The sequence below is a fragment of the Colias croceus genome, chromosome 1 (assembly GCF_905220415.1).
Source record: "Colias croceus chromosome 1, ilColCroc2.1".
Taxonomy (NCBI): Eukaryota; Metazoa; Arthropoda; class Insecta; order Lepidoptera; family Pieridae; genus Colias; species Colias croceus.
The window spans coordinates 767,644-839,732 of NC_059537.1; the positions used below are offsets into that span (position 1 = coordinate 767,644).

The 72,089-nt window shown below is 32.4% G+C and overlaps 5 protein-coding genes across 6 annotated transcripts in view; 4 read left to right on the forward strand and 1 right to left on the reverse strand.

Moving 5' to 3' along the window:
* Nucleotides 1-5,742: 5,742 nt before the first annotated feature.
* Nucleotides 5,743-20,772, forward strand: LOC123692690. Of its 2 annotated transcripts, XM_045637489.1 has the most exons (3): nucleotides 8,748-8,964; nucleotides 9,111-9,308; nucleotides 18,644-20,772. In XM_045637489.1, exons 1-3 carry the CDS (start codon nucleotides 8,888-8,890, stop codon nucleotides 20,703-20,705), a joined length of 2,337 nt encoding a protein of 778 aa, XP_045493445.1. In that variant the 5' UTR covers nucleotides 8,748-8,887; the 3' UTR covers nucleotides 20,706-20,772. The 2 variants fall into 2 exon arrangements, with proteins under 2 accessions (XP_045493517.1, XP_045493445.1); XM_045637561.1 differs by lacking the exons at nucleotides 8,748-8,964; nucleotides 9,111-9,308 and adding an exon at nucleotides 5,743-5,895.
* Nucleotides 20,773-33,220: 12,448 nt separating this feature from the next.
* LOC123692834 lies at nucleotides 33,221-34,881 on the forward strand. The gene is made up of 2 exons (XM_045637665.1): nucleotides 33,221-33,464; nucleotides 33,999-34,881. Exons 1-2 carry the CDS (start codon nucleotides 33,350-33,352, stop codon nucleotides 34,220-34,222), a joined length of 339 nt encoding a protein of 112 aa, XP_045493621.1. The 5' UTR covers nucleotides 33,221-33,349; the 3' UTR covers nucleotides 34,223-34,881.
* A 9,701-nt stretch (nucleotides 34,882-44,582) lies between these two features.
* Nucleotides 44,583-51,395, forward strand: LOC123697399. Its single transcript, XM_045643902.1, has 3 exons — nucleotides 44,583-44,900; nucleotides 49,051-49,196; nucleotides 51,139-51,395. Exons 2-3 carry the CDS (start codon nucleotides 49,076-49,078, stop codon nucleotides 51,393-51,395), a joined length of 378 nt encoding a protein of 125 aa, XP_045499858.1. The 5' UTR covers nucleotides 44,583-44,900; nucleotides 49,051-49,075.
* Nucleotides 51,396-56,084: 4,689 nt separating this feature from the next.
* On the forward strand, nucleotides 56,085-62,275 carry LOC123697406. The gene is made up of 2 exons (XM_045643916.1): nucleotides 56,085-56,196; nucleotides 61,878-62,275. The coding sequence occupies exons 1-2, from the start codon at nucleotides 56,085-56,087 to the stop codon at nucleotides 62,273-62,275; spliced, it is 510 nt and encodes a 169-aa protein (XP_045499872.1).
* Nucleotides 62,276-71,443: 9,168 nt separating this feature from the next.
* Nucleotides 71,444-72,089, reverse strand: part of LOC123694922 (alpha-crystallin A chain-like) — an 891-nt gene continuing 245 nt past the window's right edge. The window contains exon 1 of the mRNA XM_045640556.1: nucleotides 71,444-72,089. This exon is cut by the window's right edge and continues 245 nt beyond it. Within this exon, the coding sequence (XP_045496512.1) occupies nucleotides 71,541-72,089 (549 nt within the window). The 3' untranslated portion in view covers nucleotides 71,444-71,540.

The following is a 72,089-nucleotide window of genomic DNA, read 5'->3' on the forward strand; positions in this document are numbered from 1 at the left end:
AAACAATAAAATTAACCTAAATAAAAAAATCTATTGCCGCATACAGCGGCGTGTTCGGTGTAACTGAACCAAGTTTCACATTGACAACAGAGCACAACGCGTGATGATGCCGACAGGCCGACAATTCCATTGAATGCTAATTAGCCGACAGTTGCATATCAGTGTCGGCCAATTATTGGTAAGTAATCGAGTAGGCCGAATTAATAACCGACATCACATGAAATATGACTGTGTCGCTCAATATAGGTACAGCTGTTGAGGTTCCACCATTACACTAACTGCTAATGATGATTTCACTAGGTAGTCTATGTTAATCCATACTCCATAGGTACTTAATATTATAAATGCGAAAGTAACTGTCTAGACTACTGAACCAATTTTCATGAAATTTGGTATGGAAATATTTTGATAGCCGAGAAAGGACATAGGCTACTTTTTATCCCGGAAAAATGACGCAATCCCGGAAATCCCACGGGAACGGGAATTATGCGGTTTTTCTTTGACTGCGCGGGCGAAGCCGCGGGCGGAAACCTAGTATAACGTGAACCTGATAATTATTATATTATGATTCTCTCCATAATACACGCGGGGTACCACCAGAAGGAAGATACCCGGTCCTTTGGAAGGCTTACGTGGGGACCCAGGTCCAACACGCAGAGACCCTTTAGAGAATTTAATGTGTTGTGGGACACCTATTATGATTATTATCACAGAATTATTATTATATTATGTAATAACAATTATGCATAAACCGTGGGCCTACTTACACTGGTTCTTGTGATCACCCTACATTGCCCTGTTCAAGTAAATACTCATGCAGTTTTGCACCTGAGTGTTATAAGGTCCATATTTCAACGCCTCTTCAGAAGCAGCTGTTATGAGCTATGCCCATTGGGAACGTTTTGTTGGCATAGATCTATGAAGTTTTAGAGTCGACTGTAAATTTTATTATGCACAATCGTCATGTAAATTTATTTTATGTGTTGTTTTCAGATTTATTAATTCAAGCGAATTGTTGCATCAACAACCAAACTTATGAGAGCCTACGGATGCACACGAAACAATCCACTCATGCGATGAAAATCTATACATATAGATACTAATAAATCTGTAGAAGGGTCAATTCTGTACATTGAAAATATTGAAAAAAATAAATAGCAGGGGGTGTTACTGGATCGATACCATGCCCAAATATGTGATTAGAAAAATTTTTGTCTGTCTGTCTGTCTGTCTGTCTGTATGTTCAGGCATCACGTGAAAACTAACGGTTCGATTTCGATGAAACTTGGTATAATTATTCCTTATTATCCTGGGCATAAAATAAGATACTTTTTATCCCGGAAAAATACGTAGAAAACAAATAAATCTTAATTTTTCCGCGCGGACGGAGTCGCGGGCGGAAGCTAGTCAACAATATTAGGAATGGATTTGCATACATAATTACATAAGTAAGTACATACTCCTTTATTTTATTCAATTAGATACACTATATTTTCCTCGCGACTTCGTCTGCGTAGAACTAGTACATCCCCATACAAACTTCTATTTGTACCTACTAGGTATGTACTTTCCTGGGACTCGAATTATTTCGATTTTTTTGTGCAAAACGTAACTACATACAAACAGTTTTTAGGGTTCCGTAGCCAAAATGGCAAAAACGGAACCCTTATAGTTTCGTCATGTCCGTCTGTCCGTCTGTCCGTCTGTCCGTCTGTCACAGCCGATTTACTCGGAAACTATAAGTACTACAGTGATGAAATTTGATGGGAATATGTGTTGTATGAACCGCTACAAAAATATGACACTAAATAGTAAAAAAAAGAATTGGGGGTGGGGCCCCCCATACATGTAACTGAGGGATGAAATTTTTTTTTTCGATGTACATACCCGTGTGGGGTATCAATGGAAAGGTCTTTTAAAATGATATAAAGTTTTCTAAAAAACATTTTTCTTAAAGTGAACGGTTTTTGAGATATCAGCTCTCAAAGTCGTAAAAAGTATGTCCCCCCCCCTCTATTTTTATAACTACGGGGTATAAAATTCTAAAAAAAATAGAGGTGATGCATGCTAATTAACTCTTTCAACGATTTTTGGTTTGATCAAAGTATCTCTTATAGTTTTTGAGATAGGTTGATTTAACTGTAATTTTGTTCCTTTTTATTACACGCTTTATATTAGCTTCACCTGTATGTTTGTAACCGACTTCTTTGGGCGCGATTTTGACCCACTTTAAACGGCCAGATTTCGTTCAAACTTTGTAGATTTATTGAGGACCGATGACAATACACTAATTTGATAAAATTTTCTATTTTTTAGTTCGGTTTTCTATAAAAAGCGTGTTTTTTAGTTTTTTAAACTATTATTATTTCGTAAAAATTATGAAACCGGTGGTATGGCCATACTTCAATGGGCATAATTTGCTTGTTTAAATTGCAAAAAAACACTTTCCTATTTTGATAGAAACTTTCAGGAGATTCGTAGAATCTAGATATACTTAGACTTAGATAACAGTAGTAAGTAGCTAGTTATATTATGTAAGTAGGTACATATTATAAGAAAATGATTGTAGAAATATTTATGCTAAACGTAGTTATTATAGTGTATTTTATTATTAGTATGTGATTTATCCTGTGAATTTGTTGTTGAGATCATTGAGTCACTAGGTATGTAGTACGTAGTACATAATAGTAACTCAATGGTTGAGAATTGAGATAGAGACAATGATGAGAGTGTTTATTAGCAATTTACCTACTTTGCTTATATAGTTACTTAATTGGATATTGCATTCAGTTGAATTTCCTTTTTTAAGCATCACAGAGGAAAAAAAGACGTGTGGCACTCGGGGACTGCCGCGGTAAAGCTATTGCATAGCATGCCTTCAAGCCACACCTCCGAGCCTGTCGGAGTGGGGAGCGTGAGGTTTTTTCGTTACGGAATTTCTCAATTCGGTCCCCGCGCTCAAGGCCCGCGATAGAAGCTATGCAATAGCTTATAAAGACGTGTGGCACTCGGGGACTGCCGCGGTAAAGCTATTGCATGCTATGCCTTCAAGCCACACCTCCGTGTCCGTCGGAGTGGGGAGCGTGAGGTTTTTTCGTTACGGAATTTCTGGATTCGGTCCCCGCGCTCAAGGCCCGCGAGAGAAGCAATGCAATAGTGTATGAGAATCTTATATGCTAATACTTATTAACAATGTTATAATGGATGAACTTACTGGTTAAACGTACCCAAAACATTATTATATATTTTGATTCAAGATACTTTTGTTTCACTTTGGGTGGTGATAACCTGTTTGAAGACATTTCGGCGCAGCTGTGTTCATTTTAATTATTAGGTATACGGTTAACGAAATTTCGCATTAGATTAGATAATTGAATCGCAGGTTGCGATATCACTCGAATAATCCATACTTCCATACTAATATTATAAATGTGAAAGTAACTCTGTCTGTCTGTTACTTAATCACGCCTAAATTACTGAACCAATTTTCATGAAATTTGGTATGGAGATATTTTGATACCCGAGAAAGGGCATAGCCCATAGGCTACCTTTTATTGCGAAATATGTACCACGGGCGAAGCCGGGGGGACCACTAGTAATTAATAAAGACGTCTGCTCTCTGCTGTACGCTAGGATTTCTAAACTTAACGTGCTAATAGTGTGTTTACACTTTTTGTATTTTTGCGCCTGGCGAAAAATTTTTGCATTGTTAACTTTATGACCTAACTACAAAATATTATGTCGAAAAGAAATTTTTTGCAGCAGATGGTTTTATAGGTTTATATTAATTTATAAACAAAATGTACTCATAAACCTGATCGACGAGATCTTTATCGAAAGAGGATTGAACTTTAGGCTTAGGATAAAACAAGATCTCTATTTGCATACTTATAAAAAAAAGTATTTATTTAAATTTTGAACATTAATTTTCAGGTAATCCTGAAAAATTTTAGACAATGAACATTGTCGGTTGTAAAATTAGAAGCCCGTCTTCGGACTCTTCGGTAATGCAAACAGGATGGTTGCCGCTTGAAGCTCGCGCGAAATGGCTAACAATTCTCTAGCAGCGGATCTCAGACAGCGCTCGTTATATCCGGTATTATGAACTCCTTCTGAAATTGAAAAACATTATTTTTACTATTTAACTCCCATAAAATTATTTTACTTAAGAATCTAGATAAGGTTATGCCGTGGTTATGCTTTTGTGAATTTATTGTTTTAAAATTTTATGAGCCAAAAGATTTTATAGCAGCATATCATTAATTATTATTTTTTAGTCCATTAATTAAGAATTTAGATTAATTTAACTACAATATAAAACAATATCTTTATTTAACTACAATATAAAACAATATAATCTTTGGGGACAATCTTGTGATGTGCGGAAGGTATTTGTCTCACAAAAAAAATGTATCAGAGCTCTGTGCGGTTTGAACCAAAGAGACAGTAAATTGTAGACCTCTGTTTAGTAAATTACAGATCCTTACTTTAACTTGCATGTACATAAGAGAAGTATGTTTATTTGTAAAATATCACCCGGAATACTTTAAGAAGAAAGGATAAGTAAATTCGCATATGTTGACAAGATACCAAAACAAATTACATTTCCCAACGTGTAGAATCAACAAAGCTAAAAACAGTGGAATATTTATGGCAATTAAAATATATAATAAAATACCGGACAATTTTAAGGAACTACCAGTAAATCTTTTCAAAAATAAACTGACGAACTGGTCAATGGTAAAACAATTTTATGACATTGAAGAATTTATGACTTTGAAGTAGTGTAAACTGAATTGTGTGTGATAAGACGTGAAGTGTGTAGTGATATATCGTGTAAATCGTAGTGCGTTCGCGTAATTGTGAAAATTGAATTGTGTGTACATTTAAATAATTAGACTAATTAACTTTGTTTTTTAATATTTGCACACCCAATCAATGGGTAGAATGTATTAGCCACATAACATTGTAATTAAAACATCTAGAATCTGTAACTACATTCTTGCAAATAAATATAATTTGAATTTGAATTTGAATTTGAATTTGAATAGCGAGATAAGTATATTTTTTACTAGATTTCCGCCCGCGACTTCGCCCGCGGTTGCAAAGGAAAACCCGCATAGTTCCCGTTCCCGTGGGATTTCCGGGATAAAACTATCCTATGTGTTAATCCAAGTTACCCTATATTGTGCTAAATTTCATTGTAATCGTTTCAGTAGTTTTTACGTGAAAGATTAACAAACATCCATAAATCCATACAAACTTTCGCCTTTATAATATAATATATTAGACTAGATTTCCGCCCGCGGCTTCGCCCGCGTTTGCAAAGGAAAACCCGCATAGTTCCCGTTCCCGTGGGATTTCCAGGATAAAAACTATCCTATGTGTTAAAATCCAAGTTACCCTCTATATGTGTGCTAAATTTCATTGTAATCGGTTCAGTAGTTTTTACGTGAAAGAGTAACAAACATCCATACATCCATACAAACTTTCGCCTTTTTATTATATAGATATATATATTATATTAATAACATTCAATTTTTCCATCTACTTCTGCAATACAATTTTTAAATAGCAACTATCATTCAGTATAAACAGCAAAAGTGCAAAATACTATCTAAGTACATAATATTTACTGAGTCGTTACGATAATTACAATAATGGCGGCGCGTCACCATTCTATTTATAAATCCGGCCGGTACCGGTTTACGGTCAATATCGGTGCGGTAAGCGATACGGAGTCTTCGGTTTTTCGCGCTAGGTTCATTTTCCAATGCCGATCGCGGTACGAAGGGGACGGGTAGCGGTGTTTCACCGAGAAGGGAGTCTCGAAGTAGTCGGTATTGAAGCGTTACGTAATAACCACGCTTTATCTATCGTCATTTTGTTTAATATGTAAGTATGAGTGTTGTTTTTCTATTTTTGTATTCATTATTAATCTGTTGTGTGTTTATTGTTCGTGTGTTGCGGATTATAAGCGTTTATACATATTTATGTACCTATTACCTATGTTGTGATTGCCTCTAGACTCTGACAAGTTCATTGCCGCCATTGCCATTTGCCGCACGGTTTTCATATTACTTATCGGGCGTTATCGGTAGATATGGAATGGATTTATACAAAATATATTCTTTTAAGTGTCTTAATTATATTTCAGTTACCTACTTAGTTATTATTATTTAATATTTTTGAATAATATACTTATAGGTATACGTAGTTACCTACTTTTTGCAATTATTAGACACTGTAAGGTACTATTTAACTAATTTAACATAAACAAACAAAATTTGGTACATATAATGAGGACACCAAGATAATTTGAATTTTAATTATTGTCCAAAAATCAAAATTTTTAAGACTGACTCATAGATATATACCTACAAAACCTAACCCACTTCCAGATGACCTAGAAAGTTCAAATTTTGTAATCAACTAGGTAATAGTGTGTGTACAAAGGAAAATATCAGAAAATACTAAATTTATCTGTATTTCATTTTTTTTCAATGACATTAATTTTGTATGTATGGAAAAATCGAAAAGTTTATAAAAACGGAAAATATTATCACAGTATTACAATATTATATATTATATTCACGATAATAATGTTAAAATATCAAAACTAATCAGTGGCCGAAAAAAATTTTGAAATCCATCAATAAATGACTGAGATATAGATTATTGAAGTTTACATATTTTAGCACGAAACATCTGTGGATTTGATGCGCCTCTGACATCACACTCACTCGCGCTAGTATCGCTAGGGCGGATTACTTCGATTGCATGATTTCTTTATTCAAAACTATTATTAAACGTAAAATAAAAGAAAATTGTAATAAAAATATTGCTCATACAGTTAAAAATAATATATAATTTTACATATTCACACTTATATTTTATTCTGTATTTATGAGTGTTTAGTTTAGTTTTAATTTCAGTTTAATGGAAGAAGGCTTCGTCGAAGGTCCAAATGATTCAATTTGCGTAATATTAATATTAATATAAGTGAAACATCTTTAGGCGCGTTTAGAGTAAAATTTCAAGGTCGCATCATGGCAATACCATCACGTCATCGAGTAAGGCGACGATTCTTCTACGACGATCTTTGCATCTTGGTAATAGTGTGTACAAATTCACGCTGGATGTTTAGAAAATCATGTAATTTTTTAAACAGAAAACGAGTTTAAAAAATTGCAGATAATGACAGGGCAATGTGCGCTGACATTCATAACATACAAGAAAATATAGAAAATAATACTAAACAAACCATACAGAGAAACCGAAAAACAAAAATCGTAAATCTTTGCAGAATAATTTTCTGTACAAAAAGTAATGATATCACACCAAAAACATAAATGTAAAAATTTGAGCCGAGTTCAATCGTTGACTTAATTTGCCAAAAAAAGAAATGAGATCTAAAAGTGTGCCAAGTTCTATGGACAGTCCAGAAATTTATTTACAAAGAAGTATTAAGTTCTTAGGTGAACTGAAAACTCAATTGTTTTATTTTCCCTTTGAGAACAATAGTTCAGGATACATCGCCCATTTTTGCAAGTGACTACTATCAAGCTGATTTTCCGTTTGTAGCTTTATTTTGATGAGACACCGAATAATTTCGTGTACAAAACTCTCGATTGTGGTAGCTAACAGAGATAACAAGGATAAAATTTTTTGATTTGATGGTTCTCAAATATTTATTACGCAATTTGTAGGACAATATGTCTGTTGAATTATATAAACATTAACTAAGTGAAAACAAAAAAATCAGCTTGTTAGTAATCATTTATGATGACCTCGTTATCGATACACTTTGGAAAGGGGGACTCTTTGAACCAACCATAGATTTTGTAGGACAAATATTTTTTCGAATAATTTAGGTAATTATCTTGATTGAACAAAAAAAAAATCAGTTAGTAATAAATATTTGAGAACCATCAAATCAAAAATTTTTATCCTTGTTATCTCTGTTAGCTACCAGTCTACTACAATCGAGACTTTCGTACACGAAATTATTCGGTGTCTCATCAAAATAAAGCTACAAACGGAAAATTAGCTTGGTAGTAGTCACTTGCAAAAATGGGCGATGTATCCTGAACTACAACGTTTATTCCAAAACATGACTTTATAATTTGAATAATATAGTTATTTTCACAAAGGAAACAACTAATGACCTATTGAACCCCATAATTTGATGTGGCTAGTTTTACATACTGTTTTTAAAATATATTTTGTGAGGTTCTAAAAACTAGCCAAGTCAAATTATTAGATTTATGATCGAGATTTTTAAGACTTATCTCCGCCGTACGAACTATTGATATTCACTTAATCAGCATGTTTTTCTGAACACAAAAAGTGCGGCAGTCACTTCCTAGGGGTATGGAGGGGGTAGCTATGACGTAGCAAAGATGGCCGACAGGGCATTCTATTATATGTATGATACCTAGTATGGCGGAGGTAAGTCCCACGAAAATCGTTCTTTGAAGCCTTTTTTACAAATGGGTCTCACACCATTTCAGTTCGGCAGACTTCGGCACGGTGTTTGGGTGCGTGCGACTAGACGTATGCGTGTAGACCTGTGGTGTAGACTGTACGAAGCTCGCACGGATCGAGACGAGCTGTTCCGAAATTGGACGAATACGTAAACAGCTGTTTGTGAGAAAGTAATAGTGTATAGACGTATATAATATATGATCCATGTACAACAGTGAATAGTACTCGTAAAACTTGAGTATAAAGTGTATTAAATATGAATAAACAAAGTGAATTTATTAATGAAAAAAGTGATGAAAAAATAGTGAAAGAAAATGAGTGAGTACTCTATATACATTATACATACTTTGGCACTCGTGAGTTTTCTACCCACACATGTACATAAGTGCTGAGTGTCAAAATGGCTAATAAAAAGAACCTTAAGAAGAAATGTTCGCAACTGAAGTTCAAGAAACTAAAATTGATGAACCTATCTGGGTAAGTTTCACATGCCAATTCTGATTTTCAACTGATAAGTGAAATCTATTCTTTTATAGTTATACTGTCTATTAATATTTTGAAACTGCAATTTCAATTATTTTTATTAGTGCTTAAAGTTATAATTGTGTATATTTTTACATTAGAACTCGAGACATACCTAACTTCCCTGAGTATGAATTTGTGGAGCCACCGGTAGAGCAGCCTGCTAGCCAGACGGAGGTCACAGCCGAGGTGCAAGACCCAGTGGAACATGAAACAGTTCAAGACGTTGCTGATCAGTCGGAAGACATTACTAAACCAGTAGAAGATGTTGCTGATCAGTCGGAAGACATTAATATGGAGTAAGATTATATAATGTGATTTATTTATTAGATGATGAGACATTAATGGGAAAACATTTCCTCACACTAGGAATTTTTGCAAGCAAGCAATTGCAGAAATATTTATGTCACTTGTGTACTTAGAATAGTCACACTTCTTTTCTTTCTCTCACTTCGTTTCTTTATAAAAAATAGCTACTATATTGTATATATGTATACTATAAACTCTTATTACAATCATGGCAGTTCACTCTATTCCAAATCTTTCTAGTAGCTACTATGAGAATCCAGAAATTTATATAAACCTATATAATATTATAGAGATGATTGTTTCCAGAAGAAACCAAATTTTACCAAAACCGAATTATAGGTACTGAAACCGATTTATTTTTCTACAACCAAGATTAAAAGATTTAGTGCCAAGTTCAAACATAAAAAAGACGTGTGGCACTCGGGGACTGCCGCGGTAAAGCTATTGCATAGAATGCCTTCAAGCCACACCTCCGAGCCCGTTGGAGTGGGGAGCGTGAGGTTTTTTTGTTACGGAATTTCTCGATTCGGTCCCCGCGTTCAAGGCCCGCGATAGAAGCTATGCAATAGCTTAAAAATAACGATCACGGTTTCTACGTACCTATGTGATACATATTTTTCAGATAAGTGGAGGTACGGTTTTCTTAAAAATTTAGTAAGAATGTACACAGCTGCACCGTTTTTAACCGACGTCATAAAAAAGGAAAAGGTACCAATTCGGCCGGTATATTTTTTTTATGTATGTACACCGATTACTCCGAGGTTTCTGAACCGATTTACGTGATTCTTTTTTTGTTCGATGCGAGATGATGTCGAATTGGCCAGTAGTTTTTATTTTATGAGCATTTTTGTATGTATTTGTAAATGTTGCAAGTATCTTTGATTCACTACCCGGTAACCGATTGAGCTGAAATTTTGTATACGTATATAAATTAGATAGCGAAGAAAAATTATCATGACATAGAGCTGATTTGATGATGGAATTGGAAGGTGGCCATAGGAACTCAGTAATATCGAGTTTATCGAGTTTGGGCTCGTTTGATTCGTGTTAAAAACACACTAAAAAGTATTAAATAAATATAACTGCACATATTATTTAGATGTGCTATTTATTAATAGGTTTGAAGTCGGTGCCAAACACTAAGCACTTAGTATTAAGGTGAAATGAGACCCAAAACAGACGTTTTGAGCTCACGAAGAATTAATTTTTTTCTTCAAAAACTACCAATTTGATTTTTTTTATTTATGGATTTATTTAATTGAAGAGTTTGTCTAGTGACGTGCGGGAACCGAAACACGATTGAAAAAATTTGCCTCGATAGAAAAACGTTGTGAAGTTTCCTAAAAATTAAACGGTCAATCAATTTCATTTGGACAATGGTAAAGTAATATCAATGAAACTTTATCCACATCCATTTCCATTCAATTCTTGAGAGACGTGCGGGATTAGATTTTACATTTAATACATCAGTAATTAAAAAAAAATATATTTATAAATTTATATTTATATAAGTTTGCTGTGTATGACGCCGACAATCGAGTTTATTACGGGCTAGGATAATAAAGCGACAAAGGAACGTACACAGCTGCGCAATTTTTTCTAGTTTTGTGATGAAAGTATCTTTATAATAATCGTGGTATTATAATTGGTTTATCAATGAATTTTTCTATAAATCTTTTTTTGTTATACAGAATTTTCGTTTCATTCATTCTCTCCTATTATAACTTATTGTGGTTGTTTCAGCAGCACAATGTACAAGGACAGCTCAAAATGACGAGCAAGAAACATATTTATTTTCGGAACAAGGTGAAGAAGAAAAAATGAAAGTCGTATCAAGAAGATAAACATTGGAACAATAAAATAGTACCAAAACCAGCATTCGAAAATATCTGTTATGTTATGTTATATTATATATCAAATGTCAAAATTCTATCTTATTATCTATACTAATATTATAAATCTAAAGAGTTTGTTTGTTTGTTTGAACGCGCTAATCTCGGGAACTACTGGTCCGATTTGAAAAATTCTTTCGGTGTTAGATAGCCCATTTATCGAGGAAGGCTATAGGCTATATATCATCACGCTAAGACCAACAGGAACGGAGCAATGCGGGTGAAACCGCGGGGAACAGCTAGTATATCATATATCTGATATTAAATATATCAAAATGTCGGATATATTTATTAAAAAAAAATCAAAATTGTAAATAATATTTTTTTGTTATTGATTTTTTCAATAAATATGATATATATTATGTAAAAAAAAACCAAACGTAAATAGCATAAGTCTATTATGTATTTTTATTATCATATTGTACGTAAAGTCCCCATGACGAAAAACTATAAAATATTTTGTTTACAAAGATGTTCAAATAACTTATATAGGTAGCGACAATTCTAACAATAACAAATCATTTCATCATAAAATAAATTAGTCGCAAGCTCACTTTTTGTAACCAGACTTGTACCAATTAAAAATCGACCTTCGTGCAAAGGAACAAAGGTCGTTTTTCTAGTCCGATGGGTCCGGCAACGAAAAGACGTTGCCGGATCGCTTTACTCGGCTTTAACCGCGCGAATATAAGAATTTAAGTAAAGTTCATTGAACCTCCGTTAGTTCCGTATGTTTCCGTCATCTATTCAGTTGTGTGGCATGGCGAGGGGATTTTCGTGAAGCGTCCCGCGCGCTCTTATGCTCCACCCAGGGGGCGTAGCCCAAAAGGTGCACAAACACGATTGTATTTCGTCTTAAGCCCGTGCACGGTTTTCTTAACGTAGTTATTTTTATTGATTGTTAATTTTTAATTGAAAAAAATTTTGAAGTTTTTTTGCATTAAATATCAATATTAATAATAATACAGTTTTAAAATACATAAAGAAAATCAATAATTTTTTTTCAAATACCCAGCTTACAACTATTCTTCATTTTTTGGTAGTTAATAATCTACCTGAACTATATAGGTACTTGTGATTGATGATTTTGCAGATGGTGCGTGATGGTTATGAAAAATTGTCAGGGGTTAGTGTACCTACTGTATCAGTGGGACGAACATCTGCCGAACTTCTATTCATTGCTGTCAAACATTAAAATCGTTTGATATGTGCGAGAGTAGAGAAACATATTATTAAAACTACGATCTAGTTGATTGGAAGTGATTGGCAAATGATGCTGCAACGTGATAAGATATTGGACGGTAGAAAATAAGGTAAAGAATAATTGGTATGGTATACAAACAAGTGCTTCAGACTTCGTCTGATAAGTACAACCCATCTGTCTGCTGATTTTAGGATTTTGATAAACCAAGTTGTGGCCTAAGATAGTACGCGCTTCCCTAGAAGAAACACGTTCACGGTTCGCTTGAAAACTTTTGCAGATATTTATTTTCCTTTTATCGGTGCCCACACTGGAAGGTGTAAGGTGTAAGGTGGCTGAGAAAAAGAAAGCAAAGAGTGAGCAAGCAGAGGTGTGTTTTCATGATAGGGGTGAAAATAAGTGGTTTCTACCCAAGATGACAAATGTTGGAAAAAAGAAATGGAACCGAAACTCATGGTACATATTATATATTAATATACTTCAAGAGCTGAAAGATTCCCGCTGAAATCATTGTATGAATTTGATAGGATGATGGCTTTGAAAATATTGTAATGTACTTATTTTTGAATAAATTTATAAAACTAAATACACGTTTTTTTATTTCGATAAAACCCTATTTTTAATTTAATCGGTTTTATTTATTCGGATTAGGATGCCATAAATATCGATTAATTTTGTTTTAAAAGATTTTTTATGATAAGTCATTAAAGATAAAAGACTGTATGATCTTTGAGTTGTAATTCGTTAATAATAAATCATTAGTCAGCTACTAAACCACTTTGTCAGAGTTTAAAATATTTCAGCAAGATGCGCGAAGTTTGATATACAGTGAGGTTTTTTATATTTTCGATACCTAATAATAATTGAATGGTGGAAAGGTGAATATCAGCTCCTTAGTTTTAAATTAAAAAATCATATTAAATTCAATAATTACTTGCAAAAACAGTATAAATTAGTAATAGTAAACTATATATTCAACGTACAAGTGTTATTTCATGTGAAATACGTATAATTACGTGACTGAAGCTGCGTTTTGTATAACGTGGCTGTCAACGGCAACGGAAATTCAAATTCGAATTTCGTCTTGGATAAACCAGGGGAGTACTAGTTTTAATATATCTTATTTAAAGATACACACAACATTCCCATTCATTTAACTAATAACACTGCTCATATTTTATGAGTAACGTCACAATAAATACATGAGCGCATAGTTATCGTCTCACTTTGCTTGACAAGTTGGAAGCAATTTAGAGGACAAAAACTAATAGCTCCAGACAAAATATACTTCATTTCTACTAAAAACTACTTTTTATCTATTCACTATCTATCTAACACAAGTAAATTTTTAGTATAACTGCATCATAAATACAATTTTTTAACATCTATTTCACCTGTTTCAGCAATTAAAATTACAACATGCTGACCCGCAAGGCGGTGGCCAAAGACATGGAAAACAAACTAAAGGCCACATTACAGGATTTAAAGGCTTCACAATCCCTGTGTGAACAACTCTTGCTGGAGAGAGAGGAACATGAACTTGAAATCCAGAAAATTATAAAAAAGAACACAAGTTTGAAGGCCGAGCTAGCTGAACTCCACACTCAATATATAGACAGCCAAAACAAGTGCACAGCCCTCCAAGACATTGTTGACAGCTTCCAACAGTGTTCCAATGACCACGAGAAGGCTCTCAGTCGTATCGTTGAGCTGGAATGCAGTTTAATGGAGGTTCAAGAAGATAACTCCAAGCGGCTATGCACTTCATCGAACAGTCTTCTTGGTGAACTGCTTGAATGTGGACAGTTAAGTGGCTTTGAAAACAATACAAAAATCAAGCTAAATTCACATAATAAATTAAAAAAATATCTCAAATTAAGTAGGTTCATTAAACGCACTAAATCAGTTATGAGAAATAGATTTTCATTAAAAAATGTAGCACAATTGCAAATTAAAAATAATAGCCTTTTGAAAGAGTTAGATAGATATCATAGGGACTTAGAACATTATAAAATGATGTATGAGGTAGAAACTACAGAACTTAAGGAGAAAATAGACTCATTAAATGATACATTATATGACCTCAACCAAAAATATTCTGCTGCCCAGTTACAAATTAATGAACACATAAAAGAGGCAGATTATATATTAAAGTTAAGCAATGAAAATATGGAACGCTTCGAGTCTCTGACCAATAACTATGTATGTAAGTGTTCCATAAGTGACAATGAGCAACCGTCGCCCCATAAGACCATTGACTGCACTAACATACATAGTATTCAACCAACGGCAACACTTTCATCTAGTAAAACAAAACATCTTTCCATGCAGGAAATTATTGTGTTGTCAGATAATATAGGTCAGGGTTTTGGCGCTTTGCTTAACAACTTAGGGCATAAAGTTACTAATTTTTGCACTCCTAATAGTTCATTTACATATATCATGAATTCATTAGATAATTTTAGTTTTAATGAAAATAGTATTGTTATTATATTATACGGAGATAGTTTTAATTTAAAAAAACATGACATTGATATAGGATTTCAAAAAATGTTAAAAATTAGTGGTGAGACAAAATGTAAATTTATGTTGTGTACATTACCGTATTTGCCTGGTTTGACACAAAATCAATATAGGTTTATCTATAATATTAACTTGAAATTGTATAATTTAACAAATCATCATAGTGATGCATTTATATATTTTGACTTAAATTCCTGTATAAAATCTTTTTGTATGACAAAGAATACAGTGTATCTGCCATTTAGATATAAGAAAGAACTTGCTATGTTAATAGCATATAAAATTATTAACCAGTCTGGTACATGTTCTGTATCAGACCATCGATCTACTATAATTTTATGTAGTAGTAACTATATACACCAACCTAGGTTAAGTGTTGACAGAAAATTTAGCCCTAAGCTAGATTTAAACTAGTATGTAAGACAACAGCTAAGCAGCCTTTTTCCATTGTACATCAAAATATTCAAGGCTTGGCTAGCAAATTATTAGAAATAGAATTATTCTTAAATCATTATAGTATTAAAGTTTTTTGTGTAACAGAACATTGGCTTAAACAATGTCAGTTGTTAATAAATGTTGATAATTATGAGTTAAAAAGTATATACTTTAGGAAACATGCTATTCATGGAGGTTCTCTTATTTTTGTACACAATAGTGTAAAATGCAAAGAACGAACTGACATTGTTAGTCTATCTGTAGAACGCACCATTGAACTGTCCTGTGTTGAACTTGAGCGTTACATTATTGTTTGCGTTTATAGGCCTCCTTCCAGTGACTATAATATGTTTGAGACAGTCATGGAAGAAATATTAAAGCGTTTGAGCAGAAGTGAAAAGAAGGTTATAGTATGTGGAGACTTTAATATTGATTTACTTTCACACACACAAACGGCAACACGAATAGTTAATTTATTTCAATCATTTAATTTACATAAACTTTTTGATGAACCAACACGAATTACACCTAGTTCTGCAACTTGTATTGATAATGTTTACTGTGATTGTAACTTTTTAGAAAAAAATATTCTCAATACACTGACTTCGGATCACTGTGGCCAGAAAGTAGTTTTTGAATGGGATTGCATACCTACATTTAAAAGAATTAATGTTAGGCCTATAACTAAAAAAGGCATTCATAAATTTAGAGATAATATTAATAATAAATTGCCTGGCCTGAATGATCAATCCTTTCATAATAATCCTTGTGAAATGTTTACAAATCTTTTTAATTTAATTCATAATGAGTTTGAAAAAATCTTTAAAGTTAAATCTTTAAGTATTACCAAGGATTTACCATTTAGCCAATGGGCAACACCTAGTATACACAGATGCAGGAATGTTTTATATGAGTTATATGGCATGAAGCAATATAACAAAGACATGTCATTTCTTAGTTATGTTAGAAATTATTCAAAAACTTTTAAAAAAGTTTGTTTCACTGCCAAGTGCTTGTATGTCAGAGATAAAATACGCAACTCTGATAACAAAGTTAAAACGGTTTGGTCAATTATTAATGGTGAAATGGGCAAAAGCCAATCAAATAGTACCATAAAACTTGTTAATGCTGGTAGGGTCATTGACAAAAGTGCTGATGTTGCGCTTGCTTTTGAAGATTTTTTTAGTAGTGTCCCTGTTAGTATTACCGAAAAATTAAATTCGTCATCAGCGCTTGCGGAGTCCTACTTGAGGGACCATGTTGCTGAGTGTAATGTATTATTTGAATTGCGACATGTGACTGCAGAGGAAATTGTTAAAACTTTTAAAACATTAAACTTAAAAAAAACATGTGATCTCTGGGGAATGTCTGTAAATTTAGTAAATAATATTATAGAAAACATTGCCAACCACTTAGCGTTTATATTTAATCAATGTTGTGACTGTGGTATATTCCCTGATTTATTAAAGTTAAGTAAAGTAATTCCTTTATTTAAAAGTGGTGACCAGGAAGACTGTAATAACTATAGGCCAATTTCCATTTTACCAACTTTGAGCAAAGTCTTCGAGAAATTAATTTTAAACCAATTATGTAGTCATTTTGTATCAAATGGTTTACTGCACGCCAAACAGTTTGGTTTCACAAAGGGGCGCTCTACTACTGATGCTGGAATAGCTCTTTTGTCACATATATATAAAGCATGGGAAAATTCAAAGAATGCTTTAGGGATATTCTGTGACCTTTCTAAGGCTTTTGACTGTGTAGAACATACCACTCTATTACGGAAACTAAATTTTTATGGTATTAAAGGTTTATCTCAGGACCTCATAGCTTCATATCTTCAGAACAGGGTACAAACCGTTGTTGTTAATGGAGAGAAATCTCGCGGTGCGCCGATTAACATAGGTGTTCCGCAGGGATCTATCTTAGGACCGTTTTTGTTCTTAGTATATATTAATGACCTACCTTATTATTTGCAGGGTATGTGTGAAATAGTACTGTTTGCAGATGATACCTCATTAATATTTAATGTGGATAGACATGACTCAAACGTTGACGAAGTAAACTCTGCTCTTTTACGCATATCCAATTGGTTCACTGCTAATAATTTATTATTAAATGCAAAAAAAACAAATTGTGTAGAATTTATCCTTCCAAATGTAAAAAAGGTAAAAAGGGATATTATTTTAAACGGGGAGGTATTATACCCTGTGGATTCTACTGTTTTTCTTGGATTGACACTAGATGAGAAGTTACAATGGGGGGCCCATGTTGCCGCCACCGCTGCTAAGCTTAGTTCAGCTGCATATGCAGTTCGAAGAATAAGGCATCTCACCGATGTAGACACGGCTAGATTGGTTTATTTTAGCTACTTTCATAGCATTATGTCCTATGGAATTCTTCTATGGGGCAGGGCTGCAGATATTGAAACTATATTTATATTACAGAAAAGAGCCATACGCTCTATATATAATTTACGTGCTAGGGACTCACTAAGAGATCTCTTTAAGAATACTGGTATCCTCACTGTACCATCACAGTATATATTTAATAATATTTTATATGTACACAAAAACGCAGACTTACACACAAGAGTAGGAGATAGACACTGTTATGGCACAAGGAACAGAAATAAAATTGAAATGCCATTTTACCGGTTAGCTAAAGTTAAAAATTCATTTATGGGTCAAGGTATACTTTTTTACAACAAAATTCCTCATAGTATTAAAGAGTTTAGTAGTGCTAAATTTAAGAATTATGTAAAAAACGTCTTAGTTCAGAGAGCCTATTACAGCATTAAGGAATATATGGAAGATAAAAACCCATGGAGGGTTGTCGCGTGAGAACCGCAGGACAGTTCTTTGGCATATTATGATAATATATACGTACGGTTACTTACATATTTTGTAAAATTAAATTGTAATACTGAAATGATTTAAAAGAGCAACTATGGAGTTTCTTGCCGATTCTTCTCCATAGATACTGCTTTCCGAATCGGTGGTAAATGATAAAAATATGTATTGACGTTTCAAAAGTGCTTCTCGAAGAAGTCTAATTGAATAAATAAATGTTTGAGTTTGAGTTTGAGTTTAATTAATTTGTAGCGCCCTTTACGCATCATCAACTCCCATTCCCCTTAAAGTATAATTTCGGCTCAGTGAACAAACCAATAATCTTGTAACATGTTTATTGTAAAGTGTATAGGTATACTCTGTACATATTACATATTATTATAACTTTGTAACTTATCACAAATAAATCGTTTAAATTTCAGGTCTACAGAGGAGTTTGTAGAATATTGCAAGAAGCGAAATCCATCATCAACGTGGAATTACTTTCTAACATCCAGCGACCGACAGTCTGCTAAGTGCAAGATATGTTCTCGAGTTATAAAAACATCCGGATCATCCACGAGTGGGTTACATGGACATTTGCGGTCGAGACATAAGATCAAATTGGATTTTGCTAAAAAATGTTCTGAAAAGGCCTCGTCACGAGTCCAGAGTGAAGAACATAATATGACTCTAGATACAAATTTAGTAATAGTTAAGCAAGAACCAATTACAGCCGAGATCTCGTTTGAAGGTGAAGTACAAAACGATGAATCTATTGATGATGAACCTATTGCAAAGAAAATAAAACAAGGAGATGATCGTTCTGAATCTGAATCAATGAAGTTACTTATTGCAAGAATGGCAGCGCTGGATGGAATTTCTTTGAGCAATTTTTGTACGTCGTTGGATTTGCGTTGCCTTTTTGCTAATGTAGGATTTGAGCTGCCAACTTCAGTTGCAGAAGTTATAAACATATTGACCGCAAAAGGTTATATTATAAAGGCTGAATTGGAGGAAAAATTCGAGTGTTACAAATATGAAAATTACAAATTTTGTTTAAGTTTTCAACAATATCAGACGTCACGCAATCAGTTTTACTTTTCTATTAATATACACAATAAGAATCCAAATTTTGGTGGGCCAAAAAACCTAGGTCTTTTTAAAGTTACAATGCCAATTGAATTTGACGAATTTCTAAAAAAAGTAAGTGCTTATTTAAATGAATATGACATAACATTGAATGGTGATATAATTGCATTTACTTGTGATGATTCACTTACTTCAAATGGTGTGGACTTTTCTATTGTAAATCAGACACAATTATGTTTAGCTCAAGCAGTACAGCATGCTGTAGTTGATAGACTATATCGAAAAGAATTAATACCAGATAATTTAGTTTACATAAATTCAGATGAAAGCGATGAAGATTCTATGGATGAAATAGATATGACCGATCCATTTCTTATAAGGGAACCCATTTCAATTAACCCGCAACTAATATACAGGGACACAATTGATAAAGTAAGAAAACTTGTTCGTTATTTTAAAAACTCAACATCAAGAAATGCTTATTTGCAAAATTTGGTAAGAAAAAAATACGGTAAAGAAATTCATTTATTAATGGACTGCAAAAAACGTTGGACTTCGATGTGTGAAATGATCGGGCGCTTCTTGAAATTAAAAGAATTAGTTCAAAAATGTATACAATATTTTGAGGTGGATTTATTTATAAATGATGAAGAATTACGACTGCTGACAGAAACCCATGACAGTCTTGTTGTTATTAAAGCAACAATTACTGCATTGTGTAAACCCAATGCTAATCTTCTAACCGCAGATGCTGCACTGAGATTTATGTTAAGAAAATTGGATGAACAGAAAAACAATACAAGTCTAAATTTTGCATTAAAGTTGAGAGAGTACATTAAAGAGCGGCGTTCAAAGATGTCTAGTATATTGCAATATTTGCACGATCGCTACTCCTATAATAACTACGAGGATCATGATACATTTGTAAAACCATCTTCTGATGAGATGGTAGACATATTAGTATCATTGCTGAAACGTTTAAAGCAAGAAAAAGACACCGAACAGGCAGAAGGAATACCGAATCGTAAAGAAGCATATGAAAAATCGTTTGATGATCCGTTAGGAGCAGAAGACGAGGAAGAATTATCAATAGAAAAACAATTAGAGAAGGAAATCAATAATACATGTCATGATAAATCACCATCAAAAAAATTGAAGTCGCAGCAGTTAGATTTGAAAAGTATAGTTATGGGGGAAATCAGTATTTATGAAAGTGTTGGGGGTAGTCGCGGAATGTACTTGACGACGGCTTACGAATATCTATTATCTGTTGTACCAGCCATAGCTGAAGCTGAACAATACTTCTATGCATCAAATCATGCTTATAAGACACTCAGCAATCATCCTGATAAAATATTAAATACTTTATTTTTCTTGAGATCCTATTTTATAGACCAAAAATCAGAACAGTAGGTAATTTAAAGTAATTAAATGGTTTTTATAATATTTTAATAATACATATTATAATTTTGTTAAAATATTATGTTGTTTTATTGAATATCCATCGTTAATTAAATATTAATAATTAAAAGTAAAACTTTAATTTAAAATAAAAGTAAAATTTATTTCGGTGACAAGAGACTAGCAGGCTTGCTTGCTTGCTAGTCTCTTAAGATTGGGTAAAATTTTTATCACTAGATACGTTTTATTATATCTAATGATTTGGTTACATAAAACTTGATTTTGCTCTTGTTTATAAAATCTTTGAATTGAAAACGCACTCAGTTACATACGTTTCTATCAGCAAATTACATAAATTATAGTACTTCGAACGAGGCAGGGAAAAGTTAACTACCTAAAATGCATACCTACATGCTTTTGCCAAATGCATTTGGCAGTGGATGCAGCTATAATTATAAGGGTGCTAACTTTGGTATCAACTTCTGATAATGTCTGTTAAGGACGCTATAACGTATTTTTACAAAAACACGCTGTTTTTCGGTACCATTTTAACTTAAAGCAATTACACGTGAGAACATAGTAATATCTTAATTTAAAGATAATATATTCAGCTCTACGTTCATCTTATAAAAATTGTACGACGTCATACAAAATTGTCGCTGAAATACGTTTTTTCCATCACAATAAACGCATAAAATGCAAAAAAATGGGGTCTAAACCGGTACCATTTTAGGAAAATTAAGAGCCTAATCTATCTTCTTAACTATATCTTATTGAGGGATATATAGTCCTTTATATATGGTGTAATTTTTATGAATCTAAATCAAAATTTTATTTCAATAATGAGCTAAATTAAAAATACTTGTCGATTTCTTCATACATTTTGTTCTCGCGGTTCGTCAGACCGCGCTCAGAAGCGCTCTTGGAAGGACGGGTGTATCGCTCCTCGTGCCAAAAATAAAAACGAAATAAAAAAGATTATTGTGCGTGCACTGTCTTTTTCGTGATTTGAAATATTTGATACTTTTTATGAGTAAACTGTATAAGTTTCATATTCCAATTATTTGTAATTTAAAATTATGTTTTTAAAATTACCTTGCCTGAGATCCTCTTTTTTATGGGTTGTTGAATAGATTGGTGGGGTAAAACAATTCAAGATGGCGTCGATGAAAATTTGGCTTTTTTTCGTGATGGGTGTCATTTTCATAGTTTTTGGGGTAGCTATTACCGAATATGAGGTCAAAACTGAAATCCAAGATGGCGCCGACGAAAATTTTACATCTTTTCGTCATGGGTGTCATTTTCATGGTTTTTGGGGTAGCTATTAACGAATATGAGGTCAAAACTATAATCCAAGATGGCGCCGACAAAAATTTTACAACTTTTCGTCATGGGTGTCATTTTCATGGTTTTTGGGGTAGCTATTAACCAATATGAGGTCAAAACTGAAATCCAAGATGGCGCCGACGAAAATTTTACATCTTTTCGTCATGGGTGTCATTTTCATGGTTTTTGGGGTAGCTATTAACGAATATGAGGTCAAAACTATAATCCAAGATGGCGCCGACAAAAATTTTACATCTTTTCGTCATGGGTGTCATTTTCATGGTTTTTGGGGTAGCTATTAACCAATATGAGGTCAAAACTGAAATCCAAGATGGCGCCGACGAAAATTTTACATCTTTTCGTCATGGGTGTCATTTTCATGGTTTTTGGGGTAGCTATTATCGAATATGAGGTCAAAACTATAATCCAAGATGGCGCCGACGAAAAATTTGACATCTTTTCATCATGGGTGTCATTTTCATGGTTTTTGGGATAGCTATTAACGAATATGAGGTCAAAACTATAATCCAAGATGGCGCTGACGAAAATTTGACATTTTTCGTGATGGGTGTCATTTTCATGGTTTTTGGGGTAGCTATTAACGAATATGAGGTCAAAACTAAAATCCAAGATGGTCGTCGAATTTCAAGATCGCGTCATGGTAATACTGTCGCGTTATGGAGCAAGGCGGCGATTTTGGTATCTATGAATCTCGCCAAAGAAGTTTCACTCCTGACACGTTTTCTCGGCACACACGTTCTTTTTTATTTTATTCTCTTCGTTTAAATGTTTTAGATAAACTTTATTTTAAATAAAGTTTAGCGAATATATTTAAAGAATATATTTAAAGTTACTAATATCTGTCAGAATATTAACATGATTGCCACAGAGTTGCGTTTTATATTAAATTTCTAAATATGCATTTCAATGTTCTTTAAAATTGTTTTTTTTAAGACTTTCTACAAAACTGTGGTTGTTAACGTTTTTGTTATTTTATCTAAGTTTACTTTAAAGGAGTAAGAAAAATATACCTAATTATCGACGGTTACATTGGGGATTTGGTAATAGCTGTCTCAAAAACCTTGAAAATGACACCCATGCCGAAAAGATGTAAAGTTTCGTCGACACCATCTTGGATTTTAGTTTTGACCTCATATTGGTTAATAGATACCCCAAAAACCATGAAAATGACACCCATGACGAAAATATGTAAAATTTTCGTCGGCGCCATCTTGGATTTTAGTTTTGACCTCATATTCGTTAATAGCTACCCCAATAACCATGAAAATGACACCCGTGACGAAATGATGTAAAATTTTCGTCGGCGCCATCTTCGATTTTAGTTTTGACCTCATATTGGTTAATAGCTACCCCAAAAACCATGAAAATGACACCCATGTCGAAAAGATGTAAAATTTTCGTCGGCGCCATCTTGGATTTTAGTTTTGACCTCATATTCGTTAATAGCTACCCCAATAACCATGAAAATGACACCCATGAAGAAAATATATAAAATTTTTGTCGGCGCCATCTTGGATTTTAGTTTTGACCTCATATTGGTTAATAGCTACCCCAAAAACCATGAAAATGACACCCGTGACGAAATGATGTCAAATTGTCGTCGGCGCCATTTTGGATTTTAGATTTGACCTCATATTGATTAATACTTATTTAATAGCCACTCCAACTCCTTGAAAATGACACCCATGACGAAAAGATTTCAAATTTTCGTCGGTGCCATCTTGGATTTTAGTTTTGACCTCATATTGGTTAATAGCTACCCCAAAAACCACCCACATTTGCAAATGTGTTTGCTACTTAGGAAAAGTTCATATTTAAAGATAGGTAATGTGAATGTGTGGTAACGAATTTAATTTATTTCATTCCGACTGTTTCTCGGAATAACATACATTTACTAAGAATTGCTTACAATGCCGGGTTTAATATATTGCCGGTAACATATAATATTATGTATGATAATAATTCTTAAAAAAGTATTTTATACATTTCTTAAAAAGCTTCGATATTGTATACAATAATACAATTCATATTCAAATTGTTGTAAAATAGTCACACTTTTTTAAGTTGGTTGAATACACTAAAATACTTATAAGGATCGTACCTACTAATAATAGTAACAAAATGAATTTTTAAAGTTCCCAGTAATCTTCTGGAATCAATTTCAATAAAAATATAAAAAAAAATAATATCAAGTATGAAGATGGTCTATAAAATGGAATGCGCTATGTTTACGTGAGCGCGATGTTCCCGCGAACCACGTGGCGACGTTAGATACCTAAATTTGAGTAACGCAGATTTGTGACAGCGTCCTTAACTTGGCAGAGAATCGATTTCTGAAAAACATGAAAATTTACATTTCGAATCAGATATAAGAAAAATACTTGTAACACAATATTTGAGACTTAGAGGACTCAGACTTGAAAGTATCTGGGTCACAAGCCATCACTTCGATTTATTTTTTCCTTTCCTAATTCCTTATCTCTTTGGTTACGTGAAGACTTAGAAAAACTGATAGTCATATTTTTTTATGTGACTAGGCGTGTTTTAAAATACGCTTAAATTCAGATTTCTTTTTATACATGGTAACTCATTGTTGGACTAACAAAGATGAGAGTTTAAACTGTACAATTTTCCTTTTTATTTCCTGATCTTGAGTAAAATAAAGGCCTGTTTTTGGATTTTGCTGACAATTGGAATAGTGCATGTAAGCCAAATAATACATGTTCAGATTATTTGCACTAACGATACATATAAATAAATATTCAATCTAAGATATCCAAATTGTAGTATATAGGTAGTAGTATTTTTATACCACTTCTTAGGGTATTATGATGTTACCTGTAGTACAGATTATACTATAGTACCAAAGTATAGAAATCAGTACCAGTTTCTTTTATTTATCCATTCGGCTTTTGAATAATCCATAGAATATGTACAATGTTGTTATAATATAATATATGGATAACCAGTAAAATTGATAACCAGTAAAGTTTCTATGGATATGAATATCTGCATCAAAATATTACGGTAAAATAATTATATAAATTTACGCAGAGATGAAAATATAAACTCTACAAAAGTAATGTTTTGGTAGAGTCATCAAATTGCTCACGGGGGAAGCGAGAATAAAACACAAATACGCACTTACGATTGAAGTTAAGGCAACTTTTTTAAAAACTATCTCCAAATCCGTAATCAGTTCTGAATATGAAGTTATTGAATTTTCATGTAGTTGCGCTCAGCGGGTCCGCAATAGTCGGGTTATCCGATTACTTGCCTCAACCAAAAGGATGGCGTGATTTCTAGCTTTTGAGTTAACCTGACTTTAAAAATATCACCTTTACAGTTTGCACACTATGGTATGGTGGTAAATTTAAAAATCTAATGACGATTCAAAAGTGCTTCTGGAAGAAGTCTAATTGAATAAATAAATTGAGTTTGAGTTCGAGTTTATGCAGAGAAAACTTTTCTAGGTTATATCATACAGATAAGTTAAGAAGACTTTGGTGAAGAAGATGACTTGGGTATTTTTGGTAAGTTGTAATGATTGCTTTTAGTGAGCTAAATTTTATCTAATATCTTTAAAAAATTGCCTTTAATTTAGTTTAATTCATAATAAATGTTCCTTTAGTGCTTTGGTGTGAAGTTCAAAATATAAGTTTAGGTATTTTTATGTGATAGCGCACATGTTTTTAATATTTCCACTTTTTTTACTACAACAAATAAATTAAATAAAACACTGTTTGATTAGAATTTTTATAAGAATAAAAACGCCGAGTTAAATAATGAAGTATCATTAGTGTAGCATGTAGTATATTCCGATAAATATGTATATTATTCTTTAGATATCGAATCACAGTGCGTAAACAACGCTCCCGCCGTCGCGTTCCCGTAATTCGGTACGTTCCCGGAATTTTTATACGTTAAAATGTCGCGTTCGTATTCACTTCGAGACTGTTTGTGGAGCGCCTCGCACGTGGCGAGCCCTATTTGAATATGTTAATGAACTGAGTGATATCTTAAGGGCCTATTCTTGGCGTCACATCATAGTATAAATCGTAGTTACATTGTTAAGGAGGTAGGAGAGCTGAAAGGGTTTGTAGAATATAGTTTATAGAATTATACAAAAGGGGATGATTAGAATGGTTCGAAAATTCTCTGTGCTACTCAATCAAATAAGCTCACACAGATAACCAACATAAATATGAAATAAAACATATCTACAGATGAACTGACTACATTAACTAAACAAGGAAACATTTTACAAAATTATTATTGGATTATTTTTAAGCATATTATACTATTACACTTGCATGCAAATTTTAAAGATAATACAATCACACAACGTAAAATTGTAAGTTCATAAGACATAGACGAAATAGGTAAAAAAATTACTCTAAAATTAAAGCTAGCTTTACAAAATTGCAGTTTTCACATGGCTATCCCGGGAATACTGTCTGCAGTTGCCAGACTCCGTGTAAATCTCCCGGGAACTATTGTGGTACCAAAATCCTAATTTATTTCCCTACTGAATTACATATCACGTACCAGCCCATTTTAGCCTTATGAGACTTTTAAAGTATTACCACTGCAGTGCAACTTTAAAATTCTATTAGTCCGTATTATTGCTAACGTTTACGATGATACGAATAGATAGTTTAAGTCAGGAATATATTCCTGTATTCAGCTTATCGCATTGGCCTTATTTGAAGATAAAATTTTGTTTAATTATAATAAACAATAAGTAAACGCAAGCAATCTCTGCTATAATTATTATACTTTTGAATACATTTTAATATTTGCATTTATTTTAAAAAGTTACTTTTAAAGAAGTTCATAGTGATCTAGTTACATTCTTTAAATGGGAGAATTTTGAGTCCAGTTCATGCATTGTCCACATGCAATGCGCTTTAGCATTTTTTCTCATTTGAACGATGAAACTGGGTTTCAAAATGGTTTCAGTACAATGGAGTAAATTTTTATCATTTTCTTGAGTTTAATTTAACGCGAGTGTACATAGTACATTTATTAAAAAAACTAGCTTTCCACCTAACTAGCTTTCCACACAGTCAAAGAAAAACCCGCATAGTTCCCGTTCCCGTGGGATTTCCGGGATTGCATTATTTTCCCGGGATAAAAAGTAGCCTATGTACTTTTTCGGGTATCAAAATATCTCCATACTAAATTTCATGAAAATTGGTTCAGTATTAGACGTGATTGAGTAACAGACAGACAGAGTTACTTTCGCATATGTAAAGTTAGTATGGATAAGACTAGGATTTTAAACGTCACTACTACATGTACCTATAGTGTTCGAAAATCGAAACAACCGCGACGGGTTAAAATGTGGGTTAATAATAAAATTAATAATCGGATTTAGAATTCATTCAAAAGTCTTGAATTATTATTAAGTATCATAAATAGACAAGAGACAGATAACTATTAAGTTACTTAAGAACGCGACTAAAGTCAAATCACCAATCAACATTTAGTTGATACGTGTTATATTCAAGACCAAATATAAAAAATAAAATATATGTAAAACTTGATGATATTTTCGATTATCCTGATTGATCAAAAACATAAAATATTGAAATTGACTCGATAGAAATAATTCACGAAGTTACCTCTAAATTTCACACTTTGACGTTTTTTACTTGACATGGTTATGCCTATTATGTTATTTTTTTCATAAACAATTATATTGAAACATTTGTGAGAACTTTGTTATACCACTTTTGTCTAATTACTTTTAGTTTTGATTTAATCACGATAAAACACTTTTGGCGCTTACTATATTTTTAATTACGCAAGAAATCATCTTGCATCGCACGTTCTAGGAGCTTCAAACATAATTCTATTTCATACATCAGACGCTATCGCTCCGTTGAGACGAGTAGACCATGCTTAAATTGCTGTGCCGCGCGCCGATTTTTTAATAATATTGTTTCAATATTGTTTTTTTGAAAATGGTAAACAACAAAAGAACATTGAAACTTCAGAAACGAGAACTAAAAGAGATTCATATTTAAATGATATCTAACTAATTTTCGAAGATAAGTATAGTATTGTAATCATATTAATAAATACCTAATTATTATTTATAATAAATAATAATAATTATTATTTATTAATATGTATTAATAAAAAAATACGACTTTCGATTCATTTCAGAAACTTTATGCAGGTGAGTTTAGATATTACATAAATATGTAATATCTAATCACACTCACACGAATTTATGCAAATGCATAAATTCGTTTCCGTGGGCTGAGTATTGACGCGACGATCTTAGGTATACAAACATATATATAGGTATATATTATATGGATACAAATATTTCATTCATAGTGTTACATCAATAAAATCAAGAAAGATTTATATGTACTTACCTAGTATATTTTTTTATTTATTACTTATTACCATTACTACTATGATTACCTACTACCTATTTGTAGATTCCTATGGTTGTTCCAGTAAATAACGTAAATAGGTTGTGAATAGTAGATATATATAATATAATATATTCACAATCTGTATTATAATAATCACTGGTGCAGTGAACTCCCATAAATAATTATAATCCATACTATAATATTATAAATGCGATAGTAACTCTGTCTGTCTGTCTGTTACTCAATCACGCCTAAACTACTGAACCAATTTGCATGAAATTTGGTATGGAGATATTTTGATACCCGAGAAAGGACATAGGCTACCTTTTATTGCGAAATACATATGTACCACGGGCAAAGCCGGGGCGGACCTCTAGTAAATTATAAAGTTATACCTGCTCATTATTTGAAATCTATCGTAAAATTAAATAAAATAAGTAACTTTACTCGTCTAAATATTTGTATATATAAAAATGAAACCCGTTTCGCGTTTTCACGGTATCACGTGTGAACGGCTGAACCGATTTCGATAATTCTTTTTTTATTGTATCCCTTGAAGGATGAAGGATGGTTCTCATGTAGAGAAAACGTAAATATGTACGGGCGAAGCCGGGGCGGACCGCTAGTTACAAATAAAATACATATATCATTCATAAGTAACACGCGAAACGGAGCGCTCTCGATTGCGCTCATATGAAACAACATTCAGTACAATGCCTACATACGAAATCCAATAAGAGAAATTTCGCGACAGTCCTGCGCGTGAATCAAAAGATGGAATATCCATTTTTGGAGCGCCGGTTTCAAGCGACGACCGACGGTGATAGCAGCAATTGCGCGCGACGCGACGGCGACCTTGCCTCCTATATTATAAACAAACACTATGAATAGGGTTGCCAACTTTTTTTACAAGAAATAAAGTACGTATATTCATTATTCAGGTCTCTCTCTCTCTCTTGTCGGTCCCTCATGTCTGAGGATCGTGGTCAGCATCAGGGTTGCATCTGGAGCGGATGATTTGCCTCCACCGGTCTCTGTCCATGGCGTCTCTTACGACCGTGTAAAAAAAAATATTAAACAGTATTTATTGTAGTGTGTGCCCTCTGACTAAATAAAAAAAAATTGTGAGCGTCTAAATGTAACACATTATATCTGTCTATATTATGTGTCTGCACTTTGATGCTGAAAACAGTCTTTTGTATAAATACTTTTTATTTGTTAAACAGTAAAAAGTATAATTTAGTGAAAAACAGTAGAATACTGTTTGGCAACCCTAAGTATGAATACACTCGCGAATGCAAATTCGGGGATTTTCTAATTTTGCTAAATTTTTGCGTTTGTAGTAGTGTATGGTCAGCAAATAAAAAAAAACAACATTTTATTTTTAGTTTTTATTATATATACAGGGTTACTTGTAAAACACCAGCAACCTCGCAGGACAAGATACCTTACATCATAAGTAACAACATTAATAATTGTTCTACGACTTTTGATATTTTGTTAGATTTTATTTTCATAAAAAAATAAATGTTCATTTCATTTTCCGTTTGAATATTATAAACTCTACGCGCATCACAAAAATTACGTAAACAAGAAGCGAACGGGAGGGGAAAGGGGGCGTCGCGTCGCGGTTGTCCTTTCGATGATGAGTAGAACATAGACTTACAAACGTTAGGAGAGTACAATAAAAGCTTAAAAAATCATTTAAAAATAATTTATATCGTTATGCCAACAGCCAAAAGTCGTAGAACAAATGTTACTTATGATGTTAGCTATCTTGTCCTGCGAGGTTGCCGGTGTTTTACAAATAACCCTGTATATGGGATTTTAAATTAAACTATATGTGTTTCTCCTCTGAAAAAGATGAAACTTTATTTTAATATTTGCACATTTAACATACGTATAACTTTTACATTAACAATTAACAATATAAAGTTACAACACTTACACACAAATTAAACACTTCAACAAATATTATAACAATAATAACAAATAATAACAACAATCAACAAATACAAAATTTAACAATTACGTAATAATTATAACTTTTGAATGAAATGTGTGCTTTATGTTCTAACGGTACCAAGCGACTCACGGACTGCACGTGGTACCTGCGGACAGCGTAAACTGGTTTATATGGTTTATTCTGGTTTTGTGCGTGTTTCCACTTTCAACTATCAAGTGACGATTTATTTATTTGTTTTGTTTCGCAATTATTATGGTCAAATATTAATAACGAAACAAATTATTATGGACACGATATTTTATTGTTTCACGGTAGTCGTTTTGTCGTTTGCTCAAGAACGTGAAATTGAATGATAATTATTTTTTTTTTATAAAGTCAAAACCATTTTCTTTCAAATAAAAACTTGTTTTTATTGAAAACAAAAATCAGAGTGTTGCTAGGAATAAGTATAAAATTAAATAGTAATGTAAGGATATCGAAACATTTTTGTATAGGCCTGAACGTTATAGTGGAAACGCGCTCTAAGATCTAAGTAATATACACACCACTAGATATGCAAATATTTCTCCAAGCTAATTTACCTTGTACTAATATTATACTAATATTGTAAATGTGAAAGTAACTCTCAATCACGCCTACTGAACCAATTTACATAAAATTTGGTATAGAGATATTTTGATACCCGAGAATGGACATAGGATAGGTGTTATCCCGGAAATCCCACGGGAACGGGAATTATGCGGGTTTTTCTTTGACTGCGCGGGCGATGCCGCGGGCGGAAAGCTAGTATATAATAAATATAATATAAAGTATAAACACAACAATTTAACATTCATTCAAATCATACAAACAAACAGACATAAACAAACAGACAGAATTTTTTACGGATTCGTGCTCTATACTGTTTCCCTAATATCGTTTTTTTGAATATATTACATACGTATACACTTTTTTTACTGTTTTATTATATACGTATAGATTATCATCAATAATTATAAATAAAAATTAAAAAATAATAATAAATTATCATATTACATAATTTGCCATGATTTCAACTTCACTGTATACTAACTACCGAAAATACGCGTTGAACGCGCGAAGAATATTGTGTTTAATTTAGCGTCCGATGAACTTTACGTAAGTACGGTGAGCCGTGTATGATGGAAGAATGATTGCGCGCGGCATGGCGCGCTAGGGCGGGGCCCATAACTTTAGAAATTCTCTGGCTTTATGCCCACTCTTAAGTACGAACTTTCTTATACTTTAGCGGTTGGCACGCGGCAAAAGTACTAAAGTGCTTTTAAGTACTTAGAATTTAGATACTATGAAGTATTCTGTTGCAAAAAGGGTATGTTGGCTAGCCGTGGTACGCGCGCTTTCCTGGAACGAGGCACATCCACATTCCACGTAGACCAAGATGCCTCGCGCGGAAAATGCTTCGCGAGGCTGCTCGCTCTGTGTAATTAATTATTTATTTATTTAACTATGTAATTTGCCCCACCACATTAAAAACATTTATATATTACACAATAAAGGAATTATAATGTTTTTCTTTTACTCCGGATTTTAAATAATTTGTCCTGTCCAATTGGAAAAATAATATTATGTACTTTCTAAAGGTAAGTCACAGGTATACAAAAATAACTATTAAAAACTGCATTTTTTTACCTTTTCATCGATGACTTTAAAAATACCAATGTTCTTAAGATACCACGCTGTCTACCACTAGTCTTAAAATTAAATTATATGTTACAATATCGTATTGTTTAAGTTTGTATGTTTATTTAAGTATTTTATTGATTAGAACAGTAAACAAAACACCCAACATCATTATGTGCGCTCCCGCCTACAGACCAATATCAATAAATGCGAATGTTGGATTTAACATTCAAGCCCAATTCAAGTCTGGTTTACGTAGTTTATAATTACAGTGAAAATAATATTTTAAAGAGAACCTACAACTTTCTTTAACTTCCTTTAAGTTCACAATTTCTATAATACCTAACTATATCATATTCATTAAAACAATCATAAAAATACGTGACATGCATTTAATAATAAATAGGACCCATGACTATCCAATATTTTAATTGACTCGTATTATTTTATAATGCTATTCCTCTATTGAAACTGTAATAATTTCCCTATTACTATATTAAACTTTAATTATATTATATACAGTGTAAGTAGTGTAATTTATTGATTGAATAAATAATTCTTATAGCTCCTTGCTGGCAATAAATCAGCAATGTTGTCATCAATCAGGAATTCGATATATTATGTAACATAATGCTATGTACATATCTTAGTGAACTCGATCGACTGATCGAATGCGTTGGTGACAATGATATCATTTGAGATTTTGTTATCTCTAGTTTTTAATACCGTATCTGATATTTTTTGTGTTTACTTGTCTTTGGTAGGAAAAAGTTTGTTTTATTCAAATTTTATTAGGAAATTCATAAATTTACATAATTAGTAGATAATATTATGTACCTATTAAGTATATTATATTATGCATCAGCTTAGCAGATTTTAATATATGTATGAATTTAGTTAAAAATGCAACAACCACGTCATAATATTATGTTACAAATAGAAAAGGGCGGGTATTGTTAGTCAATCGATTTTATATAACAAGTTCTAAATAGATTTTTATGAGTGTTTATATATCATATCAAGCTAGCCACGGCCAACTAACAAACATTATACAATAATTGTGTTTATTTGCTGAAAGCAGTTTTCTCTAATTAGCACTCTATGCGTAGTCTTTCGAAGACACTATTTGATTTCTGCCATTCAGTCCCTACTTTTCAAATATACGACACGACCTCTGAAAAAGAATAGAAATTTAATCATTATTAAAAAAAAATCAACTAACCCTGGCTTGATAGAAAAAAATACGAATTAATTTATTAAAAAGTACTATATTTTGAATTTGGAACAAAATGCTGGCAAGGAGATCTATTCTGTTATTTTTGTTATATTCTGTGATTGTTTGTGAAGCTGTCAGCGAAAACGATGTCGAGCCAAGGGGAAAGAAGAAAAAAATTGCATTGTTTGGTAAGTTAAATTTATATTAAGATGAACGTAGGTAGTTTGCAACTTTTTTACTTCAAAAACTAAATTACCTAATTTAATTAACTCGTCTGAATGTAGTCAGATAATTAATTAAAACTAAGAGCTTTTGAAATGAGATGAACTAGATTTCTAAAATGCGAATCAAACGAACAAAATATTATTATAATATCCCTATTTTACGCAAATTAGGAGAGAATTATGTTTATCCCAAAATAAAAGACGAGAGGTATAAGTGTTTATGGTTAATGAATTTGATATTTAGATACTATCTAATAACTTATTTAAAAATATAATATAGTAAATATTTTCTTCTAATATTGTGTATGTATGTTTGATGATGTTTGATGTGTCTAGATAATGTTTTTTATTGATAAGTTTCGACAAAACTTTCAGCACGTTTTCTATAAGAACCTTAATATTATTATTAGTAGGTACTTAGAATTTATGTTAAAACTCGCGTCAACTATAAGCAATATTAATAGCATACCTAAATGTATCTTTTTTTTTATCTGGCAGTTTTTATCGCGGACCTGGTGCTCAAAAAATTCTTCGTTCTCAAGCTGGTGTACGCTTTTATCTTCTGGCTGGTGATCCACAAGGCTGGCTACTTCCTAACCTGGTTTATCAGTTATCTGAAGGAGCAGAGTCATCACCATCATCACCCACACCATGAGTACGGGCCGCATTATGATCATAGCTACGGCCCGTATAGGCGAGAGAGTCATGGGATTAGAAGCTAAAAGGGTTATTTGATTAGAATACTTTTAGAATTAAGCAAATGGGATTTTAATTGCGTTTTTTAACAGTGTAGTGTATAGAAAAAAAACGATCATGAAGCGGGATTCGAAGCAGCGTCTTTCGCCGTACCCTTTTCTTTTTTTAAGTGGGGAAATCTTGCATAGATAGCCATGGTCTCCAGGGAAGGGGCCGTGGGTTATGTCGGATTCCTACCGACCAAAACCCCACTGTGTTCCGTCAAGCCGCATCAACGACAGGGCCACGGGTATAGGTAGAATTCGTCCGTGACCAGGCAACGCCTGACCTCTCGGTCAATCGTGATCCTACCTCACTAATCAAATTTCTCGCAGTGTTTCTGTTTTATGCTTTTTTATGTGCTTAAAAGGCAACTATTTTTTATTCTTAAAAAAAAAATAAAAATTAAAAAAGCATTTTAATGCTATAAAACTTAAAATTAAATACTTATCTACTGTTTTCATAAATGCGGAATTCGAAATTGTGATTTTTGTACCACCATTGTACTACGCGTTTTATCTTTTCTTGACTTAAAAAAATACCCGTTTATATAATACTGAAATAATGTAAATATAAAAACAAATGGAAAGGAAGTTATTCGAAACTTTTTGTAGGGTAGTTTGCTGAAGTTGTTTTTAAAGTAGTAATCAAGGAGCTAATGCCAAATATACAATGTATATTCTAAGTTATTTCATTGTTAGAATTTAAGTACTCATGAGACTCATTTTCAATAAAGTGATGAGTACTCATTTTCAATAAATTATTTATTTATTTTAGATTTAAGATATAAATAAACAATAAAAATATCATATTATTTACGTATTTTATTCCAAGCTACTTCTACTTTAGTTACCTACCTATAGATGTGAAAGTGTGTGAAGATGAATGGATAGATTATTGTAACTTTATCAAAACGGTATCGGAGCTGTATTTTACATAGCACAGATTATAATATTATATACTACTAGAGGTCCGCCCCGGCTTCGCCCGTGGTACATATGTACGTTTTCTCTACATAAGAACCATCCTCGTACTTCAAGGAATATAATAAAAAAAGAATTATCGAAATCGGTTCAGCCGTTCTCAAGTTATGCGCTTACCAACACATTTTGGGATTCATTTTTATACAGGGTGTAATCGTTAAGTGTGCACAGGCGATTATTCCGTAACTATTACAGATATCAAAAAACTTTAAACTGATATCGAAAGTATTTAACCTAATGAGTAAAATGGCCATAATAATTTTTTAAAAATAAAACGAGAAATATCTAAAAAATTAACTTGAAACCCTCCCATACATTTAGTATGAGATACGAATATCCCATGTACATGGGTTGATCCAAAAGTAATGATAATCAATATTAAACAAGGTCTTTAGAGTTATAATAATTATGTAGTTCTCTAGATAGTCTTCTAACTAGAAAATATACTTCAAATTTTTTTTTCCTAAACTTAAAAAAAAAACTTTGACTTCATCCACAAAATCCCCTCCACGCGGCCATCACTTCGCTGTCGTCTTAAAATAATTTATTGCTAAGAAAGTGTTTCTTGTACCGAGGAAAGAGATAAAAGGAGCTAGATCTAAAAAATAGGGTAGGTGTTCAAGCATTTCGAATGCCGATTTTTCAATGGCAGCCATCGCAACTGACGCTTTTGATCTGGTGCGTTGTCTTGGTGAAACAGCGTTCAGGTCCGCAGTTTGCCATGTCTCTTTTCCTTACTAACCTATTGCAATCTTTTAATTTGGTCTGTTTAGTAAGAGCCCAATAAAGTGGCTACCTTTTTAAAATATTCCACCATAATTATTCCTTCAGCGTCTCAAAAAACTACCGCTTTAATCTAACCTACTGATTTTCACTTTGAATTTCTTCATCGTCATTTTGTAAGCTCGCATCCAGAACATTGATTGTTTTTTGGTTTCAGCATAAACATGGTGAACTCGGGTAACGTCCATGATCACAAAACGTGACAAAAAATTATCCTGATATCATTAAAAATTTAGAAATTTACCCTCTACATGTCGAATCGTTGTTTCTTCTTTTCGTCGGGAAACATTCTGGCACGCACGGTTCACATTCAAATAATTAATGTAAATAATTGGAAACGTGGCCTGTTGATATGATATTTGTGATTACTTAGTGAATACATGAGCAAGCAAAAAACATTTATTTTATATTTTTATGTGCACAGGAAATACCCAATTATCATTACTTTTGGATCAACCTAGTACATTTTATATGAAAGATTTTAGCTTTTTCTTTCTTTTTTTGGTTTTCTGCTTTAATTACTTCGCAAATTTGAAGGGAAGTTCATTTAGAATCTGTAAATAGAGCTCCTCATTGTATTGCACAATGAGGACATCACTTCGAAAATCTGCTATGAATACAAAATGTATGGGAAATAAAATGTATGGGAGCGTTTAATGTAACATTTTTGGATATTTCTCGTTTTATTTTTAAAAATTTATTACGGCCATTTTACTCATTATTTTAAGTACTTTCGATATCAGTTTAAAGTTTTTTAGTATCTGCAATAGTTACGGAATAATCGCTTGTGCACACTTAACGATTACACCCTGTATATAAGAAGATTATGTATGTATGTAAAATCTCGACATAAAGCCAGTGTATGTATTTTCTATTATCCTACGGCACAACCACTTATCGTTTAAGAATGGCAAACAAACTCTTTCAACTTTTAAATAAGCAACATACCTATCGTAACTTGACAAGTAATTATGTTAATTATTAAAAACAATAACGCATATGGACTGTTGGCAAGGGCGACGCAGGCTCAGTGCCAAAGATTAGGCCATTTGCTTAATAAGCAATTAGACGAGTTTCACTAGTTTGCCAACTCTTATGATAAGAACTTTTAGTTACACTGCAAGACTTTGGAAGAGAGCAAATTATTTATAACTAGCTGGAAACCGCGGCTTCTTGTAACCGTGTAATAGCTATCTGCTATTCAAGACTATCTTTGTAACAAAAATTTCATTCGTTTGATATTAAAAAAAAATATTTGTTTATTGACATAAAATCATCAAACAATGCACAAATGATGCACTGTAGTACCCAACTAGTATGTAGATTGCCTGGTAGAGATTGCTTCTTAGAAATATGGCCGTTTCATATACAAACGATGTCTTTTTTGTATAATAGATGCCTAGTTGAGAACTGTACTTCTGTGGTTTCTGTGTGTGGGCACGCCCATTAAATTAAATCTATACTAATATTATAAAGCTGAAGAGTTTGTTTGTTTCTTTGAACGCACTAATCTCGGGAACTACTGGTCCGATTTGAAAAATTCTTTCGGTGTTAGAGAGCCCATTTATCGAGGAAGGTTATAGGCTATATTTCATCACGCTACGGGCTACAGGAGTGGAGCCACGGGGGTGAAACCGCGCGGAGCAGCTAGTTTGTAATAATATTATAGCGATGTTCAAAGATTTTCATCTTATCTTGATTACACAGACGACATAAATAACGTAAACTGAATTAAGATACACTAATGTAATCCCAAATATTTTAGTACTATTAAGAAATTACATTATTTTCACACCATTACTACAGATATTCGAGTCTGGCAGAAGAAATTAAGGTTCTTTTTATGGGTCATAAAATACAAGCATACCTTGGCCTGACGCAGGTGTCTTAATGCACTCTAATTTACTATTGCGGGCGCCTCGTAAACTTGCCGTGTTGAATTATGAAATAATTAAGAATGTCTCATTGTATTTATATTATACTAATGTCTAACCCGTGTCTTTGCCCGCGTCGTCAAATGTAATTCCCATGGAAATGCGAAGTTGTTGCCTGGTAAAAAGTAGCTTATGTCATCTACTCTGCTATTCCTAGATACAAAAATTATATTATCATAAAATATAGCCTTTTTCCTGAAAAGACGATCGTATTTTTGGTTATAACACAAGCAAGTATAAGAATGAGCTCTGAAATGTATGCAAATGGTAAGTACAGGAAATGCTACAAAATTTTCAGAATCCATTACACCTAGATTTTTAGCTAAGAATATTTTTTTGTTCTTTAATAAACTTTACCATTTACAATAAATAGCAGTTATATAGTGTTTTTTATTTTTCTAATTTAATATTTTATTCCAAGTTGCAATTTGATGCAAAAATAATAAGTTCTCTTCCCGCCATAAACCGGTCGGAACCAGATAGAACCAGCTATTACTTGCAGGGGCCGAATGAAACTAGTTTATTCCCTTCAGAGGCAGCTCGTGATACCGACTTAAATAAGCTCTTTGTGCTATAAAGTTTTATAATGTAAGCTCTGGCTATAAGAATGTTCCGCTGTCGAATTTATTTTATTAAAGCTTTAAAGTTTTAATTAAGTTTGTTGTAATGAAAATGTTTCTCGTTAATAAACAGCTAAATTCGCGAGGAAATCTTTCAGTGAGTTTCTGAGTTGTATTGAGAAAATTTTGTGCAGCATTTGATTTAATTTTAATTTACACCCGCATAATTATCAATATGATTAGTGATATCTATAAAGAGAACTTAAAAATATTATAAATCAACAGCAGTGTGAGCTCCGGCTCTATAGGTTTAAGTTAACACAGAAAAGAAACTCAGAAAGACTTACATGCTTAGATATAAACATCCAAACAATATTATATTTAAAACATTTCACATAAAGATATGAAGAACATTCGTTTATTTTTATAATATAGCCACGAGAAAAGAACTATAGATAAAATAAAGATAGCTCTCTAAGGACTTGATGTCCTGGAGCAATCTCATCATTGGTTTAAATAAAACAGCGCTGCAAGCGCTTAAGACTGTACGGTTGTCAAGTCAGGGCAATTCAGTGATAACGCGTAAAGCGGGTTAACAAATTTGCTATAAATCCACAACCAAGCGGCGCGATTATAAAGCGTTTACGCGTGTCATAAAACAGCTTTTGATGTTCAAAGATTATGTAAAGGGTAGATGTGGGACTTATAAGAAAGATTGGAAAGGAGATAAATACTAGCAAAAGCTCGATCTTCGCGAAATTATATTATGTGGATAATTTTTTTTATCTTTAATAATAAATATAGACATTTACAAAAAATACCAACTATTCTTCGCTTGACCTTATAAATATAATTTTCCTAATTCCCACAAAGCTATCGATTGAATATAATATAACCAAGCTTTTCTAGAGAAACTCATATACATACGTACTTAGATATTCTTTCGTAATTATATGTTTATTATTCATCTTACATTTTATGGATAGTTTGTTAAATAATTTATCCAGTAGCGGAATCTAGTAGCTACACCTACCGGCGCCAATAATCAAGTTACTGTAAATTGGGTAGTTGAAATTTTGCCGTATAAAATGCCCGACCTGGATTTTATATACATAGTCAAATTTTGTCACCGTAATGTTTTATGTTTTATACATATACATTATACAGTCCATTTTAAAAAGCTCTTTCTATCACAGGTTACAGATGTAAATTAATTCGAATTAATATTTGCAGTAAGGGTAGATTAATAATATGCAACAATTATTTTTTAACAGAATTTCCCCTGTTAACCACGCTCTGCGCGATACTCGAAACAATGGTTCCGTATAAACTTTGTCAATTTAAAGTAACATACAAAGTTGTATGATAAAACCGATTTAATGGTTACGGGAAGTAAACATAACACGAAATCGAGATACAACCGTGGCTTGAATATAAAATAACAGCTCCTACCAAAAGTCATATCTGTGTTGTATAATCTAGCCAACACAGACACAGTGACTTAATTTAATGATGATTGCTTCCAGCTTTTGTAGCGAGCATTGTAATTGCTCTTGGCTCAATATTACGTTATTACGAACCGATGCTGGACGAATATTGCACGGGATTAGATAACATATTGTATATTATTTAAAACGAATACAAAATTATCTGTAAGATAAACACGGGAAATGCTACTTGGACACGGTAGTAGTAGTATCTCTATTATTACCATGGCTACGAGCATCCATGAAAATTAAGAATGCGACTGAACATTAGTTTAATAAGTACATACTTTAAATGCAGGCAAAAGCAAATCTAACAGCATTTTATGACTTGGGACTCTTACTTATACTACAATCGAAATAGTTCCATATTTCTAATCTTGGAAAGATCTCATCAAGATCTAACCTCGGTAGAAAAAATAATTCTTCCACCTTTGTACGTTTTTACATAATAATATAAATGTGGTTGATTAAATAAATAATTTTAAGAAATAGCTCTGTATAATTGGCGCATGCTGTGTTAACCTCTAATTGTTTGTTACTTTATCGCAAGAACTATATTATGTTATGTAATAATTATATTAAAGAATCATTGTAAACAAATGTTGGTTAGCCAAATAAATAAATAAAATAAAAAAGGCAAGTAGAGTACATGGCAAGAATTTACCTGTTCAAATATTCTATACTCAAATACTCAAGGGATAATGATATTAGGAGAGCTCCGCGCTCAAGTTACGAAGATAGGTACATGTTGGTACAGAAAGAGGTGTGTCGGATGTTGTGTGGCTCTGTAGGTAATCTATACATATAATAAATCTGTAGAAGGGTCAATTCTGTACATTGAAAATATTGAAAAAATAAATAGCAGGGGGTGTTACTGGATCGATACCAAACCCAAATATGTGATTAAAAAAATTTTTGTCTGTCTGTCTGTCTGTCTGTCTGTCTGTATGTTCAGGCATCACGCGAAAACTAACGGTTCGATTTCGATGAAACTTGGTATAATTATACCTTTTTATCCTGGGCATAAAATAGGATACTTTTTATCCCGGAAAAATACGTAGAAAAAAATAAATCTTAATTTTTCCGCGCGGACGGAGTCGCGGGCGGAAGCTAGTAAATAAATATAATAGTAAGAAAAGATTATCTTTTTATCGGAAGATATGATTATTTATTTTGAAATATAGATGAAGCAACTAGTAAACGAGTTAGTAACTAAGTTATGACATGAATTAATATTGAATTTCTATGAATTATTATAGAATAATAACAAATTATAGCAAATATTATCTACTCCAGAATATGTGATAATTATGATGCAGACTTCAATTCAACATTTTCATAATTAACGTGTTAAACGTTTAATTTGTTATTATCCTATAATAATTCATAAAAATTCAATATTAATTCATGCCATAACTTGTTACTAACTCGTTTACTAGTTGCTTCATCTATATTTCTAAATTAGGACGAGAATACCTACTCTGACATTCATAGAATTTCAATAGATATTTCCGTGCAGCTTAAAACTCGTAAATGATCACATAACCTACACAATAATTATTATCTAATATACTACTAAGTATCAAATCAAATCAAATCAAATTTGTTCAAATCAAATCAAAATTGTTTATTTGGAACACAACAACACATTACAAACAGTATAGAAAGAAGCTTTGTTTATTTAAACTACGTAGGAAAGCTTCGTTTGATCTTGTAAAACTACTTTTGGTTGGTGTATCTCTTTAAAACTTTAAAGACAAAAACTTCATGTAACTCTAAAAATCGTTGACACAAACAACATTTCAACAGACTTAATGTAATTTGATTTACGACTGCAAAACTGTCCTTTGTAAACTTGCTTCGTATTGTTCCCTGTCTGAATTTTAAATTAAAAGTATTTTGAAGTCATTTATGAAAGCTAGCTAACGATGCCGTTCGTGTATACTAATTTAACTTGCGAAAATGTAGACCGTTTTTACAATTATTATTTTTTCGGGGATAAATATGTGGAGCTTGAATTACGGCTACGTTTACGTGTCCTGAATGTTGACTACATTATATGCGGGTAGTTGGTTAATTTAAAGAACATTTTGCTTTTATTTTTAATTGTATACCTAGAGGACGAAAATCGTGAAAATTATTAACGATATACGATGATTACAATCAACATCATACCATAATACATAAGATGTTGATTGTAACGTGTTTTATCAACTAGCCACATAGCTTTTTTTAACAATAATTAGGTACCTAAGTGCTACAATAACTAATAAATTTCTTTATTATACAAAATACCAAGACAATGCTTTTATCTATGTATCAGTGTATGTCATGTTGGTGATCCTTAATGAAATAAATAAATAAATAAGACAATCATTAAAATGTTACTAAACTAAATTGACAGGCCCTAAAAGTGAACCGTACGTTAGTAATTGTAATCCGAACTACGTAGGACATATTTACAAGCTCTAGATAAGCTGGAAATTATCTTATTCCGAAGTAAATTACAGCTGGAATCGGGCAGCTGCGTCCGTAGATAGGAAATTGAAGAGATTGGATAAAAACTTAGATCGTATTATGAGCAATGCGACCTGGGTTGTCCATTATTTATTTAAAACCCTGTCTGGTTTGGTTCTGCTGTCGCATTTGTAAATGAGAAATTTGATATAGTATTTGAGGAATGAATAAAGTTTTTTTAAGCTATTGCATAGCTTCTATCGCGGGCCTTGAGCGCGGGGACCGAATCGAGAAATTGCGTAACGAAAAACCTCACGCTCCCCACTCTAACGGGCACGGAGGTGTGGCTTGAAGGCATAGCATGCAATAGCTTTACCGCGGCAGTCCCCGAGTGCAACTCGTTTTTTTTTTATTGAATTATCGAGAAAAGATAATTATATACTAGTATTTTGATTTCTTTGCGGTTATAAATTGTATGAAATTGCTTGACTGGATATTGAAAATGTTTGCTTTTATTGTTATGTCCATTGTTAAATAATAAAGTTGTTTAAAATTTGTTAGAATTTAAAATAAGGACGTATTTCAGTATTATAATCCTTATATATGTTACGGCTAAAGGTAGGTGTGAACTGTGAACATAAACTTAAGATTAGCCGGCTAAACTTAGGTTTATTATGGACGAGGTGTTAATGTTAGTTTGTTCTATCTTTAGCCGGCTAAACTTAAGTGTAACCGCAGGCCCTTGGCTAAAAATGTAGAAGGATACTGGCACTTCGCCGGCTGCTGCCGCAGCACGCTCGCTGCGCTCGGCTCATGCGGGTCTTAAGAGTTCTAACCTAACCTAACCTAGCCACCAGCTTTCTGCCCTGAGTCGGGGTGGGTAGATTTGGTTACTATAATACATGTAAGTAACAGGGCGAGTGTTTTCTGGCACTTCGCCGGCTGCTGCCGCAGCACGCTCGCTGCGCTCGCTCGGCTCGTGCGGGACTTAAGAGTTCTAACATAACCTAACCTAGCCACCAGCTTTCTGCGTGCGGGCCCCTCAAGCCCTCCACCGGCCCGGCGCGCCCATCGAATACATTTTTAGCCGTTTCGTTTCGTTTCGGCTAAAGATGGAATATCACGACGCAAAAAAACATGTTATCGAACTTTAGCTGCTTCTCGAAAATAAACCTAAGTTTAGCCGGCTAATCTTAAGTTTATGTTCACACCTACCTTTAGCCGTAACATATACATACAGAAGCAAGTGTATAAATACTATACATACTTAGATTTATACGATAGTGATAGAGGTGAATACCATTATAACCCTAAAAGATTTAATTACGCGAACTATTACCAAACAAAAAATAATATCTCTTGACCAGCGATAAATAAAAAATCTAATTCTAGTACTTTAGTTACATCTTACATCGGAAGAGAAAACCGGATTACCTGGCTATCCCAGCCTTTTCCTGCGATTTCCGGGACTGTAACGAACTAAACTGGCTTTGTCGCATTGCTTTTGCTATAAATGATGATTTGTTTCTTAGTAAAATTTAACTGCGACTGTTTAATTTTAATTTTTTTTATCAACTTCATTACAAGAGGTTAAATTGTATTTTTTAGATTACAATATTTACAAGGAGATTTTTTTTATTATTTTTCAATTTTATAACTATGGTGTTAAATAAAATCTTCGTTTCTTCATATTTTCAACGTTTGAATGGAATTTGCTAATCACGGAATTTGGAAGCTTTAAAGTACAAGTCAGCGTTTTCGATTTGAGGAAAAACGAATTGAAATGCTCGGACGAAGATCAATTTTATCCAGAAAGAAACTGACAAAGGTTTTTAAAATTGAAGAAATATTATATTATATTTCCACGTAAAATCGTATTACCTAAATTCGAATAAATGAGCAAATTAAGAAAAAGGAACGTTGACCGCTAATTTCAAGTTTACAAAATAATGTTTCAATGCTGTTTGAAATTCTAGTGTATCGAAATTTACTCCATTTAAAATGTAAATTACCGTCAACATCTTTAGTATGTTAAACACTTTCCTTGCCAACAGGTGAAATTTTTAAAACCGTAAAATTTAAATACCGTGTATGGAACGTGTGCGTGGACAAAAGCGCTCCAATCGCTTCCAAAGAAATTCATTTGTCACAGTGAAAAGACATTTGTTTAAGTGCTGAAAACAATGAAACTTTCCTCGTAACAGTATAACAAATTCAAAGGTACGTGTGGACTTGGCCTTACTTATACCACGGTGCTTGACCCGTCGAGATCTGCGATCCTGGCAAATAAGAAAAATAAAACACAATTTTTGAAACAAATTCGAACGTATTTGAACTGTCTGAATTTGAAATAGAACACAAAAAGTCATTCGTGCGAACGTTCGAGAAAAGTTAACGTTGCATTCTTTTTGACAAGTGAAACAGATAATAAATTCGAGTCGCAGATTGTATTGTTCTGTTTTTAAGAGTGGGCATAAAGCCAGAGAATTTCTAAAGTTATGGGCCCCGCCCTAGCGCGCCATGCCGCGCGCAATCATTCTTCCATCATACACGGCTCACCGTACTTACGTAAAGTTCATCGGACGCTAAATTAAACACAATATTCTTCGCGCGTTCAACGCGTATTTTCGGTAGTTAGTATACAGTGAAGTTGAAATCATGGCAAATTATGTAATATGATAATTTATTATTATTTTTTAATTTTTATTTATAATTATTGATGATAATCTATACGTATATAATAAAACAGTAAAAAAAGTGTATACGTATGTAATATATTCAAAAAAACGATATTAGGGAAACAGTATAGAGCACGAATCCGTAAAAAATTCTGTCTGTTTGTTTATGTCTGTTTGTTTGTATGATTTGAATGAATGTTAAATTGTTGTGTTTATACTTTATATTATATTTATTATATACTAGCTTTCCGCCCGCGGCATCGCCCGCGCAGTCAAAGAAAAACCCGCATAATTCCCGTTCCCGTGGGATTTCCGGGATAACACCTATCCTATGTCCATTCTCGGGTATCAAAATATCTCTATACCAAATTTTATGTAAATTGGTTCAGTAGGCGTGATTGAGAGTTACTTTCACATTTACAATATTAGTATAATATTAGTACAAGGTAAATTAGCTTGGAGAAATATTTGCATATCTAGTGGTGTGTATATTACTTAGATCTTAGAGCGCGTTTCCACTATAACGTTCAGGCCTATACAAAAATGTTTCGATATCCTTACATTACTATTTAATTTTATACTTATTCCTAGCAACACTCTGATTTTTGTTTTCAATAAAAACAAGTTTTTATTTGAAAGAAAATGGTTTTGACTTTATAAAAAAAAAATAATTATCATTCAATTTCACGTTCTTGAGCAAACGACAAAACGACTACCGTGAAACAATAAAATATCGTGTCCATAATAATTTGTTTCGTTATTAATATTTGACCATAATAATTGCGAAACAAAACAAATAAATAAATCGTCACTTGATAGTTGAAAGTGGAAACACGCACAAAACCAGAATAAACCATATAAACCAGTTTACGCTGTCCGCAGGTACCACGTGCAGTCCGTGAGTCGCTTGGTACCGTTAGAACATAAAGCACACATTTCATTCAAAAGTTATAATTATTACGTAATTGTTAAATTTTGTATTTGTTGATTGTTGTTATTATTTGTTATTATTGTTATAATATTTGTTGAAGTGTTTAATTTGTGTGTAAGTGTTGTAACTTTATATTGTTAATTGTTAATGTAAAAGTTATACGTATGTTAAATGTGCAAATATTAAAATAAAGTTTCATCTTTTTCAGAGGAGAAACACATATAGTTTAATTTAAAATCCCATATACAGGGTTATTTGTAAAACACCGGCAACCTCGCAGGACAAGATAGCTAACATCATAAGTAACATTTGTTCTACGACTTTTGGCTGTTGGCATAACGATATAAATTATTTTTAAATGATTTTTTAAGCTTTTATTGTACTCTCCTAACGTTTGTAAGTCTATGTTCTACTCATCATCGAAAGGACAACCGCGACGCGACGCCCCCTTTCCCCTCCCGTTCGCTTCTTGTTTACGTAATTTTTGTGATGCGCGTAGAGTTTATAATATTCAAACGGAAAATGAAATGAACATTTATTTTTTTATGAAAATAAAATCTAACAAAATATCAAAAGTCGTAGAACAATTATTAATGTTGTTACTTATGATGTAAGGTATCTTGTCCTGCGAGGTTGCTGGTGTTTTACAAGTAACCCTGTATATATAATAAAAACTAAAAATAAAATGTTGTTTTTTTTTATTTGCTGACCATACACTACTACAAACGCAAAAATTTAGCAAAATTAGAAAATCCCCGAATTTGCATTCGCGAGTGTATTCATACTTAGGGTTGCCAAACAGTATTCTACTGTTTTTCACTAAATTATACTTTTTACTGTTTAACAAATAAAAAGTATTTATACAAAAGACTGTTTTCAGCATCAAAGTGCAGACACATAATATAGACAGATATAATGTGTTACATTTAGACGCTCACAATTTTTTTTTATTTAGTCAGAGGGCACACACTACAATAAATACTGTTTAATATTTTTTTTTACACGGTCGTAAGAGACGCCATGGACAGAGACCGGTGGAGGCAAATCATCCGCTCCAGATGCAACCCTGATGCTGACCACGATCCTCAGACATGAGGGACCGACAAGAGAGAGAGAGAGACCTGAATAATGAATATACGTACTTTATTTCTTGTAAAAAAAGTTGGCAACCCTATTCATAGTGTTTGTTTATAATATAGGAGGCAAGGTCGCCGTCGCGTCGCGCGCAATTGCTGCTATCACCGTCGGTCGTCGCTTGAAACCGGCGCTCCAAAAATGGATATTCCATCTTTTGATTCACGCGCAGGACTGTCGCGAAATTTCTCTTATTGGATTTCGTATGTAGGCATTGTACTGAATGTTGTTTCATATGAGCGCAATCGAGAGCGCTCCGTTTCGCGTGTTACTTATGAATGATATATGTATTTTATTTGTAACTAGCGGTCCGCCCCGGCTTCGCCCGTACATATTTACGTTTTCTCTACATGAGAACCATCCTTCATCCTTCAAGGGATACAATAAAAAAAGAATTATCGAAATCGGTTCAGCCGTTCACACGTGATACCGTGAAAACGCGAAACGGGTTTCATTTTTATATATACAAATATTTAGACGAGTAAAGTTACTTATTTTATTTAATTTTACGATAGATTTCAAATAATGAGCAGGTATAACTTTATAATTTACTAGAGGTCCGCCCCGGCTTTGCCCGTGGTACATATGTATTTCGCAATAAAAGGTAGCCTATGTCCTTTCTCGGGTATCAAAATATCTCCATACCAAATTTCATGCAAATTGGTTCAGTAGTTTAGGCGTGATTGAGTAACAGACAGACAGACAGAGTTACTATCGCATTTATAATATTATAGTATGGATTATAATTATTTATGGGAGTTCACTGCACCAGTGATTATTATAATACAGATTGTGAATATATTATATTATATATATCTACTATTCACAACCTATTTACGTTATTTACTGGAACAACCATAGGAATCTACAAATAGGTAGTAGGTAATCATAGTAGTAATGGTAATAAGTAATAAATAAAAAAATATACTAGGTAAGTACATATAAATCTTTCTTGATTTTATTGATGTAACACTATGAATGAAATATTTGTATCCATATAATATATACCTATATATATGTTTGTATACCTAAGATCGTCGCGTCAATACTCAGCCCACGGAAACGAATTTATGCATTTGCATAAATTCGTGTGAGTGTGATTAGATATTACATATTTATGTAATATCTAAACTCACCTGCATAAAGTTTCTGAAATGAATCGAAAGTCGTATTTTTTTATTAATACATATTAATAAATAATAATTATTATTATTTATTATAAATAATAATTAGGTATTTATTAATATGATTACAATACTATACTTATCTTCGAAAATTAGTTAGATATCATTTAAATATGAATCTCTTTTAGTTCTCGTTTCTGAAGTTTCAATGTTCTTTTGTTGTTTACCATTTTCAAAAAAACAATATTGAAACAATATTATTAAAAAATCGGCGCGCGGCACAGCAATTTAAGCATGGTCTACTCGTCTCAACGGAGCGATAGCGTCTGATGTATGAAATAGAATTATGTTTGAAGCTCCTAGAACGTGCGATGCAAGATGATTTCTTGCGTAATTAAAAATATAGTAAGCGCCAAAAGTGTTTTATCGTGATTAAATCAAAACTAAAAGTAATTAGACAAAAGTGGTATAACAAAGTTCTCACAAATGTTTCAATATAATTGTTTATGAAAAAAATAACATAATAGGCATAACCATGTCAAGTAAAAAACGTCAAAGTGTGAAATTTAGAGGTAACTTCGTGAATTATTTCTATCGAGTCAATTTCAATATTTTATGTTTTTGATCAATCAGGATAATCGAAAATATCATCAAGTTTTACATATATTTTATTTTTTATATTTGGTCTTGAATATAACACGTATCAACTAAATGTTGATTGGTGATTTGACTTTAGTCGCGTTCTTAAATTGAAAAATTAAGGCGCGAAATGATAAAGGCGGGATTGATTCTGCTTGTTTTTGTGGCGAGCTGTTATTGTTTGGAAGACGCTGATTTGCTTTTTGAAGATGGAAGAGCTAAGAAGAAGAAAAGTCCTGCGAAATTTATAGGTACGTACTGCATGACCCTTTTTGTTAAGACTTAGTAATATAAATAATAAAAAATAAAAAAACACCTAAAACACACAGAAGTAAATTTAACACACAGACAAAAGTACAGAGTTGTTGTGTATTTTACTATTTATCGCATTTCAGCAGCAAATCATTTAATTTTTTAGGTAAATTATTCTACATTGTACTATAATATAAAGAACTGTAAAAATTTAATTGAAAATCTTTGTATAATTCAAGTTGGAAGAGTACATAGTAAGTTCTTTCAATAACTTATTTTATTAAAACTGAAGCGTGTGGTATAGTTTGTAATATGATAGTTTTTCCACTTTATTCTCGGAAATATCAGGTTGTTATTAATTAAATGTAATAACGTTGAGCAAAATAACAGGAAACGTAGATGTTTAAGATTTATTACCGCCAGTATATTTGTTTCTTGGTGCGCTGAAATTATTTAAATACCTACTTTGAAATGAATTTTTAATTATCATCATTTCAAGAAAGCTTTTTGTAGCTAAGTATATGTTTGTGAGAATTTGTTATGGAAATACTTAATTTGAATACTAGCTGATTCCCGCTTAATCATTGTGTAGGATTTTTTCCTAGTAAGTACATATACTTTTACTATTTTTTACAGCATGTGCTGTATTTTATGACACAAACAAACATTTCAGTTTGTTTTTCCTATTATTATAAAGCTGAAGAGTTTGTTTGTTTGTGTTAACGCGCTAATCTCAGGAAGTACTGGTCCGATTTGTTAAATTCTTTCGGTGTTGGATAGCCCATTCATCGAGGAAGGCTAAAACCACAGATCACAGAAACTAAAGGGCTAAAACTAAAAGGAGAGGACACGCGAGTGAAACCGCGGAGCGCGTATAGTATATTTAAAACTTAAATATAAAAATATTGTAATGTTAAGAAGTTATTTCTTCTGTGTGGTTAATTCTACTTTAATAAAGTCTTTAAAAATATGTAGACTGAAATCAATCAGAAGGAAAATCTATTCCAATACTCCTGTAATTTGTCATATGTGCCTACATATTATGAATTTGTCAAGAAGGGTTTCCTAAAATAGGATTCGAGGAAGTAATTTATCATTTTGAAAGGATACCTAATGTAAGGGACAGAAAAATCATTATAATATAAACCCCGAGATTTTGAGCGGATTTGCGAAATGTTTTATGGGAATAGTTTTGGTATACTTAATATTAAGTTAGATTTAGAGCAAATGTTTGTATTAACGTGGTAGAATATAGGATACTGGGATATTTTATTAAGCTATTGCATAGCTTCTATCGCGGGCCTTGAGCGCGGGGACCGAATCGAGGAATTCCGTAACGAAAAAATCTCACGCTCCCCACTCCGACGGGCTCGGAGGTGTGGCTTGAAGGCATGCTATGCAATAGCTTTACCGCGGCAGTCCCCGAGTGCCACACGTCTTTTTTATTTATTGGCCCATTAATAGATATAAAATACGTAGACCGTACGTTTAAAAAATCTTTAGAAAGATATAGCAAATTTAGCTTATTCCAGCTGCAAAGTAACATCTTCCAGGAATTTGAAATATACAAAAAAAGAGGCAGAGAAAGGAATAAAAATTGAATTAATAGGTTTCAATTAGCATCCATACTAATATTATAAATGCGAAAGTAACTCTGTCTGTCTGTTACTCAATCACGCCTAAACTACTGAACCAATTTGCATGAAATTTGGTATGGAGATATTTTGATACCCGAGAAAGGATATAGGCTATCTTTTATTGCGAAATATGTACCACGGGCGAAGCCGGGGCGACCGCTAGTAGGTACATAAATAACGTCATACAACTCTAGTATTTAACATTCTTACACTCTATCCAATCTCTAAATGTTCTATGACAGCTTGAAAGTTGAAGCAATAAAAAAATTAAATATTAAAGGTCAAATCACCAATTCTCTTACAGGTATGATCCTGCTCTTCTTACTCTCCAAAGTGGCGATCTTCAAGGCAGTCTCCGTGTTCCTGATGATGACGTTGTTCCAGAAACTCTTCGCCATAGCCGGCATCTTCCTCCAGCATTACATGAAGAAAGAAAGACCAGCACCAGTGTATGCACAATATGACACGGTTGGTTACAGCTATGGTCCTCCAGAAGAACCGTTGAAGGAATATGGCAACGATTTAGGCTCTTTTGATTGGCTGTTGAGTAAGAATAAATAATTTATTGGATGAGTTGTTTTATTTGAAGTGTACTGGGACTGAAGACTTTGTTTTTGTTTGCGCTTGAGTTGGGTTCATCCTTTACAATCAATATTTAAAAAAATTGTTTAAAATCAAATGTAAAAAACTCGCGCCGTAAAACTTTCCTTGGGTATCGAAATAGAGTTAGTTTTTCTAGTTAAACGTTTGTAATTATTGTTATCTAAAAAATTGGTTGTCTGTAAAGTCGTTTTACTGACGATAGTTGAACGTGACAACGTCCGATTGTGCTTCTTTGTTGTTCGTTCCGCGCTCTCGCTCGCACTTCAAGCCTTACATGGAACGCCTCAGAGCGAGGTAACGCCGCATGAGTCATATTTTTTCGTGCGTGCAGGCGGCTCTATCGAATTATAAGATGTTGTCACGTCAAAAATATAATTATGTTAGTGAAAGTCCGTCAAAACAGGGCTAACAGTCACGGATGTTAGGCTCTAGCCTTCTTCTTGACTTAAAAACATAAATGATTGAATACAGTATACTTCCACATACGATAAACAGAAAGCTGTGTGTGTTATATGAGTTATTGGAATCAATATACATAGATAGTTTATGCACAAATATTTCCAAGTAATCAGACCTTAAGTTTATGTAACTTAGTTAAGATGAACCTAAGCTTTTACTAACTGAATACAAACAGCTTTGCTTTAAGCTACCGTGGATGTTCCTTTGTTATGTTTTCCTTTGTATTCAAAGTACTAATAATATTAGTTCGGGAGCAATTCTCTGACTAATATATTTTCACGCCACAATCACTGAATGGTTTTGATTAAATTGTTATTTAAGATAGATAGATGGAACATATTATTATGTATTTTTTTGAATTAAGAAACATCTATATTCTATACCGACCGCCTCCTTGGTACAGTGGTTGACGCGTGAGCGTAGAACCGAGTGGTCCTGGGTTCGATTTCCGGTGGAGACGGAGAAAAAAAAAATGTCTCGGTCTGGCAGGACACAGAAGACTGATCACTTGATCACTTGAAGAAAATAGATCAGTGAAACAGATGTATGGATAATGCATCTGCCCCTTACCCCACTTGGAGACACGGGACTTCACTTAATATTCTATACCAATATTATAAAGCTGAAGAGTTTGTTTGTTTGAATGCGCTTATCTCAGGAACTACTGGTCCGATTTGAAAAATTATTTTGGTGTTAGATAGCCCATTTATTGAGGAAGGTTATATATATAGACTATATATCATGACCCTAAGACCAACAGGAGCGGAGCAATGCAGGTGAAATCGCGGGGCACGACTAGTAATTATATTAAAGGTTATCTATATTGTGTTATCTATAACGAAACAAAAGACACAACTAACATTTCAGTAAGTAATTTTCTATTAATTCAACTCTATATAATAATAAGAAAAATAAATACACACATAATATACCTACCTACATACAGCAAGTAAAAACATTACTCCTCTTTTGAACAGTTGTGTAAAAAGGTGAAGGATATTATTGGGTGTCGATATTAATAGCAATAATCACAACTCTATTACAACTATTTCATTCGCTATCAAATCGATTAAGCTATAGCGTTAACGATAGGGATAGGGAGGTGTACGGAACAAATATTTATCGATAAAAAATATTTAGTAATTTATAGTTAGGTACTAGCTGTTATCCGCGATATTATCCAAATGGTCAAAACCGATAAATAATATCTATCTGAATTTATGAAATACGAACCATAATTATTATAGTTCTTCCTAAGGGAATAAGATGGTTTAAAAAGTAGTCTATCTATATCCCTCGGCTCTCCTCCCTGGCCTCCTAGCTTTAGCTCCTAGCTAGTTAATGAGATTTGTGATATAGGCATAGTAAGATTTTTTTATAATCATTACAGACTACAGTGCTTTTAAATCAGAGTATTTTTGCAGTATATTCAGTAAGTTAAATAAATATATTTCTTAAAATAATAATTAATTAATATGCATATATTCAGAAATGTAATATGATGAAAAAACTTTCAGAGTACAGTTTCTCGTTTCAAGCGAACTGAAACTTTCGTCCCTCCTCTCAGCTAAGTACCATACAAACTCATAATTAATACTTAAATTTCATTTAATTAACGTTAGAAACTATTTTAACTCAATACGAACGAATGGAATCGTCGTATATTCAGAATATTCTATTTTTTGTGCATTCATTTTTCAATGTTGATGGAAAACTTTATTTATTTTGAAGAATTTCGATGCGGTGTTTTGTTTCATGGAACTAAAGCTTTTAACCGAATATAAACCGAGTAAAACTGCGCTGTATTGCTAGTTCACAATAACTAAATAAATACACAGTGTACGTTCCGTTGTGAAATTCCTGACCAGATTTGTACATGTAAAATTGCTGTAGAAAATCAAATACCGGATGGTAACTAACCTATCCACTTTTGACTTTCGGTAAAAAAGAGACCAATTTCTGTTGGAAACGATAAAAATTATTATATTATTTTGTAATTGGAATTATTATAATAAGTATAAAGGTCAAATTGGAAATGAAACTTAATTAAAACATACACTTTTGTCACATACTTGAGTTTGTTTTTATTTATTTGATTTTAAAGTGAACTATCGATAACAATATATGAACATCACTAGAGCTGTATCGCAAAACACATAAACGCGAATGACTCATTCTTGTTAAGTTTAACGATGATTGCTCTCGGATCCGATTATAAAAGGTGCATAATTGTTATAATAATACTTATGACGATTCAAAACGCCGAAATTCTAGTGTTTTTAAGAAATATTTGACGATTAACATAAAACATCGATAATTAATATATTCCTCTCATTTTTACCCGAAACAAATAGATAGCTTTTGTTATTCAGGAAAAGCTAATAGAATGAATTTCAAAACTCAATGTAATGGTTTTTGACTTAAAACTTTCTTATTCTCTTCAGAATTTAACTCTATTTTATATGAACCGACCGAACTTAAACATAAACCGTCGCTGACTTGTTTTTACACAAAAAAAAAACGAAATAAAATAGAAACCTTTAAGTTCTGTTTGACAATTTAAAACTGTTTCAAATAATAAAGTCTAGTCCGTCCGCGTCATGTTATAGCAAACCGAAAAATATATTGTTAATTATACTAGCGGTCCGCCCCGGCTTCGCCCGTGGTACCAACATGTTTACGTTTTTTTTCATTAGAACCATTCTCATACTTCAAGGAATAGATTCCGCAGCGCACGCGATGCCATAATTTTTATTAAGGAATTTTTAAGAGCATGAACAGCATGTTGGTCACGACAAGTGTGGTCACTATTTAAGTATTTTCATGTTTCATTACAGCCAAAACATGAATTTCGCGTTGTGGTTCTTTTACTGTGACCACGACGTGTTGTGAGCTAATTTTTCACTAAATAAGTTTAAGTAGTTAAATGAATAAATATTCGACTTTGAGTTTGTAAGGACCAAGAAAGTTGAATAACCAAATCTTAATTATAAACTCATAGATCATTTATATCAAGTAAATCATATTTTCATATCAATATAATTAAGCTAAAAGGTATTAAATATACGAGCGAAAATTAATTTACATTAAGCTCATATTTTATCCGTATTTCAAGTACCTAATTGTGTCTCGTTTTATAAATATTTGTTCATTAACAGCTAAGGCATATGAAGGTTATGAACTTGCGACCCTCTATGAGATACGCTTAATTGAAGATCAACAGAAAATACTCGAATACTTGAGGTAATTTAAAAAAAACCTTACGTAGTTTAATACGAACTTTCACAATTAATGTCCAAAGCGAACTGTACTGAATTCTTTTTAAACAAACTTTACTGGAGAAATCTGGAAATTTTCTCCTTTTCAGAAGCCAGCGACTCGACCTTACTTTTAAATGTTAAAGTTTGTACAAATTCCCTGCAACGATTTTACCCCCTTACGTTTATTTTTATTGTCTTTTTCCGTATAAACATTTTTATTTTGGTGCTAATCAGAATAGAGATGGATGTTGTATGGTTTATTGCCAATAGAAATTAAAAATAAATAATATTATATATCATCCACTGAAAAATATTGGGCCGGAAGCACTTTTCCAAGATCCTACTTCAAACATAATGATGTAACTCTAGAGAACATCTAAATATTGCGTAAGTGCTAAAAATTGTTTAACAAAAAAATAAGTGAAATTTCATGAAAATAAATGTGCGTCGAATCATCGTGAAATTCTAATTTACATTGCATAAGAGCACTCTCTACTTTTACAATAATTATCACTTCGTTATCACCTATGTAACTCTTTAGAAGGAAATCTTCATATCTCGAGGCACACTCGACTTTGACATTTGTTATGTTAAAGCTATTACGACTGGATGAGAACTGTGAAAAAAAATTCATGGAATATCTGTGATTAAAAAAATAGTGATACGTTTCAGCCAGTGACAAATTAAAAAAAAAATACTGAAAGAGTTTCTTGTGTCAATGTCATTGAGTTTTAAATAAAAGAACCGCCACAAACGATTGTTCTTTTTTTCTTGTATTGTGGTTATAAAATTGGCCAGTATAAGTAATGAAAATAATCTACTGAAAGTGCTAACCGGATAAAGAAAGAAAAACATCACAAATTATATTTGTGGTATATTAAAAAAGTTATAAGAATTGTGTCGACACTGGACATATTTTACCGCCAAAATGAGGTTGATTATGTTAATTCTAGCTGTTACGCTGTGTTTCACAAACGGATATGAAATTAAAGAAAAAGATATTTCAGAAGCGAGAGGCAAGGGAAAATATGCTCTACTGAGTAAGTATTTTTGAACTTGTTTTTCTTTTAGTTTATTATGAAAATGTATTCATTTTGGAAGCCTTTTAATAGTGTTTAATAAATTATAAAATCCTCAATTCACGAAATTCCCTAAGTTTTCTCCGAGGTAAAAAGCCTGTACTAACTATAGGCTTTTAACTATCTCCAGACATAAAAAAGTACTATAAAATATTTCTAATGTGACGTGAAATAAATCTAAACAACACCACGCAACACACACTTTTTCTCGCTAATAATACAATAATGTATAAGTACCTAAGGATAACAAGGATTAGGATAAAGGATTTAAGATGAAGGCTTTCTACTATAAATCTATTTCCGTCCTCATTAATGACAGATTTATTGAAAGATCGTTGATAGACATTATCGTTGATTAACATTTAGGTATTTCTCGCCAATATTCTTTCAGAAAAGTGTTAATTCCATAAAATTCATTGAATCATTCTACGAATATTATTCAAACCATAACTATAAGATGCAAAGGGGTTACAGGAACGAACTGAATTGAGAAACATTTTAAACAGATCTTGGAAGGAGTCTGTTGGATTTCACTAAGTCGAGTAGTATTTGAAAAATCTATATGGTATTCAAATGCTATGCATGGTAATGCGGTATTGACTGGAAATATAAAATGTAGGAAAATTTTATATAAAAATATGCTGTTCCGCAAAATAGGACTAAGTATATCATGTAAAAGTTTGAGAAAATTTCTTAACAGAATAAGAATAAGAATGTTTATTAAGCACCACATAATACAAACAGAAAAAAAAATAATAACAAAAATAAACGAAAAATCAAAAAGAAAAAACATTAAAAAGGTAGGTACTTACGGCTGATCAGTGTGGTGCCAAAAAGGGTAGCTACTCAGCATTGTGCTACACGTTATGTTGTGAAGCGCTGATTTTCAGTAGTCCCTTGTTGGAGTGCCAGTCAAAAGATGTGAATCAATAATACTTAAATAAAATACAGAATACTATAATTTTTGTGTAAGGTGCCCCGGGGCAAATGTAACTAGAAAAAATAAGGTTCCAACTTTGATTTTGCACAGTTTAATTTTTACTGTAAATTTTCTTAATTTGATTTATCTACACGATTAACAATTTCATTAATAATACATAGAACCTAGTTCTAAAAAGAAAGTTCTTAAGGAATCGAAATAATGAAACGAGTTTTTCTAGTGATAGAAAAAGTTGCAAATGCAACTAATGACAATTCGCATTGTATCTGTAGGTCTAAAACTTATTATAAAACCGAGTTTTTCAACGCAATGTGATAACGTAGGCGAATTTGAAACTTAAGTTCACGTATCTAAGCTCAGTTCGGAGTGAAATAAATATTTCCTCACTTCAGGGGCAATTGCAACTATTTCGTTAATAGTTAGTGTTGTGAATTTACTTTAAATTTAGTCGATAACGAATTTTATTGAATGTTTGATACGAGGAAAATAAAATAAAAGCAGAATATATGGCACAGTGTTTTAATAGGAAAGATCAAAGTAAAAAATCACACATAACATAAGAATTTCTTGTTCCTAGAAAATTAAGTAACATTTTAGTTAATATTAAGTACTAGCTTCCGCCCGCGACTCCGTCCGCGCGGATGTCGGTCTTCGCGTTGATGGTATATTTTTGAGTAACTCTGACAGTGACATCTTATAAATATCATCACCAGGGATGTCATTTTTAAACGGCGTAATAAAACCATTTCTTTTGATGTATTCGGATATCAAAACTTTGACTTCTTGCACCGTTAAAGGAAAACCAGTTTTTTCCATTACGTGGATATAGCCGGCTATTTTTGTTTCCGTGTCTTTGGTGAAAACAGTAGGCCTACCGCGACATGATTTTTTCACTCCTCGTGATCCGCGTAATCGGTGAACTAAAGTAGATCTCGGAATTCCGTAGACGTCAGCCGCTTGATAGGTGTTTAATTTATTGTTTCTAACATCTTCCAATGCTTTTAACAAATTGTCCTGGAATATTTTATTTCAGTTTTTCGTTTATAATTCCGGACCATCTAAAACAAAGATCAGTGCAGCAGTTAAGTTGTGAAAGCATAGGTACTTAACATACAGTTAAAAATACACCTTTAAAAATATTGAAGATAAAAGAACCAGAAAGAAAGTACTTAAAAGTATTTATTAGGACTCGCACAGGAATATGACAAACTAAAAATACTAATAAAACATACAAAATAAAAATACTTAAACAAAACGAAAGTAAATGTACACAATATCAATAAAAAAATTTTTTCGCAGAAATAAAACATCGACATGGCACATCACTATTGTTTCATGGTTTCATACAAACCGACACGGGGGAAATGCAACTAACCTCAAAGTTACAATTACCCCAGTTTGTGTTATTATCAGGGAAAATGTAAGTTCTAAACACATATCTTGTTGTAGCTTTAACGAATCCTTATGCAAAATATATTAATAGCTACTTACGGTTGTCAACAATGTACTTCCACTTGAAACACCAGCAATAAAACACTCTAAAACAATTTTTTAATAAATTAGTGTCACCACGTGCGTTCGTAAAAAATTGCTTCAAAATAGTGGTTTGACAGATCAACCTGTTTTACCATCATTTTTAGCTGCAGCGCTGCCACCTATTATTTTCATGTAACAATTTGGTTTGCTCAAAGATCTTAGATGGCGTTATATTTAAAATCCAATAATTAGCGGAGATATTTAATTTAGTTACAATAGCCCCGTAGTTGCTTTAGCCCCGGGGCACCTTACTTAAATATATTGTATAATATATAAATATATCTACTAATTAATAGAGTACAGAGGAATTAATAATAATAATTATTTAAATGTAATATTATAATAACACAATTATACGTATATTATGAATTACCATATAGAATAGACAAGGAATAAACAATAAATACAACAATCACGGTACGACTGTAATAACAATGCGACTAAGGCTGGTTACGAAACTCGGTAAGTAGCTGTTTTTTGATCGGTATCGTATTTGTAGGTATCGCAATTATGTTGGTTAGGACTTTTTTATTTTTTTATATGGAAATTTAAACATCATCAGTATTAGAAGTAGACACAAGAGACACATTTTAAAACTCTTATGAAAAGTTTTAAAGACTTCATATTCACAACTTCTGGATATGTTTTGTTTCGCTTATGTCTAAGTTAAAATTAAAAATTAATACAAGTTTTCTTTCTTCTTTCTTCAAATCTGCATGAAGTGACTTTGTTTGTTTAATAAGTGGCAAAAATAACCCTTTGTATTTCATAATCAAACACTATTATCAAACACTATAACATATTATAAACACCTTCATTATTATATTCATTTTCATTTACATTTCATACGAGCAAATCGCTCTACGCCATCTAAAATAAATTCCTGAAAACTATTCAAATAAATCTTCAATATGCTTCGCGAACTACTTAGTACATTTATAGAAACAAATAAAACTCCATTGGTATCAATAACAACTAAAGAGAGTTTATAATTGGATATTCAACAATACTTGATGCTTTTTTGTTCAACTTGATTTCTACAGGTCTCGAAGTTCTCCTTGCTACTTTGTTAAGATCCATCGTATAATTTAGCATTGAAACCGAGATTAATTTTAAAACTATCTGCGCTCTTTTATTGGTAAGTTTGTCTTGTGTAGTTCAAAATCTGCTGTCTGGTTTTCGAATTACAATTTATACGATATCGTTGATGTGAAGTTTTTAATTTAGGCTGTTTTGTTTTGTTCTTATAATTATATTCAAAGATTACCATTTGTAGACCTTACCATTTGTAGATAGGACTCTTATATGACTAACGGGATAACTTATATCTTCCTTTCTAATTATCTACCTTAACTATTAGTTTCGATATCAAAAGATAGGAATCTCTACCACATCAATTATTCTTGATTATTGACATCTACATCAAAACTAAAATGTTAATCGCATAAAATCAAATTGCCAATTCCATAGATATATTATATTTTGAACCTAAGCTCAATATTTCATAGGAAATTGCAACAGAAACATTAACAAATAGTTACGACTGCAGGAATTGTTAAAACTTAAAACAGATTTTAATTTCCTTCTCCAGCTCTCGTACTATTTCCTTTCTTCCTTTTTAAATGGCTTATTCAAATGCAATCAATTGTCTGTTGCAGCCAACCTAGCAATCCTCCTGGCTGTTAAGGTGGGCTTATACAAGATTTTCCTGGGAATCGCGTTTCTTATAGCAGCAATTAAAGCCATGGTTATCATGGCCTGGTCCCTGGCGGTATTCAAATACGTGCCCAATAATTGGACACAGAAGAACGATTATCCATTACACGATAAACCACAGTCGCATCTATTTCTTGATGTGATCTTGAATAATATCAATCGGCAGTCGTATTAGGTTAGTTGGATTTTTTATTAAATATAGAGTTTAAAAGACCATTCATACGAACGTATTTGGGAAATAATAACCGTCGTAGGTTTGGTTAAAAAACATCAAGATATTCGTATAACTTTCGTATGATTTACGAAGACGAAAGGGGATACATAAAGCTTTGGATTTATACGAAGCTGTCAGGCTTACTTATACATATAAGTTACTTTGGATATGTTTTACTAGTTCATATGGTTCATATCGTTACAGCATAAAACGTAATGCACTTCATATTAGCGCATTTAATTAACTATTTTCCTTAATAATCATATTTTAATCTAGCTCTTAATAATCTAAACTTTGAAAATAATTTCCTCCAATCTACATAGCATTGCGTAACTTCGCTAGTTTTTAATAAAACAGTTTAAGCTTCGTCGTAATAATAAGCTTAAACTTTTAAGTGTAAGAAAGAATTAAGTGGCTGAACTTTTAAAACCCTTATGATGATGAGATGCTTTCTGGAAGTTCTAAAGGCTTACTTTTAGCAGACATCATACTTTTACATGAAAATATGAGATGTAATTTCGTTTGTAATGTTTTTTATGTTTCATTGTAATAATTCACGAATTTCGTGTAAAATAGGTCCAATAAGTAATAACCCATATGGTGTAGAAATAATATAACATGCAATGACCTATTATACTAGTAGACGCGGCATACGCCAACATCATTGCACTAAAAAACAGCGTAATTAATACATACCTACTTACTAACGCATTATCACCAATACAGTTGTTCTCTCTTTCACTCTCACGCACGAGACATAATACATGTCTCACTCATGTACTTCGTAATAACAACTGCCGATTAAAATACAAAAAGAACGTCCAGCCACGACGCTGAATGGTGCGTGACTAAGTGAAACTCGGGCACTTACCTGAGTTTTTTCTTGCCAAAATAGAGAGCGGGTAACGTATCTAGCTCTTTTATATATCATAGATAACATGTATTAAGATTAAAAAGACCATTATTATCCTAAGTGAGTTTTGTTAACGATCATTGCAGTGGTTTGGAGATAGGCTAGGATTGTTTTCATTAAAAGCTTGAAGAAATGCATTAGAGGAGAATTGCCGCGCTGTTTATAAATAGCATGGTTTCGTATAAAACCGAAAAATATATAGTTTCCAAGAGACGTGATTGCTCAGTTGAAAATTTATTCCTCTTTCATAAAATACCACTTAAAAGATCCATAGAAAACGAATTTTATTTATTAAATTTTTAATATTATGTTCTCTGTTTCAGTTCACTTCTTCTACGTCGCGGCAACTAAGTTGTTCGTCCTCAAGATTATATATGGAGCAATATTTTATGTTATTGTGTACAAAGCATGGCATATAGTTTTATGGTTGATAAAATATATGAAAGAAAACAAGCACGAACACTACGTCGAGTATGACCACGGTCCGGTGTATGATTATGATCCGTATGGTCACGACCATCACGGTCATGACCATCATGATCATGACCATTACGGTCACGGACATCACGTTCATGACCACAGTTACGGTCCTAATGATCAATACGGTCCGGAATATAATGAGCCTTATGGAGCGTATGAACAACCGGTTTATGGGAGGAAGGGTTATTCGCATAAGAGCAAAGTGTACGACGCTGATGGTTCTTATTCTGTACAAAGTTAATTGTATTTAAAAGTAGTTATATAATAATTTATTACTATTTATTGAAGTTGAATTGATATGATTGATCTATGCCACGAATTTAAATACATATAGTATTAATGTAGTAATTAGGATATCTTCCTTACTACTATTTATTTGATTATGTTCTTTATTTACGCTTGATTTCAGAATTTGTCTTTTGGATTAGTTATCTTTTAAAAATAATGCATCATACAAAATGAAACGCCTGGCATTATGTATAAGCAATTGTGGTTGCAAGTCGTTTAGCGAAAATGTGTTATTTACGTGTATAGTTTTAAGATTAACCATTTATGTAAATAGTCTTGTAAATAATAATGTATTTATTTAATTTATTATTAATTATTATAGATTGTTTAATATAAAATGTATGTTTTAATTATTATACCCCTGATACGCTTTTGTTTTTTTTGTGTATTAAAATTTAAAATATTAGGAGCAAAATTAGTTTTGATAGTCAAAATGTTTTCATTTAATCCAGAAAGGTCCTCAATATTGTTTCATCTAATTCAACTTGACAGCCTTTATTAAGATTATAACTTAGGTATTCTGTATTAAAATAGAAGAGTCCTCTGAGAATTGTATTATATTTACCTACCTACTTAAGACTCGTGGTTTTACCTCCTATTCAGTTAACACTATAATAATAATAATTACACTTTCTTCTCCTATTTCATACCTCAAGTGTTTCATGTCATTTCTACTTTGAATATGTGAACATATTCTATATTATTCTAATAAAATATATATGCCAAAGAGTATAGAGCAGATCAACCACTGCTTGAGACTTGATGTTCTAAGTAAATCAAAAAAATTCAACACCAATGGTTCTTCAGAAGATAATGTTAATGAACTTAAAACACTTTACACAAATTAAAACTTACTATAATATAATATTCAAATACTTAACTAGACGTAACTGTAGCTCTACATAGGTCAAATTGTCCATTTTATAGGGCACGATAAAAAAACAGCCTAAACTTTCATTGAAAAAAAATTGTTTCAAAATAATTATAGCCCAATTATTATAATTATGATAAAATTGTCCTAATGTGAAACGTTAATACTGAAGGTACTTTTAAAAGTACCAAATCACATTTAATTAATGTATTTATTTTATTACAAATAACAATAAGTGGAACTAGGGAAATGAACTGAAACCAAACATGTTTTTAAGTCCATAAAGAAAATAATGTAATAAAATAAAAAGAAATAGGTATTTCAGAATTATTCATCAGAGTATAATAAGATTTGTAACATTGAAATTAATAATTCAAAATGTTTCAAAAATAAGAAATTTAATAGTTTATAGTATACTAATTAAAATTTATTTATATAGAGAGGCAATGGCAGGGTCGAAGCAAATCCAAAAGCTCACATTGCGGAAACTCTACATAAGAATTTGCGAATTTATTTTATTTGCGAATGAAAATTATGTAACATATTGAACCATTAACACAAGTAGGTACATATTATTAAAAGATTTTTGGAACGAAGTTCCTTATCGCGCGTTGTGAAAGGGGGCTAGACGGAAAAAAATTCTTACGAAAAGTTGTCACGACACGATGCTAGAGTTGTAAGCCGTGCGGCGTGCGCGTGGTTCTTTGTCTGTCTTTCTCTAACTTAACACTTCGTTCCATCCGGATGTCCCTTGACATCGCTCAAGTTTTTTTTATTTATACAATAAACCTAACATTATTATATTATGGTTATAAAGTACTCTACTTCCATTACTTTTACTTAACGATAAAATATAATGTATGCATCTATTATTACACTAAAATAAGTATCTGTTAACTCATTTAAAACAACATTTCTTCAACGACTAGATATATACCCAACCAAAAATATCACTTAAAAATATACAGGGTGTCTCAAAAGAAAGTTTATATTTTGTGGATGAATAAAAAAAAAGTAAGCGGTGTATTGAAAAAATGTTTATTAATTATTAAAGTGCATAATATAGGAATTTATTTCTTAAAAATAATATCGTCCAAATGCAGTCCACTGCGTTCACGGCACTCATTCAATCGAACACTAAAATTACAGTATTTATGACAGCTCGGCAGGTAGACACAGTGATGGCTGCCATTTCGTGCTGGATATTTTCTTTAAATGCTCTAGAGAAGTTGGTTTGTTGGCATACACTTTAGATGTAAGATACCCCCACAAGAAATTATCAAGAATAGCAGTTAGCGAGGAATTATTGGCTCTTACTTTTTCGAAGACGAAAGGGGGCGTGCAGTTACAGTAAATTCAGAGCGATGGTAGACGAGTTTTTAGTGCCTGCACTGCAAAACTTTCCTGGCTATAACCAGAGAACATGGTTGCAGCAAGACGGAGCTACATCACACACACATCCAATATGTCTTTACCTCGAATTCATGAAATTTTCCCGGGAAAATTATTGATCTCTAGGATAGGTGATATAAATTGGCCTCCACGCAGCCCTGATTTAACTCCCATGGACTTTTTCTTGTGGGGGTATCTTAAATCTAAAGTGTATGCCAAAAAACCAACTTCTCTAGTGCATTTAAAAGAAAATATCCGACACGAAATGGCAGCCATCACTGTGTCTACCTGCCGAGCAGTCATAAATAATTTTGGTGTTCGATTAAATGAGTGCCGTGAACGCAATGGACTGCATTTGGACGATATTATTTTTAAGAAATAAATTCCTATATTATGCACTTTAATAATTAATAAACATTTTTTCAATACACCGCTTCCTTTTTTTTTATTCATCCACAAAATATAAACTTTCTTTTGAGACACCCTGTATTTCGTACATAACTCGATACTTTGCGTTTACGTTTTCTATCTAATGGCTATCCAATTAAAAGTTTATACGTATGTTAAGGAGTTACTGACGGTTTGATATACTATATGATATATGCCGTGTAAGTGAAGTTAAGGGAAATAACATTTAAATACTAGTTGTGCCTGCGACTTTGTCTGCGGAACTTTCACCTACTTATTAAAAAAATGCCTTGACTGTTACTCAATAATTTACTAATAAACTCTCCAACTAGTAGAGAAAATACGATTAAGTTCTAATTACTAACGACAAATAGAAAAAATAATAAATTTCTACATAAGAGTACGCTTGTCTTAAAAAACAATTGAATGTAAACACATTTTATCAATTTTGATCTACTTAATTTTATTTCTTAATTACTTACTACTTAAATTACAATTTATTAAAAAAAATACAGTAAGTACACGGTTTATTTATTACATCATTGATATTATTAGGTAGAAAAAATAAAACTAATAATGATTCTTACGATAAAAATAACATATTTATTCCTTATAATTATTACCTACAGATAATAATTACTGAAACTACGGAAGCATTACATTATAAGTAAATATCAAGCATTCAAAAGTAGGTTATATATTATTAATAGCTATCCGCCCGCGGCTTCACCCGCGCAGTCAAAGAAAAACCCGCATAATTCCCGTTCCCGTGGGATTTCCGGGATAAAACCTATCCTATGTCCAGGGGTAAAAAGTAGCCTATGTCCTTTCTCGGGTATCAAAATATCTCCATACCAAATTTCATGAAAATTGGTTCACTAGTTTAGGCGTGATTGAGTAACAGACAGACAGACAGAGTTACTTTCGCATTTATAATATTAGTATGGATGTGTTATATCATAACATACACTCATCATTTTTGTAAAACTAGCTGATACCTGCGTCTTCGTACGTATGATGCGTTGTCAGAATATCTTACAAGAAAACCTTATTTTTATAAGCACTTTACAGAATAAAAACCTTATAATATTTGCCATCAGATAGCGACAGTTCTGTTAAAATTTGTTTATCGATTTTGAAGATTTCTTGGAGCAAACACACACAATGACACAAATATTGTTTTATTTATTGTACAGTAAATAATATCTTTAAAATTATAAAAGAGACATTTTACACAATAGTTATAACATAAATCTCCTTATAATGAGAGATATCATCTACCTACGTAATAACGAGGAAGCCAGCATTTGCATCATATCGTTTACAATTATTGTTAATAACAAGCTATATTTATTCTTGTCTGTTTATTTGTCTATAGGTATCTGTTTTAATACCCTATTCAACATGATTTTCCAACAATATAGTATTCAAGATTAATTCATAAATTAATAAAAATAGGAATTAACGTCGCGGCGTCGTTCTAAATAATAAAAAAAAAATGAAGCCAATTTACTACGTGTAACACTTACACGGTCGCTACAATTTTCATTTAATTACTTTAAAGTCTTGAGAGAAGAAAAACATTGGTTCAATTTCCAGAAGAAACAACGCACGTAGTTAAAGAATTGCATTGCTTAGTTTTCCCGCTCAATTGAGCTCGACTCAGCTATTCTGTTGTAACGACACATTTGACTTTACAGGGACGGATTTCAATAATTAAAGTTGTGGCCCGAAAAAGTAATTTTTGTTTAGTTTTTATTGTTCATGTTTCAGTTCTAAATAGAATTACATTTTTTAACTTTAATTGTGTGTGAATTTAACTGATCGTACAATACGTTAATTTTATCGATTGTTTTCAAAGAGAATGATCTATTGAATAAATGTTGTTTGATTGCTCTATGTACAAGAGAAAATATCTATACTAATATAGAAAACTGAAGAGTTTGTTTGTTTGAAATCGCTTATCTCAGGATATAGTAATAATCTGTACTCACTCAAAATGTATATGAATTGTGAACCTGAAAAGTTCTGTCACAACTCACAAGAGAATTGTTTTAAGTGCTCAATTTTCAGAATTTCGTCATAAAAACAGTTATAAAATCGAAATTACTTGCTATTATACATATTTTCATTATACCATGAATTCAACAAAAGCTTTATAACGCTGCTTTAACGGTTAGCCTTAGGTCATTAATAAATATTTAAATGCGTGCCTGTTTTAATTGTTATTTGCAGTCAAAGAGTAATTTGTATTGTTGCCAAACTGGGGCGTACTAAGAAACGTTCTTTATTTTTAATGGCATAAAGTTTTTATTTAATTGTCAACTGTTGCGCTCGAGTTTCCCATCTGTCCCTAAGGTGCTCATAAAACAGAAGTTGGATTTCCTGATTATAAATTTGAGTGTTTAGTTTGTTTGGACGTTGAACTGTTTATGTGACGCACAGTAAACACTAAGTATTTAATATCACAGAAACAATACAGTTAAAGCATCGCTTAGTTTCCCCGGTAGATCTATTCAGTAATATTTGAATGGTCGCAGGCATTCAAATTTGATTGTATTTATTCTCATTGATAAATTTCGAATGGTAAAAAAACAAAATTATATTTATCTTGAAGTATTATGAGGAAGATATTTCTAAGAAGATAGATCAACCTTCTAGTGGTTCGCTTCCATAAGTGTTCCTTACCCTAAGCCCAGTTACCGAGAAAACTAATTTTCTATCCTGTTTTCGCTAGTTTTCTTTTTTATTTGCAAAAGGAGTTATATTTTTAGATAAATAAGCAAGGGACGACATGGAGGCGGCACCTTACTCTCTCAGTATTGTCTTTGTACAGACTGTTCATTTACGACTTTAATAACTGTTATTATTTTACGAAAGGCTGTTTACGCTTCGAAGGGGAAAACGCGGCGTTTGTCAAAAGTTTTGCGGAGTTTGAGTGAACTACATAGTAGAAATAGTTTACTTAAGTGGTGGTTGGTTTTTAGTTTTGTGTTTTCTTACTTACGATTTTTTATAAATGTAGGATAGATGATAGATATGCAGAATGCCTATCACCAGTATTCTTTCTGTATCTGTAAATTTTATTTTGTGACATTAAAGCAATAAAATTTAGAACTTCGATAAATAAATGCGTTATTGCCTACACTTCGTAGATGTTTTATTTTACATCAACACATAAAATAAACAGACCCGTCATCAGTTTCTTAGCAATTCTTAAATGTCCTTACGAGGTCCATGGGCTATCACATTTTATGGATCAACCGTTCATGTGTAAAAGTCCTAAGAAATAAAAACATTTCAGTACGAAAGCGTCATAAACTGTTTTATAGTGTACTGGGTAATGTGGTAATATTAGTGATTTACTCGCCCCGTATCTTTAATGACACCATCTGCTTGATAAGTTTATTATTTACGTCATATACCTGGTTAGTGGACAGACACCGTACCGTCTTAAAGCAGGATTATTTTCAGTGTGGAAAAAAGACGGCGTTAAATAGGTCGTCTAGCGCCATCTCTTTCCCACACAGGAAATAATGCTATAAGACATCATGGTAACCCCCAGACACCGTGTTTATATACATTTAATGTGGTCCTTAAAGTCTAAGGCTGGTTGCAGAGCTTGACCGACCGACCGCATGACAATACGCGTGCGTATGGTCGGTCTAGCTATGAACGGTTTTATGAATTTCCATACATATTATGACAAGCGCGACTGACGTACGCACTGATGGTCGGTCAATCTCTGCAACCAGCCTAAGACGGTCTAAGAAAATGTATGACAATAAACTTTCTCGAATAAAGTTTTTCATGAACTAACATTAGTGTTTTATATTATTGTCTATTTTTGATTTAGTCTTATTATTACTATAAAATCAAGGAGGTTATATTTCTTCAGTACGAATGGATGACACTCGAGCAGTCTGAAGTATGACTGGTGACCGCCCAACTTGGTAGAGAACTTTTACTTAGTTTGAAAGTATGTAAACACAATCATATATTATTTAAAAAAACCTAAGAAGCCTGCTAATTGTCAGAAATAGACCTTAAAAAGGAGGCACCAGCTTTCAAATAACGAAAAAATAATCATCATAATCAGTTCACCCAGTCAAAAGTTCTGAACCCAAAAAAATACAGTCAAAATGTGAGACTGTTCACAAAAATGTTCTCAGTGTTGTGAATTAAATAATATACGAGTCCATTTTATATAAAAATATGTATTATATATTTCTCAGGAATATAAACACACAAGAGAAACCAAATGTTGAATTCATAGGTACAATATTGACTGAAAGCCTGACGCTAGTTCCATTGAGACCGAATGTCTTTGTGACGACCGTTTCTATCTACACCAAATATACACAAGATCCATTTTGAAAGATAAAATGTGCCGAGCACACGTGTCAAAAGTGAAACATCTTTGGCAAGATTCAAAGATACCAAAATCGTCGCCTTACTCCGTGACGTGACAATATTACCTTGAAATTTTACTCTCAACGCGCCTAAAAAAGTTTATCTTCAAAAACGAAAAAGTTGAGCTAGTATATAATAGACAGAAAGATACAATGAAATAGAACATTGCAAATTAAAAAAGTACGTCTTTTTAATATTTGTGATAAGGAGAGTAAAGGTGTTTTGTTTTAATTTTTTTGATTGATTAACCATTAACATATCCATAGAAAATCAATTATAAATACTTCTAAAAATATACGATACAATGTCTAGATAGTCAAGGTCGTGTGGAATGTCCTTTTTGATTAATTACGCAGTATTTCTTGAATTTTGTTTATACATTGCCCCTTATATTGATAAAAAATTTGAATTAGTTATTAATTAAAGAATACTCAAGAAGTTGTAAAGTAAAATGAACACACACATGGCTTCGTTTTTCATGGATTCAAACCATTTATTTTCAACGAAATCGGTAAAGTCGTTTTCTTAAAAGCGCTTTAAGAAAATATTGTTCAACTAATAGACCTTTTTCGTCGTTAATTAGCAAACTAGAAGAAAGTTAAAAAAAATAAACAAATTCTTTATTTTTGAATTTACAAAATATTACAAATAATGCTTCAGATATACGTATTATTTGATTACCTTTCGGCCGGGAGATACTGACTAAAATTATTGGGTCATTTGTACCAGTCTGGCGGTTCTTCAAGGATCTTAGTATGCAATGACAAAAAAAAAATGATAGTCAGCCTTTATTACTTAAAATCTTGATATTCCAAAATATCAATCTTTTAATCCGACTTCAAAAACTGTATTATATTATGTTCTTATCAATTTTATTTTCAACTTTGATAGCATGTTTAAGAGTGTCGCTAAGATATATCATACAAAAATAACGAATGATATGAAATCTATTCTTATAAAATATATTTTACTAGCTTACCGCCGCCCGCTGCTTTGTTAAAACCTAATAAACCGCCCGCGGCTTCGCCCGCTTTGTCTAAAACCTAATAAATTTTATACTCTCTTGAATCACTCTATCTATTAAAAAAAACGCATCAAAATCCGTTGCGTAGTTTTAAAGATTTAAGCATACAAAGGGACATAGGGACAGAGAAACTGTTATCTGGAAATTACCGGAATTTTTTAAAGACAATATTTTGATTAAACTCAATATTGAAACTCAATTTAATATTTCTTTATATAAACTTTTTCCAGAAGCATAGCGTGCTTAAATCTGCAAAAACGTTATAGCCATTCGACACTACCTATAAAAGAATAACTGAAAGCTCGGGCAAACATTTTATCCAAAGTGTAAAAATTACTGATATTATTTACCAAGTAATAAATGAAATTAATATTTTATACAGCACCTTTATTTGAATAATGGTCAATACGTCTCTTAAATATTACTACTGGTTCATAACTTCCAATGTCCTTAATTAGGAAGTAAATCTCTTATCCCTTAAATAAATGACGTTCATAAGCCCAAACTTCAGAGTTTGTCAATGAAAGTAATTTATATAATCCTCTGAGGAGGGAAAAATAATGAGTCGGAACATTTCAACCGCTTCAAGTGATGCGACCTTTGTGAGTTAGGTAATAGACGCGAATGTCAAATACAAATATTTGTTTACTAACTTTCAGGCCTAATTATTTTAAGTGGTTGCGAGTTATTGCTTGTGTTTGTTTTTAAATAAATCGATAATAATGTTAACAATGGTCTTTGGGTGTTTTTTTTAATAGGTATTAAAATATAATCACATATTTGATCTTGAACTAATTTTATAGTTCTAAAAATGTTTTTTAGTAACTCTACAGTGAAACTGTGAAAGCTTTTAAAAATGTCTTATTATGAACCAAGGGAGTAATAAATTTTTCATCTTTAAAAGCGTGAGCATAATAAATCACCTAACTAACAATATCTTACATGCCCCTAAGAGCACGTCTAAAGATGAAATATTACCACATTAAAATTGCCAGGAAGTAAAACAACGAAGCTCGAATAAATAACATTTTATTTTAAACACTCCACAACGCACTCACTTAAAGCTCGAAACCAGTCTTTGGATCATAACCTAGTTATGACACTACGAGTTCATTCTTCACCTTCTATTAACGCATAATCTAAACCGTTTCCGTCACCGCCTTTCGTAACCTCATTGTCCTTTGTTGTTTTAGTCGTTGTTTTTAGTTCCTTCTTCCTTATTTTACCGACGTGTGTTGTTGCTTCGATTTCCAACTGTTCTAGAGGAGTAGGCGACGACGCCGCTATTGGTTCCTTCTTGTCAACCTTCTCAACAGGTTTTTCTGTCTTTTGTTCACTTGGTTCAATTACTTCGATTGGCACTTCCCTCTCTGGAGGCGGTGGCGGGAGCTCGTGTTTTGGCGCAGATATTGTTAAGATGCCCTTCTCATTCAAAACTGCTTTTACTTCTTCCTGATTCGATCCAGGTGGTAAAATAAACCGTTGCATGAAATGGTTGGCTATATACCTTTTATCGTCATCGTTGCGAACTTTGTGTTTGCCTTCCACAATCATATATCGGTTTTTGACTTTGATTTTTAGTTCATCCGGTTTGAAATGCCTTACGTTTAGTCGGACAAGATATTGCTCCGAATCAGATATTATTTGCGGGTCTTCTAA

Bases quoted from the DNA above. Each gene is read 5' to 3' on its own strand.
- LOC123692690 (XM_045637489.1), top strand. From the start codon at position 8,888: ATGGCTAATAAAAAGAACCTTAAGAAGAAATGTTCGCAACTGAAGTTC. The intron at 8,965-9,110 runs GTAAGTTTCACA...TTTTTACATTAG, and splicing joins AAATTGATGAACCTATCTGG to AACTCGAGACATACCTAACT. The intron at 9,309-18,643 runs GTAAGATTATAT...TTTAAATTTCAG, and splicing joins TCGGAAGACATTAATATGGA to GTCTACAGAGGAGTTTGTAG.
- LOC123697406 (XM_045643916.1), top strand. From the start codon at position 56,085: ATGAGGTTGATTATGTTAATTCTAGCTGTTACGCTGTGTTTCACAAAC. The intron at 56,197-61,877 runs GTAAGTATTTTT...TCTCTGTTTCAG, and splicing joins GGGAAAATATGCTCTACTGA to TTCACTTCTTCTACGTCGCG.
- LOC123697399 (XM_045643902.1), top strand. From the start codon at position 49,076: ATGATAAAGGCGGGATTGATTCTGCTTGTTTTTGTGGCGAGCTGTTAT. The intron at 49,197-51,138 runs GTACGTACTGCA...ATTCTCTTACAG, and splicing joins AAGTCCTGCGAAATTTATAG to GTATGATCCTGCTCTTCTTA.
- LOC123692834 (XM_045637665.1), top strand. From the start codon at position 33,350: ATGCTGGCAAGGAGATCTATTCTGTTATTTTTGTTATATTCTGTGATT. The intron at 33,465-33,998 runs GTAAGTTAAATT...TTTATCTGGCAG, and splicing joins GAAAAAAATTGCATTGTTTG to TTTTTATCGCGGACCTGGTG.